Below are 72,089 nucleotides of genomic sequence, written 5' to 3'. Positions count from 1 at the left end.
AGTATTGCCTTTCCTTGCAAAACTCTAAGCATTGTCTCCTTTCCTTACATGAGACTAGGCATTGTCTCCTCTCCTTACATTAGACTAAGTATTGTCTCCACTCTTTGCATAGGGCTAAACAATGCCCTCACCATTGCATAAGGCTAAACGTTACCTTTCTTTACATGAGACTAAGCATTGTCTCCACTCTTTGCATAGGGCTATGCACTGCCCTCACCTTGCATAATGCTAAGCATACCTTATTTGCCAGAGGCTAAGCGCGGTCTCATTTCCCTGCATAAGACTAAGCATTGTCTCCACTACTTGCATGGGGCTAGGCACCGCCCTCACCTTGTATAAGGCTAAGCATTGCCTTTCCTTGCCAGTGACTAAGCATTGTCTCCTTTCCTTGCATGAGACTAGACATTGTCTCATTTCCTTGCATGAGACTAAGCATTGTCTCCACTCTTTGCATAGGGCTAAACACTGCCCTCACCATTGCCTAAGGCTAAACGTTGCCTTTCTTTGCATGATACTAAGCATTGTCTCAATTCCTTGCATAGGGCTAGGCACTGCCCTCAATTTGCATAAGGCTAAGCACTGCCTTCTTTGGGAGAGGCTAAGCGCGATCTCCTTTTCCTGCATGAGACTAAGCATTGTCTCCACTCCTTGCATTGGGCTAGGCACCGCCCTCACCTTGTAGAAGGATAAGCATTACCTTTCCTTGCCAGAGACTAAGCATTGTCTCCTTTTCTTGCATGAGACTAGGCATTGTCTCCTTTTCTTACATTAGACCAAGCATTGTCTCCACTCTTTTCATAGGGCTAAATACTGCCCTCACCATTGCATAAGGCTAAACGTTGCCTTTCTTTGCATGAGACTAAGCATTGTCTCCACTCCTTGGATAGGGCTATGCACTGCCTCACCTTGCATAAGGCTAAGCATTGCCTTCTTTGCCAGAGGCTAAACGCTGTCTCCTTTCCCTGCATGAGACTAAGCATTGTCTCCACTCCTTGCATTGGGCTAGGCACTGCCCTCACCTTGTATAAGGCTAAGCATTGCCTTTTCTTTCCAGAGTTTAAGCATTGTCTCCTTTCCTTGCATGAGACTAGGCATTGTCTCCTTCCCTTGCATGAGACTAAGCATTATCTCCACTCTTTGCATAGGGCTAAATATTGCCCTCACCTTGCATAAGGTTAAAACACTGCCTTCATTTAAGACTAAACACTGTCTCCATTACTGCATAAGGCTAAACATTGCCTCTCTTTGCATGAGACTAAACACTATCTCCGCTACACTACATAAGGTTAAGCACTATCTCCCTTCTTCGTATAGGGCTAAGCATTGTTCTCATCTCATACAAGACTAAGCCGTGTCTTGTCTCATCCTCGCATATGACTAAGCATCATCTGTTTCATCTATCAAGCGATCGACATCGCCATATCTTTGCATTTCATTGGCTGAAACATCGCCACATTGTCCGAAGGCGTCATAGTCCGAAGGCACCATCCTCATTGCCTGAAGACACCATTCCATGGCCTGAGGATCTCTCGGTACTGCACATCATTATTCAAGGGCGTCATAGTCCAGTGACACCATCCTCATGGCCCGAGTATACCATTTCATGGCCTGCGAATCCCTTATCATATGCTTCATGGCCAAGGACGTCATGGTCTAAAGACATCATCCTCATCGTCTGAAGACAACCTTCATGCTCCAAAGGGAATTGGTATCATGTTTAAATTTTCGCAATAACCCATATATATTCGTATGTGCCATGTTTTGAGTTTTGCAGGTAACTCGGGAGGTAACCGTTCTATAAACAGGAGCAATCTTCGCTCCGGTTTTCGTTCACAACGTTCACATCCTTTGACTACCTCAAACGTAACCAACTACCAGTAACTGACTACCTTTTACTCGATAACCATTCAGATATCTACCTGGGGATACACCCTTAATGTTCATTTTGCATTCATGACTCCACCTAAAATTATCCATTACTTACAACACTATCCTACCCAAAAGAATCTTTTCGAAACATACGACCACTCTTATAACAACTCCATCGATTTGTTCGTCATTGTATCCAGAACTACACACGACCTGATTTCCATAATACTAGGGATATGTAGGCAACTCAGGAACCAGGGTTTGGCCCCCATTTAAAAAAAAAACATCATTCCTCACTCATTTCGGACAAAATTGGTCATCAGTTTCTTTACCCGACAATTCTTTCATCATTCCCGGGTAAAGAGGGGCAACTGTTGATACCCAATTTTGCCCTCATAGTATATATACTTTTAAAATATTATTTTTGCATCATTACTTAATTTACAAGATTTATACAAATATTTAATAATTTTTTCATGATTTTTAGAGCTTTAAAATTAATTTTTTTGCATTTAAATTACTTAAATACCATCCCTTTAAATTATTTATCATGACTTAATCATACAAATTTATCATTTTATATCCATGTGTGTGTTTAATAATATTTTACTTCACTTTATATCATTACATCTATATTCATGTACAAATATGTTTTATTTACATTATTTGTGACAAAATAGGCTTTTATATTTTATAATTATAAGTTATCATTTTCAATCATTTTAGTGTATATAAAAAAAATATTTTATTATTTATTATTAATTATTTTTATTTAAATAATTTTGTATTTAAAATATAGCCTAAGTTATACATATTTTGGACCACATTAGTGGCCCAAAACTACTCAAATCCCTGGTCCAATCTCCCCATCCCAAGCCAATTAACCTCAACCGGGTCGGTACCCGCTTAAACGACCCGCCCCACTCCCATTTTGATCCTGGCCATTGATCTCAAATGATCAACAACCCAAAATAATTCCTCCACTTTCCTTATACCCTCTCACCCAAACCCTAACCCCATTTCCTCACTCCAACCGCCTCTAAGCCGTTTCTATTCCGTCTGTTTCTAATAAAACCTAGTAGCCGCCTTTTGATTTCTCTCCGATTCCAACCCAAAAATGGAATCAATCCGAGATTCACTTACCTATTTTGTGATACTTTACTATTGTGTGCGTGCCTATGGTGTTACTTAATCCTTGCCCTATTTTTGGCAAGAACTACCTTTCAAGAGCAGGCCTGATTGACTCTGATTTTGTGAAGATCTGGATGATCTTTCGTGTATATACACTCTACAGTGGACGATTCTTGCATTATTGGTTCTATTCAAGACCGTTAGACCCAACTAGGGTTTGAGATTTTTCTTTTTCCTTACTGATTTTGATTGCATGTGATATATTCTTTCTTTTCTTGTGTTTGACTGATGATTTTCCATGTTCGTCTACTCAATTTGAATACTATATAAACTCTTCCCCAATTTCTCCTCTGGACAGACCTAATTACTGCTAGTACACTCACTATACTCTTCTCTCACTCGTTCACTTCTTATGAGATACTTGAATATTTTCTGGAATCGTTGAATCCTTGGCCAGCTGAAAGCCAAGGCCATAATATTGTTAAAACAACCTCCTGTGGTGCAAGCACTGCTCGGAGCCCTTTTCGAGACTCTTGTGAACTCTGAAGCATCGGGGATATGGGGTTCTCTTGCTACCAGTATTCTAACTCCTCATTCTTTTGTTCGTTTAACTTTTCTACTGGTTAGTATCCTTAACTCTTGCAATGTTAACTATTTTCCTTTCTGTTTATCTATGACGTATGTGTTCTATGTGTTAATGTTGTTTAAATTCTATAAGCATGATTCAGTTTCCCTGTTATTCATGGATCCTTGATATTATACTGTTATGATATTGTTTTATAATCCTCTGCAATTTCATATTCTTTATTAGTTGAATTCAGTAGGTTTCAACACATGTAAGATGCTTTCATTATTAGAATGGATTCTAGCTTTCTTAGATGTTTCTAGACTAATGTGGGTTCTCTACCTTGTCTTGTATCTCTATGTTTGTATCCTAGACCTTGTTAAGTTCTTCTTCCCCAATATGATTGATCGCTAAGATTGTATTAATTAGCTAAAGCATGTTTCCATTTAAGTTCAGTTGCATGTTTGGTTTAGAATGGCTTCTAGGGCAAATTGCTATGTTATTTTCTCTGCCGCCTAGGTAATTGGTACGAAAGGTTATGCTTGCCTGTCTCATCCCCTTTTAAGTGCTGTATGTTCTCATGAGTGAGTACACTGTTGAGGTTTATGGTAAACCATGCCATTAGTTTGTTGCTATGCTGCTTATGGTCATTTTCATGTGAAATTGCATATCCCTCTAACTATGATTGTTTCGAATAAGACTCACTTGTTTAAAATCTTTTTCTGATATTTTGGTTAATGTCTTGCGCTAAACTTGATTTCTGAGAAATAAGTATATGTTTGTGTTTGTCCTGTCAACTCTACAGACTTGCCTTTTCAGCCCTCTTAATATGTAACTACCTTTACCTTTGTTGAATAATTGTTCAATATGATGTTAGTTCTTCTATGTCAAACTTGCTATGCCAAACTTGTCTACCCAGTTGGTATGTTCAAGCCCTTTTGTTTAACCAATCTTGTTCCCTTAGCTTCTAAGAATTATGATCACTGTTAATAGACTTTAGGACTGTCAATTGGTTATCATGTATGGTCTCCCCTTTCAAGTTTGGTATGAGTTTGTGTATGGCCCTGGGTGTATAGCTGATACATTCTCACTCTAAATCATGCTGGGTCCTGGGTTAACTGTTCGTGTGAAAGGAGAAGCTTGTTGAAGGCCCAGGTGTTACTGGGTTATATTCTTTGGGGCTTGCTCTATGTTAGGGGTGGCCATATATCGGTTAGAACCGAAAAGACCGACTGAACCGAAAATATTTTTATTTCGGTTTTGGTTATTCGGTCTTTTCGGTCGGTTTCAATTTTAAAATTTTAAAATTCAGTTTTTCGGTTCGGTTGTCGGTTATTGATTTATTTTGGTCGGTTAACTGAAAACCCGAATTATTAGCAAATGGATTCTTTAAACTATATATAGGCTAAGCCCAATATAACAAATACTAGACCCAATTTTAAGTTCCATCAAAGACGGCCCACTCTTAACAAATCCTAGGCCCACGCTTAAAGACTTTTAAGTTTTAAGGTCATCAGCTTTTGCTTTTCCCATTCTTAAGCTTTTCCCAAATACGCTAGGGTTCTTTTTCTTCAAACTTCTCTCTCTAGTCTCTATCACCATTGATACACTGGTGCGGTTGTGCCGGTAAGCTTAATTTTTGTTATATTTCTCTCATTTCTTCTTTTTTTTTTCTTTGTCCTCGCCGATTTTCTCTTCTTTCTCTCGTTTTAGTAAATTTTTTCTTTTTTGTTTTTGCTAAAAAATAGTAGTTAAAGACTTAGAGGTGCATGTATATTGTTAAAAGAAGTCTTGACTCTTGAATTTGATGTCCATTTTCTGTCTCCTTGCTCGATTATTGTTTTTGTTTCCTCATTTAATTTTGTTCTTGTTTCTGTCTCCTCCTCTAACTTCCTTTTTGGTATTATTATAGCTCAGTATGTTATTGTTCTGCTTGTATTCGTTTTCGTAGATGGAAGAAAATGGAAGTAGGGTAAGCGAAGTCTGCGAAGGTGGGGGTTCAAATGATAGCATACCTAACACTGAATGTCTCAGTCTTGATGAAGCTCCAAAGAAAAGGAAAGTCATGCAACCTAGATCTGATGCTTGGAACCATTTTGAGAAGTATGATGATCCTAGTGGAGCTAAAAGAGAAAAATGTAAGTATTGTGAAAAAACTTATGCAGCTGCTACGAAAGGTAATGGTACTACATCAATGAACAATCATCTCACTAAGTATCCCAAAATGCCCCGTAAAATAGAAAATAATCAAACACAACTAAGTTTTCTACTAGCTTCAAATGGGACAAATGAAGGGGTGCTTACCACTTGGAAATTTGATCAAGCACTTAGTAGGAGAGCTTTAGCTCAAATGATAATTTTGTTTGAACTGTCATTTAGTTTTGTTGGAAAGGAAGGATTTAAGAAGTTTATAGGAGTCACAATACCTCAATTTCAAATTCCTTCTTGTAGAACATTGACAAGAGATTGTTATGAACTTTATTGTGAACAAAGACAAAGTTTGAAGAAGTCCTTCAATGAAGCACGTCCAAAAATCTGTCTTACAACAAATACTTGGACTTCTATACAAAGAATAAACTATATGTGTCTTACTGCTCACTTTATTGAGAGCGATTGGAAATTTCATAAAAGGATAATAATCTTTTGTCCTATCTCTAGTCATAAGGATGATGATATGGCGGCGGTTATTACTAATTGCTTGCTTGATTGGGGTTTGGAAAATATATTTACTATAACGGTAGATAATGCTAGTTCCAATGATGTGACAGTAAGAGAAGTGTCTAAACAATTGACTACTTGGGGAACTAATATAATGAATGGTAAACACCTGCATGTTAGATGTATGGCTCACATACTTAATCTCATTGTACAAGGTGGGTTGAAAGAAATTGGTGTTTCTATCGAGAGAGTTAGACAAGCTGTGAGATACATTAGACTATCTCCCGCTAGGATTAGAAAGTTTAAAGAATGTTGTGAATCTCAAAAGTTAACTTCCAAGAGAACATTATGCTTAGATGTTTCTACTCGATGGAACTCTACATACATGATGTTAGACACAGCACAACAATTTGAGCTTGCCTTTGACAAATATAGTTTCTTTGATACTGGATTGTTGCATCATCTTCGTACCTATGTATGTGAAGATGGAACTAGTGCAGGTGTTCTCACAAGTGATGACTGGGATAATGTAAGAATAATGGTAAAATTTCTTGAAGTTTTTTTTTTGCTTACTTTGAGGATCTCTGGTTCTATTTATGTCACTTCCAATGTACATTTTGTTGAAATTTGTGAGCTTGATCTTATTTTGAAAGAGTGGATGGAACATGAAGATGCTAGTTTGAGAGAAATGGCAAAAAAAATGAAAGAAAAATTTGTCAAGTATTGGGGTGAACCTGAAAAAATGAACAATATGATCTTTATTGCATCAATTTTGGATCCCCGTAACAAGCTTGACTATGTTCCTTTTGCAATTGTGAGGATGTTTGGAGAAAAAGAAGGGAAGAAAATGATTTTAGAAGTGAAAAATTATATGGATTCTTTGTTTGATTATTATGTAAGGAAAAATTCAAAAGGATCTACATCTGCTTCATCTGGAAACACAACAGCTACCATGAGTGGTTATGGTAGCTTTTTGAAAAGAGGAACAATGAGAACGAAATTGGAATTTGAGAAACATAAGGAAGTGACAGGAGGTTTAGGTGCTAAATCAGAGTTAGATAGATATTTTGCTGAAGATATTGAGCCTGAAACGGATGAGTTTAAAATCTTAAAGTGGTGGAAAATCAATGAGCCTAGATTTTCCATTCTTGCGGAGATGGCTCGTGATGTGTTAGCCATTTCTATTTCAAGTGTTGAATCAGAATGTGCATTCAGTACTGGAGGTCGCATTCTTGACTCGTTTAGGAGTTCGTTGACGCCTAAACTGGTGTAATCTCTTATTTGTCTTCAAGATTGGCTTAGAAGTGAACCTATTCCTATTAAAGTTGAGGAAGACTTGGAGTATCTAGAACAACTGGAACTTAGTAATTATTTTGTGTTTTGCATTTATTATATTACAAATAGTTTACTTAACACTGATGCATGACAAAGTTTTCTTCAATATTTTCCTTAGATTTGGCTAATTGTGCAAAAGATTCAACTATTATTGACATATAGTTGCTACCTATGGCATGTGTGGTGAGTTGATAACCTTCTGTATATTTGATGATATAACATTGATATACTTTATTATAAATCAATTGTGTTTTTGACTTATAATTATGTCTTTTTTTTCCAAAGGTTTGATCATGGCGCCTAAATGGAACTTACGGATTATGTATCTTCTTCGTAAATGCTTAGATCAACAAGTAAATAGACAAGTGATGCTGCAGTAATAACTTGTTAGTGAGCTCTTTTGGTAGACAAGTTGATGCTGCAGTAGTACTTAATGTAGTTATTTTGTTGGTTTTGAGACTTCAGCAGCATGAAAACTTTCTAACTTCTGGATTACTCTTTTGGTTATATAATATTGCTTGTACTAAACAGTGATTTCCTACTAGCTGCCCAAGCTAACTTTTAGATATAATGAATGAAGTTCATGTGCAAATTATCACATTGGCATATTTCTAGGTTTTTGGCAGCAAAGCAGCATAGATTCTGGATTTTTTGTTCTCTCATGGTTGAATATTGGACATATGTTGATGCATATTGAATTTTATATGGGTATTCTATTTCTTGATTATGTGCAAATTATCACATTGGCATGTGATTTTATAAATAAACCAGATGGCTGCTGCTTTTCGAGCTCGTGTTGGTGGTCTATTGTTCGCTCAAGAAGAAATGGCATCTTGGTATATTTTAAAAAGTGTACATGCTTTTATCTCATTCTTGGTAGACCAAAAGGTTTTTGGGAGATAATAGTCCTTATCGCTATATTTGTGTTACTAAGATTATAGTATATTTTCTCTACAAATCAGACTTTTTAATCAAGAATACTCCTCAGCAACACAAATTAGATTTATCTAAATAAAAGAACAGATTTATGATTTATCACATTCAAGCAACACAAGAAGTCCGAAATTTTGGAAAAAACCAACAAATTAGTCAGTCCAATTATTACGTAGAGGAAGCCCAATATGATATGTTCAAACCGAAAACCGAACCGAAATAAATCGAACCAAAATTAGAAAACCAAACTAAACCGAACTTATTTCAGTTCGGTTTCGGTTACTACTCTTACAAAACCGAAAATCAAATAACCGAACCGAATTTCTTCAAACCGAACTGAACCGACCGAACGCCCACCCCTACTCTGCGTATTGGGCATGTAGCCTTTTAATATATAACATTCGCACCTGTATTCATTATTTTTGGGTCTGTAATAATTTCTGAACAAAAATAGATGAGAAAATTAGTAAAAGAGGGGTAGGGTACACTAATTCTTACATAAATGGGTAGAAATCATACATATAGGATCTATGTGATTTATTCGTTATTTAGTTCACATGTTTTAACTTCATGAGTAGAAATCCTTCCTATAGGAGTCATACACACACACACATCAGTTAACTTGCCAATGCATGCTATTTCAAGTATCCGATGTTCCAATCTTCACTACTGTATTTTCTTAGATGAAATGACTATAGGTGTAGCAATGCAATATTCTACTTACCTAGGTTCCATGCCTATAGGACTTCGAATGATTAATCTACCTCAATTATCATTGTACTGCTCATGCCTATAGGTTTAACAATCAATCAGCTGCCCATATCGTTTGTATTGCTCATCTAGATAACATGCCTATAGGGATAAAACTATATAAAATCAATGTCAATCGCCAACTATTAGATATCATGCCTCTAGAACAGTGTCACCTGCCTAACGAATTTGTCTATAAAATCAACGTTGGTAGTTCATGGTTCTGGAGTCGTTTCACTACCTTTTGCGAACAATATAGAAATCATGCCTATAGGTTTTTATAATCTGCAAATCCGTTGTCTGTATATTGCTAAAATAAGAATCTCTTAGAAACCATGTCTATAGGACTTATAATGATTTAATCGGTACGTTGGCCTAAAATGCAACGTCGCCTGTTTGATATTGAAATCATATAAAGATCATGCCCATAGGACCAAAGGATTCTATGTCTCAAGTTCGAAACGTTCTACTGCCTAATTTGAAAATCAGTCTACGTGCTTCTTTATTTACGTGCGGAGGCTAACATGAGCTACTCTTTGCTATTATGTGCAGTCCTCTTTATTTTTTTGAATGTCGCTTAGTTTTATCATTTTCGAGCAACCTAAGTAAAGTCTAGAATCACCCAAATAGTAGGTCCAAATCTTTCTGGGCCATAGGCATGGGACGGGTAGCGCACGCATAGGGTACGACTCAGAATTGAATTAAAACGCTCTTAGGTAAACAACTTCAACATAGTAATCGGGCAGCAGGAGATGATAGTCTCTGCCCGCTGAATAATATGAGTAATTCCTATAATAAAGGGAGTTGCGAATTATTATCTATGTTGCACGGGGTGATCCTTTAGGCTAAAAACTCTCCTTTATATACTTGCTCAGTCATATACCATTGTAGTCGCATCCTTGTAGTCCTTAAAGATCTGTACCCAATTCTCATTGTGTTATAAAGAAACTCTTCAACTTTTATATTTCTTTGTTCATCTGATCACCTAGCCCAATTACATAATCCACATAGTCTTAAGTTCGGCCGGGACCCACAGTTGTGGACCTCGAAGAGTGCCTAACACCTTCTCTTTGAGGTAATTTGAGCCCTTACCCGATCTTTGGTGGCGTTGACTTATCAAATAGAGTTATTTGCAAATAGATTCCCTAACGCACCTTAAAATCTATAGGTGGAGACTCTTCTCTTTTAATAACCATTTAAAAGAGTTGTCATACGTCGAAGCCCGATTTCGCAAGAAAAAGGGGGCGCGATACACCCTGCACTTCGTGTGCAGATCCAGGTGATCCCTGACACAGTGGGTGTTGATTCTTTCGCATAGTTGATTTTTCGGAGATTTAGAGGTAGATGTCGTATTTCGCAGACCTTGTCTCTCCTTCCCTATCTCCTTGATTACTGTATTAGGTCTCAGACTATTATAGACCGTGTTGTGCAGACTTGTAATGTATAGATGCTCATGTACTCAGTGACACCGGATTTTGGGAGTGTATTTATATCCAGTATTTGTGGGGTTTTCTCTTAAACTTAATTATTATATTTTCCGTATTTAAAAGAAATTGTGGGTTATTGATGTTGTCGGCTTGCCTAGTATTGAGATAGGCGCCATCACGACAGGTTAGAATTTTGGGTCGTGACATTTATGATCTTTTCTAATTTTTTATCTTGTCCGCTTGTCTGCTACTATCTCCGAAAAGCAACGAAAGTCAAATTTCTTTTTTTGCAAATACAAAGAGAACTCCATTTTCCGTAATATCAGTAAGTTCAAAGTTCAAATTGCAGGTTAGTCATTCTTTTTGTTCCTCTATGTAAAAAACTTTATTCTTTTCAACTCAAGTTAATTGTGCTTGTAAGTAACGTATAATTGATTGTTTTGACTAGTTTTTGTGGGGATGGAGCACATCTATATATATTTTTCACATATTTATAGTTTTCTTCAATTTTTATACAATTTTACTTATTTATAAATATTTATTGTAATTATATTATTTTATGAAATATTAAAAAAAACTAAATACTCATGGGGCTTACGCCTCGCTGAGGTATATATAAAATGCCTCGCCTTACGCCCACACCTTTTAAAACACTGGTCAAAACTAGTTTATTATAGACAACTTTACTAAATACAGCTCTTCGAAATTTTTGATTGAAAATTTGAAAATTTGAGTTTTCAATAATGGATTATTCCTGAATGACACACATAATCACAAAATAAATACATTCACAATTTGCTATTCTCAATTATGGGCTTTTAGTTTTGTTTTCTCTTTACTTCCAAAAATAAATGCTCCACTCATTAGTATTTGGCTCCTCTCCATTTCCTCAAGTTCTTACTTAGTTGAGTGACACGTGTCACATTTTAATATATATTATATTTACTAAAACCAAATTTTAACAATGGTTAGAACTAAGTTAATACTGAATATTTCCCATTAACTACTGATATTTCCTCTACTTTTTCAATCTATGCACCTAAAAAAATTTTTATCGCACAAAATTTGTTTAATCCCAACAATCTTCGCAGCAGAGAAAATTTATCAAATTCAAACCAAGGAAATCAAGTACAGTTAATATCTTCAGACCTATATTTTTTTTAAGATAACAACAAGATTGACATCGACTTATAATCTAGGGTAAGTGACCAAAGTTGAACTCAAAGTTGGCGTGCCTCAAAATAATTATTTTTTATCGCCCAAAATTAGTTTAATCCCAAAATTCTTGGCATTAGAAAAAATTCATCAAATTCAAACCAAGGAAATCAAGTACTGTTAATATCGTCTGACCTATATTTTTTAAGATAACAACAAAATTGACATCCACTTATAATCTAGGGTAAGTGACCAAAGTTGAAATCCAAATTGGTGTGCTTCAAAATAATTATTTATGGCCAGATATTTGGCAACGACATGAAGCATATACTTAATGAGAGAAACATTTGTTCCTAACAGATTGTATAGAGTAGGTTTTCCATTTAGAAATTTAAACTGTGCGAACACAGTCATGGACGCTTCTGCACTTCTTCTACTACTAGACCTATCTTTGAAGGCGACGTAAGATATGAAATGTCAACAACCCCTGATATGGACCAGTTTTGCCGCCCCTTTGAATATGCGGAAGAAAATAAAAAACTTTAGGGATTTACAAAATTAAAGCCTGCACCAACATTGATTACGCGTATATATATGTATTAATGTATACAGAATTAGAGAAACCAGTAAGAACGTGACATCAAATCCAAATATGTGGGATACTAGATTATACATGTAAACTAAATCAGAGGGCATAACTTGATGGATGAAATCCTTTACAACATGTAAGTTAATTAAGAGAGATTCATTGCGATATCACGAGCAACAATGTAGAAAGAACTGTATAGTACTTATTATAAGGGGTCAAATTGTTAAGTGTTCAAAAAACAAATTAAGAAAATTGTAGTAATATGGTGTTGTGTATATGTGTGAAAGTAAGATATATCTTTTCTCACTCAAAGCGCAGATACGTTTCCTATCTTTCCTAATGGGTCTTGCAATCGAAACAACAAAAGAGAATTGTTTTCAGCAAAACGAACAAGATACACTAGAGGAATAATATAGGTAAAATCATGGCAAAATTATTAAGTGATACTCCATATACATGAATACAAGTAAAATCTTCTGGCAAGCTTCTCTTAAGAAGTTTGTTCGGATGAGACACTATTACCTAGCTGGAAGCTCTACTTTTCTATAAGTTCCATTGAGTAAACTTCATTCAATAAAGTTGTAAACTGATTGCTGCTCTCTCCTTCCCTGCGTTCCGGTTCCACCATTCATTATTCAACATTGTGAAGATCAACAGCAGATTATATCACCAAAATCGTCAATATCTAGGAGCACATCATCAGCCCAATTGATCTCTTCTTGGTAGTTGGAGCAGTCATTAATATAGGTGCTATTATTATGTTCGTTCATCTTCTGAGTCTCGTCCATGACTTGATGTTCGGCTTGACAAATTGGTGCTGGTTGTACTGTTGTGTAGTAATCTTCATCAGGTTCATGCAACATAGCTTCGATTATTTTGGCAACATCTTGTTCCTCCATAGTTACCCCATGATTTTTCTCATCACTTATATTCTTCTTGATTCGGCACACAGCAATATCCTCCTTAGGAATATTTTTTTTTCTAAAGAAATCATCCCCGACTGAATATTCTTTCATCAGCCAAATTTAATTGTGCTCTCCTTCTTTACTACGACTAGTTTGAAACTTGAAACATCTTCTAAACCCAACCACAGTTCCCTTACCATTCTTGATAGGATCAATACCTGTTTGGCCTTTCCATGTTCCGTTGGCGCAAGTTCGACGTACCCTTGTATGTTTGCTCTTCTGCTTCTTCAACCGAGTAAAAAAATAGCGAAACTTCTCTTCGGGATGATCAGAAGCTCCAAATATCTCCCATGGTGGTTGGTCTCTATAGATATCGGCAAGTTGGAAATTAGGGCATTCACTCGGCAAAGGCTCGCCCTTTCGGAACCTTTTCAGAAAGTTGATCAACTCTGCTTCAGTTGGGTGAAACCGAACACCCATGATACACCCACGACGTACAGGTAACGTCGACATGGAATATATGGTCGTCTCTTTTTCTTGCTTATATAGAAACAAAAGAATGAGACAATACCAATTGCCGCAATATGCAAAGACAAGAACCACTACTGTTCTCTCAAGTTAGAAGACGAACTATGAAACGAAACCCTAAACGAATGGAGGAAGCTTATTGACGTGAATGCTGTAATTGACTATTTATAGATATTTGATCAAGTTAATTCCAAGAGAGAAAATTTAGGAAACAAATTTTTAGGAGAGGAAAAGGTGTTGATTTCTGCGGAAGGTTAACGCTTGGGACATAAGTTACTTTCTTTACTGATTTTCACAATACGTAAGTTTTTTTAACTAACTTAATACTCCACAATTTAATAGAAGAATCTGAAAATATAATTTTCTTACATTTTTCTCGATTTTATTTTATTTATTTTAACATACTTTCATTCATCCAGTATATAGGAAATTTCTAGTAAATAGGTTTCTTAACAAAATAAAGAAAGATTAAGAAATTAAAGAATAATGTACTTACTTTCCTCTTTTCCGTTTTCAAAGTTTTTTAAATTTTTTACTTTAGGTAATTAACTGTAATTTTGTCTAATAGAAAATTTCTAATTAACAGTTCTTGGGAGGGTTGCGCTTGGGACTAAAAGTTACTTTCTTTCCTTATATTGCCATTCCTATTTCCTAAGCTACTAGTTACCCTCTCTCTTTTTTCGGTTGGATACTAGTTTCCGTTTACTTTATTTTATTTATTTACACCTTATTTACTTTTTCTAACTCCATTCATCCGATAAGAAATTTCTAGTTAACAATCTCTTTCTATATATACATATATATATATATATATATATATATATATATATATATATATATATATATATATATATATAAAGTTTGGCTTGTCATTTAGCCAAGTGGCAAGTTACTAACAAGCCAAATGTCAATCTATTAACAAGCCACTTGAAAACCTTATTAAAATTAAAATAGATGTTATAATACACAGATTTTTCGGAAAAGAAACATTCAATCATCCCCTTTTTATCGGCTCTTTTCTAGAAAATCTCCTTTACATAAAGTTAATTTTATATTTTTTCATCTAAATATATTAAAAATTATTGAAAATTACGGATACACCAAAACTTAAACAAAAGAACCGTACATATATTTGCTATACCTTCTTATATCTATCTCTTCCTAAAAAAGTTCCTAATTCTCATGTTGACTCAATTGTCAAGAGCACTTGATGATGGAAGATCAGAAGCAACTCGCAACAAGAAATGGTGTATGTATACCAAATCAGAAACGGGCTAAACACTCCTCAGATCGGAATGGTTAATATCGAAAATGAAGGGATTTCTACTTGAAAAAGATTCAAAATTTCCCAGCAACTATTACATTTTACCATCTCCAAACAAAATCCAAGTCGAGGTAGGTTTGTTGACATGATATTTGTTCTGCTAGCCACTTTTCTTAGCAAGTGCTCATGACTTTCCTCCTTGATGTTTGATATAAACCCTAAATTAGTTGCTTGGATTTATAATTTTTTTTTTTGCCCTTACATTTTATGGGCTGAATTTATTACTCGAACTAATTTTAAACCTCTCTGGGCACTGAGAACGCTTTATATAAAAATCAATCACACATTTTTCGGTTCTTTTTATGAAATTTGTTTTTTCATAAAATTTATGCCCCTAAGCACATGTATATTATTTCTTATTTTTAGCAAGTAAAACGATTATAAGAATATATATATATACACATATATATATATATATATATATATATATAGCAACTGAAAATACTTTGAGGAGGGAATAACACTTAAATAAAGTTGTTGGTGGTTTAATGCTTGAACATCCGCCGACATTGCCTTCGTTGATACTGTGGTTCGTCTCTCTCTCTCTCTCTCTCTCTCTCTCTCTCTCTTATATATATATATATATATATATATTTCGACTTAAAGTATGTATATTGATATGCATATTACTTCGCATTTTACTCATGTCTCGTAGATTTCGGAAGTGTAATGTAATAATTTGTGCTAATTTATGATATTTTTATGTGTAGGAATTACTCGGAGGCAATTTGGGACGAAGGTGCATGAATTGAAGCGAAAAGGGGGAAGAAAAGGGAAAAAGTTACAAAGCAGTGCCACAGGCAGCGTGGGGCGCTATTGTGGCGCTGAAGTAAGAATGTTAAAAAGTCGAGTGCCCCATGCTACCCTGGGCGCTGGTGACAGGAAAAGTTTCCTAGTTCGCCTGGGACAAGGTTATTTCGGCCCAACACCCCCACCCTCCCCCCAAACGCGTATAAATGCAAGACTAAGCGTAATGGTTAGGATAGGAATATACCTAGTCATCATGCTTAATTTAATATCGTAATCTTAATGCATTCTTAATAGATTGATTCCATAGGAATATATGCGTTAATCTATTTTGAATAGGAGAGTAGTAATTCGGGAGAATACTACGAAATCACAACCCTTGAATATTCGTCTCTACTGAATACACAACAACTATTTTGCTGCTTGATTAATTAGTTACTTGTTAGAATTATTGCTTAGTATAATTATACTTTTGAACTCTGATTGACTCAACTGAATAATAATCTTGATGAAACTAGTGGGCAGTTAACACAAGTCTCTTTGGGTTCGACACTCGATTTATTACTTTATTACTTGTACAACCACGTATACTTGCGTGTGCGTTTGGGAGCAACAAGTTATTGGCGCCATTGTCGGGGACTTGAATAGTGACTACTTTCTAGTTTTTACTTTAGTTGTTTATTTCGTCAATTCTAACGTTTCTTATTGGTTGTTCTGGTCTCAAGAAGTTTGATTGAATGCGAAGGGTCAGAAGCCAGGATAGACTTCAAGGCTTTGACCCCGAACCTGAGAGAATATTTCACAGGAGGTTGAGGGAAGCAAGGGACGCAGAAAATATTCAGGCACTTGTTCAACTACTTGTGAACATGGCAGAGGAGCAACATATGGCTGTTCAAGAGGTGGCGATACCCAGCATTTCTAATGTCACCTCCAACATTGTGAAGCCTAGAATCTGTAACGACCCGACCCGTTGTTTTGAGAATTTAAGTCCCGTTTGATAGCATAAGGTCCTGAGCAGCTTCGTATTATGTGTATTGACTTGTGTGGTGGTTGAATTCAGTTACCGGATGATTCAGAGTCAAATCGGAAGAAGGATGCAAGTTTTGGAAGATTAAGCGGTAAGAGTTGACTAGAATTTGACTTTTGTGTAGACGACTCTGGAATGGGTTTTGTGTAAACGGCTCAGCGAAAGTTAGAAAAGTTAAAGTTCAGAAAGTGGAGAGGTTTGACCAATAGTTGACTTTAATGATATCGGGGTCGGAATGCGATTCCGAGAGTTGGAACAGCTCCGTTATGTCATTTGGGACCTACCTGCAAAATTTGCGTCATTCTAGGCTGGTTTGATAGGTTTCGGCACGAGTTTTTGAAGTTGAAAGATTTGGAAGTTCATAAGTTCGATTCATGGCGTGATTCGTTGTTTCGGCATTGTTTGTAGTGATTTGAGACCCTGAGCAATTCCGTGTTAGGTTATAGAACTTGTTTGTGTATTTAGACTGGGTCCCGGGGGCTTCGGGTGTGTTTCGGATGGGCCACAGGCCATTTCCTCCTATTTTGAATTATTGTTTTCTGTCATCTGATGTTCTTCTTCGCGTAGTGTTCTGCTGACCCGCCTCATATTTTCTCTTCGCGTTAGCATTCATGCTCTCGTATTCGCGAAGGTCTGCCTTTTTCTTCTTCGCGTTCGCATCTCTCTTCCCGCGTTCGCGAAGGCATGCCACCCCATCCTTCGCGTTCGCGCACCCCTTCACGCGTCCGTGTAGCCTAGTCATTGGACCATCAAATTTTCCTCTCCTCGTTCGCGAGCCATCTTTCGCGTTCACGAAGCATATTTGGGTAGCCTTCAATTTTCCTTCTTCACCAACGCGATTAGTCTTCCGCGTTCGCGATGCTTTAATACCTGAGCAATAGAATATATCTTCCAAATCGAGGGTTAGGCCATTTTTATCATATCTTGACTTTTAGAGCTCGATTTTGAGCGATTCTTTGTGGGTTTTTCAAGCAAATCGATTGTATATTCCATGATTTTATCTTTATTTTTATCATTTATTTTGTGTTTTGAGTTGAGGAAAATAGAGGGTTTTGAAGAAAATTTTTAAAATAAAAAATCATGATTTGAGGGACGAATTGGTATCGGAATTTGATAATTTTAGTATGGTTGAACTCGTATCGGAATGCGTGTTCGGGTTTTGTGAGATTTATCAGGTTTCGAGGTGCGGGCCCGGGGGTCGACTTTTGGGTTGATTTTTAGTATTTGATAAAGATTGAGGCTTTATGATCCGTAATAGTTTCTTATGAGTTATATTTATGCTTTGAAGTTATTTTGTCTAGATTTGAGCCGTCCGGAGGTTATTTCACCCGAAAAGTTTATTTTTGAGTATCAGTTTGTCTTCTTTGAGGTAAGTATCTTGCCTAACCTTGTGTGGGGGAACTACCCCTTAGGATTTGGGATTTCTATACTAATTGTAGTCCGTGTACGTGAGGTGACGAGCACGTGCTCGGACTTATTTATGGAAATTTAGCCTTTTAGCGTTCTTAGGTCCTTGTATTCACTGATTATGCAGTTTTTATGTTATGAATACATCTCTTAATTACTAGTTTCACCTCTACCTGCTTTAGTTATAATTAATTGGTTCATGATCCACTCTTGTTGCTTATTTGATTCATTTGTGCCTTAACTGAAATTGTTATCTCTTCTATTGCCATATTATCCTTTCCTAACTGCTTATCTTTGTTTGAAGTTATAATTATCTCTTTTGTAATTGTTCACCCTTAATTGAGGCTATGATTATCTTTTTGCTGCTTATCCTTATTGAATTTGTTGTATCTCTTTCCTAATTGCCCAATCTTAAAAGAAGTTAGATATCCTATAATTTAGTTGACTTGTCATTATTTGGAATTATTCGACTTGTGTTAGCTCCTTCGTTGTTGAACTGTATATTGTGGACCGTTGTAACATAGTATTTCCTTTCTTGTTGAGATGTTCTTATTATGACTAGCATTCTCTATTGTAGCTACTCCTTGTGAATTAGTTCCTCTGTTTCTTTGAGTTTTGGAATTTCTGAGTTGACTTATTTGCCGTACCCTTGTATTATTGTCATTGTTGTTGTTGTACTTGTTGTGGTGATGCATGAGGTTTCTGCCGTGCGGTTGTTGTTATTGTGATGCACGAGGTTTCTGTCATGCGGTTGTTGTTATGGGGGTTGCACGAGGTTTCTACCGTGCTATTATTACTATTGATATTTCCACATGCGGCGTGATAAGGCGGGATATATATATATGGGTTGCGCATGTGGCGAGACAAGGTGAGAACATTGTTATGCACGTGTGGCGAGATAAGGCGGGTACTTACTATATTATTGCACACGTGGTGAGACAAGGTGTGCTATATCAGGGATTGATTTGTGATGACTTGTGATGGCCTGGGGGAATTCTTGTTGTTGATGTTTGTGTAGTGGTACACTTACCTATGTGAGCTTTATCTTTTGGAAAGTTGTGAGAAAATATTCTACGTGCTGTTCATTTATTTTCCTATACTTACTAGCTGGCATGAATCATGTTAGGACACTTGCACAAGCATACACATAGTTGAGCACTCTTATCGGTTAAGAGGTTTTCTTGATATTGTTGAGTATAGATGCACACCCTTGTTTACTTGCCTTCTATGTGAGAATGGCTCGATTTGGCACGTGAGTCATCCGTGTGTTTATGAAGTGTTATGAGGGCACATGATGCCAAGTGTTAGGGTTCAGGTATTGGGACTCATGCGTTATGAATAGTATGAGGTTCGGTACCTCGTGTAGGTTATTGGCTAAAACCCGGTGTGAAAGCGGTCGTTTGTTGAGTTGTTATTTGACTTTCATTTATTTGTGATCACCGAATTTAGACCGTGTTTCCGTACATCTAGTGTGTCATTATCATGGTATTCCGCTGATAGTTGTTGTTTTCCTTTCTTACTGAAATTACCGTATTATTTGCCATTTCGCATAGTCCTTATGTAGATATCATACTCTGTTGTTCCTATACTTATACTTGTTCAGGTTATTTAGTCAAGTAGGTGTCTTGACTGTACCTCGTCAGTACTCCACTGAGGTTAGTCTTGATACTTGCTGGGTACCGCCGTGGTGTACTCATACTACACTTCTGCATATTTTTGTGCAGATCCAGGTATTTCGAAGTCCGTTGAGCATTAGCTAGTTGTGCGGATTGGTACTGTGGAGACTCAAGGTAAACCTGTCACTGCATTCGCAAGCTTTAGAGTCACCTTCTGATCTGTATTCACATTGTTTACTTTGTTTCAAATAGTTGTATTTAGAAAAATGTAGTAGAACTCTGTAGAGCTTATGACTTGTACTACCGGTTTTGGGAATTGTAAATTTTATAGAGATTTCTATTTCAAAAATTGTTAGATGTTATTTAATTATTGTTGTTATTCAATAAATGTTAGGCTTACCTAGTCCCTAATATTAAGTGCCATCATGATAACCAACTGAGGGAAAATTGGGTCGTAACAGAATCACTTGGCACTTTGAGCTGAAATAGAGCATGATCTAGCTACTACATGCGAATGGGAAGTTTATAGGTCTTCCACACGAGGATCCACAACAATACATCTTGAACTTCTTGGAGATTAGTGATACTTATATCACTAACGGAGTCACTCCAGACTATGTGAGGCTCACATTGTTCCTGTTTTCTCTGTTGGGCGAAGCAAAGCGGTGGTTAAAGGCAAAACCAACTAATTCTATTATATCATGGAATGATGTGTCGAGGAAATTTTTGACATGGTTTTTTCCTTCAAGCAAACTACAAAGATCAGAAGTGAGATAGTCGCCTTTAAACAAAAATCGGGGGAGCTTATATATTCATCTTGGGAAAGGTTCAAGGGGCTGCTCAAAGACTGTCCTCATCACAACCAGACAAATGAAGTTTTAGCTCACACCTTCATATAAGGGCTCCATCCAGAGACAAAAATTATGGTGGATGGTGCAGCGTGAGGTCAAACGTTGGAGAAAAACTTCGATGAGATATATGCATTATTGAACAAATTCTCCAAAAGTAATTCTGATTTGCAAGGTGAGATTGGTAGAAACACAGTTCAAAAATTTGCAGGGGTCCTCGAGTTAGACGTTGTTTCTGCATTATCAGTGCAGGTTGCCACATTGGCCAACCAAGTCAATAAGATGACCATGGTTATTAACAAGTAACAAGCTCAGCCAGTGCAACAAGTGCAGATATTTTGTGAAGTAATGGAGAGGGTCCCACGAGCGACTTATGCCCAACTAATCCAAAGTCTGTTTGTTTCGTGCGTAATGCAAAAAGGGGCCAGACAAACTAGTATGGGAGCACTTACAATCCTACCTGGAGGAACTACCCAAAATTGTCTTTGGGTGGAAACCAAGATGCTCGGAATCAGTACAGACCACACGCTCCTCAACAATAATATAGACCACCACAGGCTAAATAACCTACAAACATGATGAGTCACATTAAGGAGATGCTAAAGAAATTGATGGCTGACCAGCAGGCCCAAGAATTAGAGATGAGAAATTTGGAGGGACAAATGGGTTAACTTGCTAGTGCCCAAAATACTCGACCAGTTGGAGCTTTTCCAAGAGACACTGAGGCTAATCCTAAGGCATCTATCAATGATGTTTCATTGGGGAATATGAGAGAGTTATAAGAAGTCCCATCGAAAAAGAGAAAACAAGTGACCTTTAATGAGAAATCAGCCACCATAGAAGCAGAATCAGAAAAGGAACAAGAGTCATACAAGCCAGCTGAAGAGGCTGTGGCAAAGCAACCCCTACCATTAGTTGCGAGGCCACTACCCCCATTCCCTCAGATATTGCAGAAAGTGAAGGATAATGCTGCTTATAAAATATTTCTTGATATTTTGAAGCAGGTGCAAAATAATATTCCGCTGATTAGACATCTTGAAGAAAGTGCCCAAATATGCCAAATACATCAAGGACATAGTGGAAAATAAGAGGAGGTTGGTAGAGTTTGAGTTTGTGGCACTTACTGAAGAATGTACCTCAAGAATTCAAAGCAAGCTACCTCAGAAAATGAAGGATCCAGGTAGTTTCACTATCCATATCTCAATTGGTAAGCAGCAGCCGAGCAATTTTTATGTGATCTGGGGTGAGCATCAATTTGATGTCACTATCTATGTTCAGACAATTGGGGTTTGGTGAGCCGCGCCCAACCACCATGATTTTACAGTTGGTGGATCGCTCCCTTGCTCATCCTGAAGGAGTACTCGATTGAAGATGTGTTAGTTCGAGTGGGTTCTTTCATATTCCCTATTAATTTCATTATCTTGTACTATGAGCCTAATCAGGAAGTCCCATTTATTTTAGGGTGTCCATTCTTAGCCACGGGCCGAGCTATTATCGATGTATGTGAAGGAAAGATGACAATGAAAGTGGGTGATTGAGTGGAGGTATTCAATCTGTATAAAGCACTCAGATTGCCAGTCCACTATAAAGAGCTATCCATGATTTCTATGGTGGAAAGTGATGTGACTTCATTGGTGACTTATATAATCCCCATAGATCCTCTTGAACGAGCCTTGATAGGGGATGAAGAAGAAAGTGAAGATGAGATGATAGAAAAAATTGAGCAAGTGCTTAACATGTCACGGATTATCTCATCCAGCTTAACTGATGTGCAAGAAGAAAAGCTACTCAGAGTGCTTCGTGAGCATAAAAAAGCTATTGGGTGGACAATTGCTGATATCAAAGGAATCAGTCCATCATTTTGTATGCATAAAATCTTTCTAGAATATGGACACATCCCTAGTGTTGAGCAACAACAACAACAAAAATAACAACAACAACCCAGTATAATTCCACTAGTGGGGTCTGGGGAGGGTAGTGTGTACGCAGACCTTACCCCTACCCTGAGGTAGAGAGGCTGTTTCCGATAGACCCTCGGCTCCTTCCCTCCAAGAACTCCCTACCTTTCTCTTGGGGTGACTTGAACTCACAACCTCTTGGTTGGAAGAGGAGGGTGCTTACCACTAGAGCAACAAAGAAGATTAAATCTGATTATGAAAGAGGTCGTGAAGAAGGAAGTAATTAAGTGGCTTGAGGCAGGTATTATCTTCCTTATTTCTGACAGCAACTGGGTGAGCCCAGTGCATTGTGTGCCTAAAAAGGGGGTATGAATGTTGTAGATAATGAGAAAAATGAGCTATTTCATACTCGCACTGTGACAGGGTTGAGAGTTTTCATTGACTATAGAAGGCTCAACAAAGCAACCCGCAAGGACCACTTTCCACTTACATTCATTGACCAGATATTGGGCAGATTGGCGGGGCATGAATATTATTGCTTCCTTGATGGTTATTTGGGGTACAACTATATTTTCATATGCCTAGAGGATCATGAGAAGACCAGTTTTACATGTCCTTATTGTAATTTTGCTTTCAAGCAAATGCCATTTTGTCTTTATAATGCACCGGCCACTTTTTAGAGGTGTATGATGGCCATTTTTACTGATATGGTGGAGCAATTCATAGAAGTATTTATGGATGATTTTTCAGTCTTTGGGTCTTCTTATGATGACTATTTGAAGAATTTAGGCAAGGTGTTGGCCAGTTGTGAAGAAACAAATTTAGTGCTAAATTGAGAAAAGTACCATTTTATGGTACAAGAAGGCATCGTGTTGGACCACAGAGTATCAAGGAGTGGCATTGAAGTTGATAAGGCGAAGGTGGAGGTGGTTGAAAAATTACCTCCACCCATTTTTGTGAATGGTGTCCGGAGTTTCTTGGGACGCACGGGGTTCTATAGACGCTTTATTAAAGATTTTTCAAACATTGCTACTCCTTTGTGCAGGTTGCTTAAAAAGGATGTAATCTTCAATTTTGATGAAGCCTGCCTGAAGGCATTCGAGGATCTCAAAAAGAAATTCGTGGCTGGCCCCATTATTGTGGCACCGGATTGGTCCTTACCATTTGAACTTATGTGCGATGCAAGGGCAGTGCTAGGCCAGAGGAAGGACAAGATGTTTTAATCCATATACTATGCGAGTAAGACTCTTGATGATACATAGCTGAATTACACCATCACTGAAAATGAGTTGTTGCCCGTTGTGTGGGCCTTTGTAAAATTTCCGGCATACTTAGTGGGAACAAAAGTTATACTGCATACCGACCATGTAGCAATCAGGTATCTATTTATAAAAAAAGAATCCAAGGCTAGATTGATGTGCTGGGTTTTGTTATTGCAGGAATTTGATGTAGAAATACGAGATCGGAAGGGCACAGAAAACCAAGTAGTCGACCATCTATTAAGGCTGGAAAATCATGAGCACGTGGAGGAAGGTGGACAAATTAAGGATGCATTTCCTGATGAGCAGGTTTTTGCTCTCACCCAAGACCCTCCCCCATGGTACGCGGATTATGTGATTATATTGTGAGTGGGGTACTTCCTCCTAATATTGAGAAGTGGTTTCTACATGATGTGAATTTCTACTACTGGGATGAGCCATTCTTGTATAGACAGTGTGCTCATCAGGTTATGAGAAGATGCATTCCTGAAAAAGAGGTGGAATTAGTGTTGTATGATTGTCATGCCTCGCCGTATGGAGGTCATCATGGAGGTGATAGGACAGCTACAAAAGTTTTACAGTCTGGGTTCTTTTGGCCAACATTTATTGAAAGATGCCATTCCTTTTGTTATGAAGTGTGACCAGTGTCAGAGAATAGGAACAATTACAAGGAGGCATGAGATGCCTTTGGATAATATCCTGGAGGTAGAGATTTTTGATGTGTGGGGGATAGACTTCATGGGACCGTTCCCATTGTGTAGAGGAAACAAATATATCTTGCTAGCGGTGTATGTGTGAAAATGGGTAGAGGCTATTGCATTGCCAACAAATGATGCCAAGGACCTTGGTAGCTGCTTTTGTGAAGAAAAACATATTCTCGAGGTTTTGGACTCCACGTGCCTTGATTAGTGATAAAGGGACATATTTCTGCAATCGGTTGTTAAATAACCATCTAACCAAATATAGGGTCCGCCACAGAGTTGCCACGACATATCACCCACAAACAAGTGGATAAGTTGAGGTGTCCAACAGTGAAATAAATAAGATATTAGAGAAGATAGTGAGTGTGAATAGGAAGGATTGGGCTACAAAGTTAGATGATGCCTTGTGGGCATATAATACTGCATACAAAACACCAAGTGGGGCGTCCCCGTATAATCTTGTTTATGGTAAGGTATGTCATTTTCCGGTTGAACTTGAACACAATGTGTATTGGGCAATTAAAAAGTTGAATATGGACTTTGAAGCGGCGAACAAGAAAAGGCTCTTGTAGTTGAATGAGTTAGATGAGTTCAGGCTGCACTCATATGAAAATGCTAAGCTTTACAAGTAGAAAACAAAAATATGGCATGGCAAGAGAATCAAGCCACGTCACTTTGAACCGGGCCAAAAGGTACTATTGTTCAATTCTAGGCTTAAGTTGTTTCTTGGGAAGTTAAAATCGAGGCTGTTAGGTCCATTTGAGGTGGTGGGAGTAACTCCTTATGGTGCAATTGAGTTGCGCGCTTTAAATGGTGAAAGAAATTTTTTAGTGAATGGGCAAAGAGTTAAGCACTATTGAGGAGGTGTCATTGATCGTGTGAAGTCGAAAGTAATACTCGCTAATGAGTAAGCGAGGCCCTGCATCATGCCGCAATGTTAAATCGGCACTTGTTGGGAGGCAACCCAATTTTTATTGCTTTCATAGCTTATCTTTTTAATTTTGTTTTAGTTAGAGTAGACTAGAGTTTTTTGTTTTCTTTGTAGGCATATAAATCATAGGTAGATTGGTGTGGGGTATGTAAATTGGATATATAAAGTGCTCAGAGGGATCCGGTATTTCATTCAAAAAAAAGGAAAACAACGCCCAACGCTACATGTGGCGCATAAAATATAAAGATTTCTTCCTCCAATGCCAGGCCTAGCGCAACGTGCTAGGCTGGGGGGTCAGGTAAATTTTTTTTCTCTCTTTCATTTTTTATTTAAAACAACTCGCACACAGTGTGGGATAATACTGGGTATGTTATTATATTTAAAACAACTACCCCTAAAACCTGACCCACTTACCCATATACCCTCACATTACAACCCATGACCCATACCCAAACCCCTCCTAATTAAAATAACTCTAACCCCCTAAGCCCTTCTCTCTCTCTCTCTCTCTCTCTCTCTCTCTCTCTTTATCTCTCCCTGCTACTCTTTCCTCCTCTCTGCCCCGTCTCGATCTCTGTCCCTCTCTCAGTTCTTATAGTGTTTTTTTCTTCTCCTCTTGCATTCATCTACAAATCTCCCAAGTATGTTTTCCTTCTCCCTTTTTATTTTATTTTGTAGATTATAATGTTCATTCCCCCTCCCAAACACCCCATCCCCAAATTCCCCTATATGTTGCTTCTTAGAACTTGTTCTATGGTGGGTGACCCAATTGTGGAACAAAATTGGTTGTTACAACTTGGTTTTTATGTTGTATACGGAGTAGTAAACTATAATTTCCTCTACTTCGTTAAAATTTGTGAGGGCCACCATGTTCCACCATTGTTGAATTGAGTTGCACACACTTAATGCCCACCATATGTTTGATAAAATGCTTGAAAGAGTCAATTGTGCACCGGTGAAGTCTTGAGTAGCCGAGTGTAGTCGCATGTGATATCGGGATAAGTGTGGGGTGTTGGGGGTGGGTTTACCTAACACAAAGCTTGTCTTTAATGTTGACATGCTATAACCATGCCACCCACACCATGTATCTTGTACTATGTATGTTGTAGCACTTTGTTAGAATTAGCTAGTGTAGTATATTAGTTGTAGAGATTGGGACCATGTGTTGCTTGCACTAAGGCTAAGTCACTTCGCCATGATCGACTGTTTAATTTGTGTGTCATAGTTAGTGCATTATAATTGTGCGGCATGGGGAAGTCTTGAGTACCCATCGCCTTGTGGTGCAACACTTGTGCGTTTTCAACCAATATTATGAGTATATTACATAGAGCCTTCGATTTTAAGGGTGGGGTCATCTTTGACTCTCACGATAACCTTCTACGGATTTCTTGATTCATTATCACATTCATGATTATTTGTGTTGTAGGTTGATATGGCTCGTGATAGCACAAAAAAGGTAAAGGGTGGGGAATTCCTCAACCACTGTTCCCGCTCCTAAAAAGCGCAAGCAAGGGGAAGGGTCATCTCGGCAAGCTAAAGGGAAACATGTTGCCGACGGATCGAAGAAGGCACCATCGGGACCAAGGCCTCATTTGGATCTAGTTCGTGAGGATGCCATCCAATGGCATAATAACTTTGTGCCATATGGGCGGTATGTCTTCGAAATGGGAATTAATATGAAAACTCTGGAACATAACTTCCCGGACGTGCTTGCCCGGTTAAGAGAAATGAAGATGGATAAGTTCTTAGAGTTCCCGGTCTATGAAAATTTGAGCATGGTGCGAGAACTTTACGCAAATTGGAATGGGGACTTGTTCAAGTCACGGGTCCGCAGAAAGGAGGTGCCAATGGATAGGCGTTCCTTATGCAAAGTTTTGGGAGTTGATAGCCCTAACCCGTAAAGGCTGCAAAAGTTTGTAAAATGCACAAGCTACCAGGCTATACGTCACACTCTATGTGTGTCGATTTGAATGCAAAGTGCACAAGAACTAAGGGTGATGCCCATTTTGAGATGATCCGCTTTTGCTTCAACAAGACTACCAAGGTGTGATAGAATTTCGTGCAGGCCAGAATAATTACGGTTGAGCACAACAGTAAATGCACTAGAGCTCGAGTGTGTTTGATATTTTTCTGATGACTGGGCGAGATCATGTTAGGGGAGATTGCCCGCACACGATTTGGGCAAAAAATCAAGAGATTCTTCTTTGGTAACTTCCTAATGTAGTACATACTGTCCCGGGAGGTACATGAATACCCCAGTTATGACGAGGTTGTGGAGGCTCATAAGAGGTTGATGGACATCGCATCCTTGTTGAAGTCTACGTCTAAGCTAAGACATGCGGTACAGAATGAGAGGGACGGGAACTTCAAAAAGTATCTCTATAGCTCCCTAAATGTAATCATGAGCAGGTTGGGCATGTCGGATGAGGAGCATATGCATCCACGCAATGATCTGTCCAGTTCTTCCAAAGAGATGCTGGGAATCGCACCTGACAGTCCTGTTCACCCGTCAGAGGATGAGAACACCCGCAAAGGCTCAGGATGATCTTGATGCTGACATCACTGGCCCATGACTTTGGTGCCCCTGGGAGCGGATGATGATGATGAGCTCGGAGCTGCTTCTGGTGGGCATTCTGAGGAGGTGGAATCCTACTAGCAGGGAGCTCTTCTTTCCATCATTGAGGACTATGCATATGCTAAGTGTCGGGTGGGGGAACTACTTTATATGATGTAAATTGTATAAATCTATTTTTTTATTTTACTAGTTCTTCTTTTAGAAACCCGTAGTAGACATAGTCTGGTTTTAAAAAATTAAATACAAAAATAGAAAAAATATCAAAAAAAGCTCGGACTTTTTCAAATGATGGATCTTTTGGACAATTTTCTTGAGGGATTAAAGTCCGATTAAAAATACCAAAAATATCTTTTTAGGATAGTTAGGTAGTATCCCTTGATTTTTATTTGGGCGTTGGTTCTTTTCCAAGGGTATAGCTCAAACCGGGTACTTTGTTTTTTTAAGGAGTAGGATAGGAAGGAAATTGAGTTGCTCTGAGGTACCTATTGACATGTTTGGTGCTGGCACATTAGGCGATGGCATGCGCTCTATCCTACCATACATTTGATTTTAATTGTGATGGCTGAGTAAAATAAATAGTCTACTCTGTGATGCCCTTTCTCAGTTGTTTAACTTGTATGTCACCTAGTGCAATATTGCTTAAAATTTCTCAACTATATGTGCTTGCTTGACTTGAGAGTTAAACATAACCGTCTTGATTGAGTCATGTGCAATGTGTGTGTAAGGATTTGTGTTATTTTGTGCTATTCTGTATAGTATAGAACTTCCCCTGTGTGTTAATCGAAGCGAAATCATTAAGTTGTGCTAGTCTAGGAGATGACGTAGGCAGTTCTTTGCTTGATAATATATGTGCTTGTCACTTAAAATAAAAAATTTCCGTTGCTAGTCCCATTGAGCCTATAGACCTTTTCCTTGGTACCCACATTACAAGTCGTACCCCTATTTTGTTCTGAATTTGAGATTGTTGAACCTTTACCTTCGAAGACACTTAGTCGCTAAAAGAAGTAAGGCAAGAGATTGGGAAGTAGATTTCGAGTGGAAACATTGAAGGTCCCTTAAGGTGCACTAAAGTTGTGAAAAAAGGTCACTAGCCGATGAACCTTAATGTATGGAGTATATGTAGAAAAAAAAGAGAAAAAGAAAAAATTGCAAGAGAAGGAAAAAATAATTCAAATAATGTAGAAAAATACACATCTCCTAATCTTACTAATTTGTTTTAGTGGGAATATAGAAATGATTTAAGAACAAAAAGGGCTATGTTGTTTGAATGAATTGGTTGAGAAGAAGATGTGCTCGATTTTTGAGTATAGTGTATTAAACTGCTTAAGAGGGTTAGTCACTATTCCTAAATGTATCCTACCCGTCCTTTAGCCTATATTACAACCCATAATGTCCTAATTGATCCTAGACTTTGCTGACTTAGATTAGTAGAGATGTACGCTACGGGAAAGCTTATGGTACGACCACGGGATGCACATGAATTCTTTGTGAGAGTGAGTAATTTTTGTTCAAATTGTGTGATATTCTTAAATTATGTTCAAAGTCATACTTGAATGTGTAGACTATTCTATATTCACTCTTGTGTTTGTTGGTGAGGGCACATGATCTCATGACGGATTGGTAATGTTGTGAATTTCTCTTGTTTGGTGAGTGCTCGAGTTGAGAGTGCTTAGTGGTAATGAGTCGGCTCTTGAGGTAGGGTGGTTATGGATAGGTTGTTTGAGTTGGTTGAATTGAATTGTTTATACTTGGGTATGTTTAAAACGGGAAGAATGTGAAATTTGTATGGTCATGCTTGATTGCCGGTATCGATCATAGTCAAGAGTAGAGTGTATGATTAAAAATTGAAGTGCTCCTCTCTAGTTGAGATGTGTACATTGTTGGGTGTAGTTGATAGTCCCATTGCTCGAGGACGAGCAAGAGTCTAAGTGTGGGGTGTTGATATTCAGCTTAAAGTATGTATATTTATATGCATATTGCCTCGTATTTTACTCATGTCTTATAGATTTCGAATGTGTAATATAATGATTTGTGTTAATTTATGGTATTTTTATGTGTAGGAATCATCTGGAGGCAGTTTGGGATGAAGGTGCGTGAATTGAAGCGAAAAGGGGAAGAAAAGGGAATAAGTCACAAAGTAGCGCCACAGGCAGCGTGGGACGCTACCTGTCGCACAGAAGTCAGAATGCTAAAAAGTCCAGCGCCAGGGCTAGCGCCCCACGCTACCCTGGGCGCTGGTGACGGAAATATTCTCCTAGTTCGCTCAAGACAAGGTTATTTCAGCCCAGGACCCCCCTCCCCCCCTCACAACGCATATAAAAGCATGACTACGCCTATTTTGAGAGGGGACATGCCTATTTGAGGAAACAATACAATGGAGGAACATCCGGGAGCGAGTATATCTTAGTTTTCTTCATCTTTTCTTAGTATTCTCAATTTTTCAACACTTGTGAATTTATTTTGATATTATCATGAGTGGCTAAAACCTATAGTTCTGGGATTGTGATTTAGCCAGGAATATTGTTGTTTGACGTTGAGTTAACCTTGATTACAAATTTCTAATATATGATTGTTTTTTCAATTCTGTGATTAATTGCTTAGTTGTCTGGCCAATGGTTAGGTTCTATTTACTATCTATGTTATGCTTGGGAAAGCTACGTCTCGATTAGAGAAGAATTGAAGAGGGAATGATCTTAACTCTGAGTGGGGGCGGATTTGTGGTTCGGATAGGAATATACCTAGTCACCATGATTAATTAAATATCGTAATATTAATTGTTGCTATTCGATTAATTAGCAACCATGAGTGAATTGTATGAAAGAGAGAGTTAATAAGAAAATAATAGGATTGGTGAATCGGTCACAACCTTGGAATATTCGTTTGTACTAAATACACAACAACTATTTTGCTTCTTCATTAATTAGTTACTTGTTAGAATTATTGCTTAGTATAATCACACTTTTGAACTCTGATTGAATCAACTGATTAATAATCTTGGTAAAGCTAGTGGGTAGTTAATACAAGTCTCTGTGGGTTCGACACTCAATTTATCACTTTATTACTTTACGACCACGTATACTTGCGGGTGCGTTTGGGAGCAACATATATATATATATATATATATACTGTTAATAGGGGGTACTATATGATTATCCATGAGCTTTAACAAATTATATAACTGTTAACAGGGGGTGTTATATGTTTATCCATGAGCTTTAACAAATTCTACATCATTCTGTGGCACTCTCTGGAGGTTTTAATTATCTTACACAAACTTCAAAATTTTGGTGGCATTCTATGTCTCCCTATGGGGAATAGGAAATATCATACAGAATGCATAATCATCTACATCTCAATATCTTTTAAACTTTTCTACGTATTGAGTACAAGTGGACAGCTTGGTGATCTTCCTGCCTCGCCAACAAGCAAAAAAAGTCTATGCTTTCAACAATATATAATTTATACTCTTTGTTCCCAATACAGATTGGAACTGCTGATCACATCTTCTGTATATCATTACAACAAGAAATATTTTTACTTGCCACACTCTAACATAATGTCTAATTCCTTTTGAACTAGAATACACAAAGCAAGTTGGTGCTAAGAGTTAGGAGACTTTGTGTGTAAAAAGATAAAAGTTTAAGCATTTTCGACCAGTATATTGTCTAGGGCTTTAAGGATGTTATTTAAGGTAGATGCAACAGAGTATATGTTGTCTATTTATGAACCTCTCAAAGAACTAAGCTCCCCTGAAAAAGTGGAAGCTTCTCGACATGACAAATAATGACAGATACATGATCAAGACAATGAAAAAGGCAGAAGTAAAGGTGAGATCATCTCTAACTTCCTCCATAATATAGATGCTTAATTGCAATGAAATTAGGTTCAAAGTTGTGGTCGACTGCATGCAGGTGATTAAACAATTAAAATACTTTAGTATTTAACTTATGTTATGTTGTGTATATATAAAAGTGTTTAATCTAATACATTATTTGTTTTATAATGTGCACATATATGTTTTTTTGTCCCTGTTACATAAGTTTATGAGCAATTAACAATCTTAAACTTCAGAGTGAAATCTTCATTGCGTTTGTTGGAATATAATGCTCTTATGCACGTCTATTTCATTATCGATATATGTACAATAGTAGAGTCAATATGCGAATGGATGCAATGAATTAATTTCCATCTTTTCGGATCAGAGCTGCCAAACATTCAGGCTGGTATTCGAGCCACCGTAGCTGGAGCCAGGGGCGAAGCTACATTATCCGAAGGGTGTTCAACCGAACACCCTTCATTGAAAATTACAGTATATATAGATAAAATATTAGGTTTTAGAGGTGTACAATATATAATGAACACTCTTTTCGGGGAATTTATTTCATATTTTTCAAGTTTGAACAACCTTGCAAAAATTTCTGGTTTCGCCACTAGGTGGAGCCTGGAGGCGGCAGGATAGAGAAAGAAGCAAAACAAAAGGAAAGTGAAGTGTTTACTCAACAAAACTAAAGGGGAGCAGAAATTTTGAATAGCAGTGAAATGGCAGACCTATGGTTAGGTATACGAACAAAGCTACTCTTATGTAAACATGGGAATCGGCAGTAGTAATTTGGTGGAGGCAAAGTTAGCATAGCTGGGGTGAAGTTGTGTATTTCACGGGGGTTCCAAAACATCTTCCTTGAATGTGACTCTATGGTAGTAATCAATATGATTAAAGGGAACACAAGCTTAGCGTGGCAAATGAAGGATATAATCTTGGATAACAACTACTTTAACATGTGAATTTTGAGATCCAATACAAAAAAGGTTATTGTGGCGATTTTATTTACATCTAACGGCAGTTTATAACTGCCACAATATGATTTAACGGCACTTCCAAAATGCTACAATCCCTTTTATCTCGTCCAAGTTCACACCTCAATTCAATGTTATGAAACGGTCTATTACAATAGTAATACCCAACAAGAAAATGGGGTCGAATTCCACAAGGAGCTATACGTGGGATATAGGAGCATAAATTGCAGTGTATGAGTATGAACTATCTCAAATTACACTTCAACAAATTTATGCTTATTCTATGTCTATTCTAATTTACGATTGCAAGATTAAGTAATGAAACTAAGAAATTATTTTTGTTGTTATTTTTCAAATGCTGTAAAAGGCCTAGGGCTATGTCCTTCACCTAGGTATTTTGCCTAACGGGTTGTAAACTTTAAAGCTTATTTTATTGGTCGGGGTGTATTATAGCTATCAACACTTGAGTACCAACTCAATGCCTCTCGGTCAGATAGTGACTTTGCCCAATTTAGCCCTCTCAAGTCTAAATGGGTGTTGAACAAAATGGTTGATACAAAGCTCAAGTCCGGTTTTACTATCTCTAGATTCAACCCTTTAATTGGGACTATCAATCTCTTGATTTATCCCAATTTCTTGTTAGCCAAGTTTTTCTAGACTAAGTCTCTCTTTCTCAAGTAGAGACCAACTCAAATAGGCATGAACTAATATTTGCAACCATTAATTCTATAATTAAAAGCAAGAACAAGGCTAAATAATAAACACCCAACCGTAAATAAGCAATAAATCAAACACCCATTAAATTTACACTCTAGGGTTGGTCACAACCCTAGTGAAAATCTAGCTACTCATACTAAAGATAGAAGAAATAGAAGAAGAAATGATAATTAAACCCATATTGATAATTAAAATAAAGAAATCTATGTTCAAAAAGCTCAAAATGGCAAAAACTACTAAAGAGAGTAAATAAAAACGGCTACTATAGATGCTGATGTCAAAAACTTGACCTAAGAAAGTGAAACTCTTCTATTTATACAGAGCTAAAATTTTCGAACAAAAATGCCCTTTCGGAGGTTTTGCGGCCGCACAATTCCATGTGCGGTCTGGACATTGCTTCAACCAGCTGACAGGATTGGAATCTTGTGGCCGCACAATTCTGAACCGCGACCGCATCTCTCTCTCATTCTGCGGTCCATACATTTTTGAGTGCGGCCGCACATAGCTCTTTTGCGGACCGCACAAATGCAACTATGGCCGCGTACGTGATCTTCTACGGCCGCAAAATAATTGTGCGGTCCGCAATTCTATTGAACTTGATATGCAGGTTCTCTGAACTGTTGCTCTTGCCTAGCTTCTGCGGCCGCACTTCTCACAGATCTCTGATAAGTTCTTCTGCACAATCTACGGCCGCAGATGATGTTCTGCGGTCCGCACTTTAAGCTTTTGTGTCTGTTTTTTTCCTTGAGTTTAGATCACTCCTTTGTGAGTTGGATTTTATCTTGGAGGCTCATTTTCAAATATCCCTACGATTAAGCATATTTCATCAGTTTTTGGAAACACAATTAAATGCTTTTGGACTAAAATAAAAGTTAAAAGGCGCTTATAAGTAGTCAAAATCCTCACTTATCAACTCCCCCAAACTTAAGCTTTTGCTTGTCCTCAAGCAAATAAGGTAATTCTCACCTACACAAGTTAAGTTCTATTCCAACTAATCAAAGATGCATCAATCATATATCAATTGGGACCAACAATTACCCACAACACTTATGAATTATCAATAAGGCGATGAGTTGAGCTCTTAAGCGCAAATAGTTCTAATGTGACACTTGAGCATCAAGAGTTAACTTTATTCATCAAGGAAGCTCGCTCTTTCATGTAGGTCATTGTGGATCCCAAACTCCTCCTCCTCCATTCTCCATTAGCATATCTCACTAAAGAATGTAGCACTCAATTCAAAGATTTGTGAAAGGTTCACTCATCTCTCTAAAAAGAATGTCACAAGTATGGCTCTAAGTACCATGTGCTTGCCCCTCATGTAGATCACCACTAATATAAGTTTTCTCGGCTTGAAATCACGTAGTACTTTTTCGGAATGCAATGAAGGATTTTGGACTAAGGTTGGATATGTTGTAATAGAATGGATTCATCTTTCCTTAAGCACTCCACTTCTTTTTATCGGCTCATGTTTTGCCAACACTTTGAGGCATTTTCTTTTCCTTAGGGGAACTAGAGAGACTTAACATCACTCTTTCTTGGTCATGATATTCATTTTCTCCTTCTTTGTTTTCTCCATGCTTTGCATCATTACTACTCTTTCAAATCCCTTCAACTCTTCAACTTATTCACTTTCTTTTTGCATGTTTCTTTTAGTTCTTCTTTCTTTTTCTTGCCTTTCCTTCTCTTCATTTCTTTTCTCTTTTTGCGCCTTGGTACCTTTTACAAACTCCTCGTCTCTCCCCCAAACATACATTTTTAGCCAATTGTTTCACAAGAGTATTAAGGAAAGCTCGGGTGCCAAGAGAGGGTCACGACAGAACAGGTAAAGGCTTGTAACATGGTGATCAAATGAGAAAGGTTTTAGGTTCAAATGGGCTGACTAGGGATAACAACATTGGTGGGCCATGGAAAATTTCAAGCGGGTCAAGGAGAGCCTACAATCACTTCTCAAGCCAAGCAAAACTTAATATTTTTCCTCGAAACACATTCGGGACAAGTTCTAGACCATTCGCACGGGTACTTGGACTTGCAACAAAAACATCTCACCTCTCACACAGCTAGATTGTTAAAGAGGATAGAGTCAAGGGACCATAACGACCATATTCAAGATTAAAAATCACTATGGTTTGACTAAACCACTCGATGGTTGCTTAAGTCAACACAAGAGTCACAAGGTCACTAACTAGAACTATTTCTTTCCAAAAACTTGTTTTTAATCATAAGCACGTAGTTAAGTGTATTGGTACCAAGTGAAGCATGTTTGACTCTTCGAGTCTGACTCTATTAGGTCTTTTTATTCCTTATTACTAGTATTCTTACCTAAACACCAAAAACGAACTCAATCCCTTAAGAAGGTTCTCACGCCATCCATCATTGGGAAAAGTCACCCGGTTCACACAAAAACTACCTTTGGAAATAAACGTGGCATTAAGAAAACCAAAGGCTTATTGTCCACTCAAAAATAAAAAGAAGCTACTAGATTAAAAAGAAGCTATTAGATTAAATAAGAAGCTACTGAATTAAACATTGACTAATAAGAAAATAAAATAAAGAAGCTACAAAGCAAGCTACTGCAAGCATAATGAGAGAGGAAATGAGAAAATATATACATCAATAGAGAGAGAAAGAGGAGAATCTATACATGATAAAAATAAAAAGGAAAACGTTATCAGTTATTACAAACCAAATGTCAAATCATCCAAATATCAAATAAACTCCACCCCCCAAATAAAAGTAAGCATTGTCCCCAATGCTTAACAAAATAAGAATAAAGAAGGGTAAGAGTGAAGAGGACTCCCTATGTGGCTGTGTCCATAGCAGCATCACCGCCCTCAGTCTCCTCTAACTGGATCTGATTATCCTCGCCTCTGGGAGTAACTGGGTGGGTGAACATCTGGCGCACGACCTTAACAGTGTCGGCAGCCAGGTCTGGCTCCTCAGACTGGCCAGCTAGTGCCACTGGTGCTGATGGATCTACTGGTGCTGCTGGATCTGTCTCCATCAGCATATCAAATGGAAGGTCCCCAACGTCTGCTATCTTGGTGACCTCTCTCCTCAGTCTATATAATGATTTATTGGATGCCTGGTATTTCTTCATCTTCTTTACCTGCTTCCCAAGCTCCTTAATCACTGCTCCATGTGCTACTAAAGTGTTAATGATGGTCTGCTGATTCTCCAAAATCTTCTTCAATATATCCTCCACTGTCAGAGGAATCTAGGGTGCCGGGGCGGATGCCTGTGTTGCAACAATACTGGATAAGTCAGACAGCTTTGCAGTAGCTATCAACATCAAGTTGTTGAGGCTCGCCAGTGTCTGGGAGACTCGCAGCGTAGATAGCGGATGAGTGGGCGTAGGTACCGGCCTTAAAGTCAAGGTGGAGGGAACTAATGCTGAAGGCTCTGAAGAAGGAGGTGCAGGCGTGGGAGCTGCACTGGTAGAAGGCACTATTGTAGTAGAAGGCATGTATGTTGATTCTGCAGCTACCATCGAAGGCTCATCAGACTGGCCTACGGTAGTAGCTGGTTGACCGTTTTTCTTTGGGTTTCCACCACCCATCAAAGAATACCATGAGAAGGGCTTCTTCGCCCGCACCTTGGTATCAAAATCCCTCGGCTCCACCCCCGCATCCGTAAGATACTCAGTAATAGTGTTGGGATATGGGTAGGAGGTGTCACCTTGCCTGGCGACCAAAGACATGTTGGCCGACATCACGACACCCACATTGATTGGGTACCTAGCTATGATAGAGGCAACTAACACTGCCCGAGGAATTGGAAGATTTGTCTCATTCTGGCACGTGTCTAATCTGCTGCATACAAACGTCTGCCATCCCTTTGCCTTGAAGTTCAGGGTGTTCCTGTGAATAAGAACCCCTGTTGTGATCCATGGTGGTGGTGGTCCCGGAGCTGCCAGAATCTCAGCTAGCCGTGGGCGAGCTGCATCACCCATAGTCAGCTTTTCCAAATATTGCACTGGCTCAACATCCTCAAACCCCAAGTAGGTGTTCAAGGTGTTCTGATCAAACCTCACTTTGAGGTTCCTCACTTTTTTCACTTTGATCCCCTTCTTTATGTGCTCCACATTGGCGTAAACTTCCAAGACCAAGTAGTCTTTGGCATCTACCACACTTTTAGTGAAACATGTCCACCCCTTCCGCTCCAAGAACTGCCTCGACACTGCTGTGTTGTATTTATCAAGGTCTTTCAACAAGAACCGATGCTCAAGAGTGAGCAATCTCGATGGTCACCACTCTCTGAAACTAGAGAAGGCTGCAAGACTGACGAACCTATCTTCCCAAATTTCTTTCTTCTTTGACCTCTCAAGGCCGGCTACTCTGGTGTCACCCCCTCGGCCATCGTCCGGGAGATCATCAACATCCATTGTGGTAGCAGGTGCATTTGGGGCATGTGTGGATAAAGGTTCTGAAGCCTGACTTCTACCTTCTGAACCCTCAAAAGAGTTAGGCTTGTTTCTAAGTTGGTATCTGTCCTGACGCAGCTGTGGCTGTGATTGCACAGCAGGCTGCTCTTGCACTGAGTCACCCTCCGATGCTTCCCTAGACTGGGCATATGAACTTGATTCGGCGGGCTCCGACTATCTACTTTGGCCTGTTGTGGCTTTCTTACTGATTACTCTTTGGAGACCGAGGGGTAAGGTGCTTTTGCCTCTACCTCTGTAAGGTTCACCCCTCCCCTTTGATGTATCACCACGACCACGGGATCTAACAATTTTCTGCAACACATAGCAGTAGGAGTCAGTTCGAATACAAGTGTAGATAATCGGAAGTTCACAGATCAAAACATGTTGCAGGGTATGGAAGTGCGGTCCGCACAATTACAAGTGCGGCTACAGGTCTGGTGGCACGGACTGTACAATTTTGAAGTGCGGCCGCAAAAAAGAAACTGCGGTCAGCAAAATTTTGAATGCGACCGCAGAGTTGAAGTGCGGTCTGCACTTTTCTAAGAGCGGCCGCATAATGGATACCTGAAAATGGAAACTCTCTTAAGATAGAGAATGCCCTGATCTGCGGCCGCGATTGAATTCTGCGGACCGCATAGTCTTGCTTCACCAAAGACTTAATCTATACTTCTGTGGACCGCACAATTCCTTTTGCGGCCGCGCATTTCAAAACTTAATCGGGCAGAGTTCTTAGGGTTTCAATTCTATGCACAAATTGGACATTGTAGTAGCACTTAAACATGAAAAACCAAATACCCATTCCCCAAATAGCAACTAGGAGTTTACCCAACACAATTCACACCCCACATAGATATGAAATTGACAAATGGTCTAAAGTAACTAACAAATTGTAAACTAAACTAAGAAAATTAAAGAATCCTAGAAATGATTTGAACATACCGGTGATGAAGTGGTGTTAAGGAGTGATCACAGATGCTCAATTAAGTGGCAGATGATTCAATCAGTTGTGTGCAAGATTTTAGCCTTTGTTTTAATTTCTCAGAGTTTGGAAAGTTTCAACAGTAGCATTAGGGCTACTATTTATACTAAACCGGTTTGGCTAAGGGTTCAAGAGACGAGTGCGGCCGCAGAATTACTTCTTTTGTATGCACTCTATTACCTGTTGTTCAAATTCCCTTCGATGATCTACGGTCCGTATAATTAGTTGTGCGATCACAGATGTTGGTGCGGTCTGCATATTTGCTTGTGCGACCGCACTTTGGCCATTTCTCTGACAAACAAACTTCAGAGAGTTTGCATTTTCCCATCTCAAATTGTGCGGTCACAATTGACTTCATCTATAGCATTCAAAATTTTGCGGTCCGCACTTTTTCCATACTTAGCCAATTTTTCTAAGCACAGTTCTTGCATAGAACACTCATTCCTACAACACACTTCAAAACCAGTTAGCACAAAATAAGACCTATCTAAAGAAAAAGAAAAAAAAAGAGAAAGAAAAAGAAACATGGGTTGCCTCCCAAGAAGCGCCTGATTTAACGTCGCGACAGGACGCAAATTACCATCATTTGAAATGAATTACCGCCACGACGTGGCCATCATCAACTTTTCCCAGATAATGCTTCACCCGATGACCATTGACTCTAAATACCTCATCATTTTTATTTTTTAAGTCCAAAGCACCAAAGGGTGTCACACCCACAACCTCAAACGGGCCACTCCATTTAGACTTTAGCTTTCCGGGAAATATTCCGTAATTGCGAAATTGAACAACAACATAAGATCACCCTCTTTAAACCCTTTGTTCCAAATGCACTTGTCATGAAGATATTTCATCTTCTCTTTGTATAAGGACAAACTTGTGTATGCATGATACCAGAACTCATCCAACTCGTTCAAATGTTCCACCCTTAAGTTGGCGGCAACATCCCACTCAAGATTCAACTTCTTTAAAGCCCACATGGTTTTGTGCACAAGTTCCACCGGAAGATGACAAGCTTTTCCGAACACCAACCGGTATGAAGAAATTCCGATAGGTGTTTTGTATGACGTCCTATAAGCCCATAAAGCATCATCAAGTTTTTTGGACCAATCCGTCTGGTTAGCATTCACTATTTTGGACAAAATACTCTTTATCTCCCGGTTGGAGACTTCCACTTGAGCGATTGCTTGTGGATGATAGGGAGTCGTGACTTTATGAGTGACACCATACTTGGTGAGTAAGATGTCGAAAGCTTTATTGCAAAAATGCGATTCCCCATTACTTATGATAGCCCTTGGAGTACCAAATCTTGTGAAAATATTTTTCTTCAAAAATGCCACCACACTTCTAGCTTCATTGTTGGGTAGAGCAACGGCCTCAACCTATTTGGACACATTGGACACAAAATCAACCGCGACCAAGATATAGGTGTTTCCAAAAGAACTCACAAAAGGACCGATGAAGTCAATACCCCACAAATCGAAAATATCAATATCCAAAATAGTGGTAAGACAATCCCGTTTGAGCTTCTTCCTTTGGTTTGAAGAGAACTCATTCGGGATGATACGACTTACAAGGAAATTTGCTAGATCTGCAAACCATGGCACCTCTTTCATTGAAATAGCCAAGAGTTTATCATCGGGGAAGGAGTCATTGATTTCAAGGCCATCATGCGGCCTCCCCTCCTCCTCCAAACGAGACAAGTGGTCCGCCACTTGGTTTTCACTTCCTTTGAGATCTTGGATGTCAATATAAAACTCTTGCAATAAAAGCACCCATATCATCAACCGGGCTTTGGAATCTTTCTTGCTCATAAGATAGCGAAGTGCCGCATGATCCGTGTGGACAATGACTTTTGCACCCATGAAGTATAGGCGGAACTTCTCCACAGAAAAGACAATGGCAAGGAGCTCTTTCTCCATAATTGTGTAGTTGACTTGGGCACTATTCATGATCTTACTAGCATAGTAGACCGGATGAAAAATCTTGTTGATGCGTTGCCCCAAAACAACCCCCACCGCTACATCACTTGCATCGCACAAGAGCTCAAAAGGAACACTCCAATTTGGAGCGGTAATAATGGGAGTAATAGTCAACTTGAACTTTAGCAATTCAAAGTCTTTCATTCAATCATCATTGAAGTGGAACTTAGCATCTTTATCCAAAAGCTTGCACAACGGGTTCACCACTTTAGAGAAATCCTTGATGAAATGCTGATAAAATCCCGCGTGACCTAAGAAACTCTGCATGCCTTTCACTGAAGTTGGAGGTGGAAGTTTAGAAATCACCCCAATCTTTGCCTTGTCGACTTCAATGCCATTCTTTGAGATCTTATGGCCATGGACAATGCCTTCCTCGACCATGAAATGACATTTCTCCCAATTGAGCACCAAGTTTGTTTCTTCACATCTTGCCAACACATTATCAAAGTTTGCGAGACAATCATCAAAACAATTCCGGACCACCAAGAAGTCATCCGTGAAGACTTCAAGGTAATCCTCCACCATGTCCGTGAAGATCGCCATCATACACCTTTGAAAAGTCACGTGCATTGCACAACCCAAATGGCATCCGCTTGAAGGCAAAAGTACCATAAGGACATGTAAAAGTAGTCTTCTCTTGAACCTCCGGAGTAATAAGAATTTGGTTGTAGCCAGAATACCCATCAAGAAAATAATAGAAAGCATGGCCGGCCAATCTATCAAGCATTTGATCTAGGAAGGGAAGTGGAAAATGGTCCTTCCTTGTGACTTTGTTGAGCTTACGATAGTCCATACATACTCTCCACCCGGTCACCATTCTTGTAGCAATCAACTCATTCTTATCATTGGTGACCACCGTCATGCCCCCCTTATTTGGGACACATTAAACCGGAGAAGTCGACGAACTATCGAAAATGAAATAGACAACCCCGGCATCCAACCACTTGATGATCTCCTTTTTGACAACTTCTTGCATGGCTTCGTTGAGTCTCCTTTGATGTTCAATAGATGGTTTGACACCTTCCTCCAAGTTAGTATTGTGCATGCAAAATGCGGGTCTTATCCCCTAAATATCCGCCAATGTCCATCCAATAGCCTTCTTCCTCTTTTGTAGCACCACCAATGTAGAGTCTACCTGCACGTTAGTCAAACAAGAGGAAAGAATAACTGGTAAAGTAGAAGAAGGGCCAAGAAATTCATACCAAAGATATGGAGGTAATGGCTTCAACTCCAAGATACGAGATTCCTAGATCAAGGGCTTTGTTGGACGGTTGTCCTATTTTCAAGATCCAAGGACAATTTGCGGGGCTCATAAGTGTACGACCCCATTCCTTGCAACGAGTTCACACATTCCATGAATCCATCCATTTAGTCATCATCAAAGTTGAGCAAGACGGCCTCAAATGTATCATCAACATTCATCACAGCACTTGTTTCATCTATAATCACATCTGTCACCAAGTCTACAAAAGAACACACCTCTTTGCTATTGGGTTGCCGCATGGACTTACACACATGGAAAACCACTTTTTCATCATCAACCTGGAAGGTAAGTTCTCCGGCTTCAACATCAACTAGAGCCTTCCCCGTAGCAAGGAAAGGTCTACCAAGAATAATTGGCACCTCATAATCAACCTCAGAATCAAGAATGACAAAATCCACTGGAAGAATGAATTTATCAACACGAACCAATACATCTTCAATCACTCCCAATGGTCTCTTCATGGTACGATCGGTCATTTGTAATCTCATAGATGTGGGTCTTGGTTGCCCAATTCCCAAAGTTTTGAAAACCGAATAGGGCATCAAATTGATACTTGCCCCAAGATCACAAATAGCTTTTGCAAACTCAACACTCCCAATTGTACAAGGAATCGTGAAAGTGCCGGGATCGTCCAACTTGGGAGCCATTGAATGCACAATTGCACTCACTTGATGAGTCATTTTTATAGTTTCAAAATTCATAGATTGCTTCTTTGTCACTAAATCCTTCATAAACTTTGCGTAACCGGGAATTTGCTCCAAGGCATCAACCAATGGCACATTGATAGACAGGCTCATCATCATGTCAATGAATCTTTTGAATTGATTCTCTCCATCTTTCTTAGCAAGCCTTTGAGGATAGGGAGGAAGAGGCCTAGGAATTGGTGCCTTAGCCTTTTGCACTACCGGTTCCAGTATGTCAACAATGTGATCCCTAGAAGGCTTCACTTCCTTATGAGCTTCCTCCACATTGTTATTAATATCAATATGCACTTCATCAATTTCTTTCACCATATTGTCCGGGATCTCATCTTCTTGAACCACTTACTCATCATCCACAAGTTTTCGTTGATTCGAGGTGGGTGCATCCCCACCTTTTCCACTCCTTGTAGTAACGGCCATGGCATGTCCCATGTTGTTTCCACCCTTTGGGTTCACCACCGTGTCACTTGGTAGTGCCCCTTAGGACGATTATTTAGGGCTTGAGATATTTGCCCCATTTGGACTTCCAAGTTTCGGATAGATGTATTGTGAGAGGCAAGTTGGGCATCAGAGTCGACATCTTTCTCGATCATTTGCTTAAACATGTTCTCAATTAGTCCCATCTCATTTTTGGAAGAATTTGGAACATGGGAAGGATAAGAAGGCGGGTTACTCGGTTGTTGATACATCGAGGGCCTTTGAATACCCGACCCTCGATTGCCTTGATTATTGTTCCATCCCCCTTGGTTTTTGCCTCCCCAATATCCTTGATTATTTCCACTCCAATTGCCTTGGTTATTACCACCACTCCAATTTACTTGATTATTGTTACTATTCCAATTCCCTTGATTGTTTCCACCATTCCAATTACCTTGGTTGTTAGAATTTCAATTCCCTTGATTACCTTAAGGTCGCCATTGTTGTTGATTTGGGCCTTGAGAGTTGTTTCTTTGTCCTTGAAAGTTATTCACATATTGCACTTTCTCCTCTTGTTCATTGTAAGATTCATCTTGATCAAACCCACTATCTTCTTGCACATAATTATCCACTCGGTTCTGCACTTGTGGACCTTTGGTTCTTTTTTTGTTCACCATCATACTAACTCCCTTCATGTCATTGACTTGCTTAGGATTTTGCACTTGTTGAAGTTGAGCTTTGTCTAATTGATTCATTGTGGTGGTCAACTCGGCAATGGCTTGCCCATGGTCATGCAATTCTTTATGTAGGTGAATCATATTCGGATCACCTTGAGGAACATTTGCTCTACTTTTCCATGCTGAAGAAGTATCCGCCATTTCATCTAAAATCTCACAAGATTTTGCATACGGCATTGTCATGAAATTTCCACCGGCAAGTTGATTAACGATGCACTAATTGGTAGTATTGATCCCCCGATAGAAAGTTTGTTGAATCATAGCCTCCGTCATGTCATTATTTGGGCACTCTTTGACCATAGTTCGGTACCTCTCCCATATTTCATGCAACGGCTCATTGGGCTCTTGTTTGAATGCTAGAATCTCGTCTCTAAGAGTAGCCATATGCCCATGAGAAAAGAACTTAGAAATAAATTTCTCCGCCAATTCATATCATGTATGGATGGAGTGATTTGGCAATATTTCTAGTCAATCCATGGATTTCCCCCGTAGAGAGAAAGGAAATAGCAATCCAAGGATTCACGGCAATTTCTTGTTAGCCAAGTTTTCCTAGACTAAGTCTCTATTTCCCAAGTAGAGACCAAGTCAAATAGGCATGAACTAATGCTTGCAACAATTAATTCTACAATTAAAAGCAAGAACAAAGCTAAATAATAAACACCCATCCATAAACAAGTAATAAATCAAACACCCATTAAGTTTACACTCTAGGGTTGGGTCACAACCCTAGTGAAAATCTAGCTACTCATGCTTACGACAGAAGAAATAGAAGAAGAAATGATAATTAAACCCATATTGATAATTAAAATAAAGAAATATATGTTCAAAAAGCTCAATATGGCAAAAACTACTAAAGATAGTAAAGAAAAATAGCTACTATAGTTGCTTATGTCAAAAACTTGACCTAAAAAAGTGAAACTCTTCTATTTATACAAAGCTGGAATTTTCGGATAAAAATGCCCTTTCAGAGGTTCTGCGGCCGCACAATTCCATGTGCGGTTCGCACTTTGCTTCAACCTGACAGGATTGGAATCTTGCGGCCGCACAATCCTGAACCGCGGCTGTATCTCTCTCTTTCTGCGGTCCGCATATTTCTGAGTGCAGCCGCACATGGATCTTTTGCGGACCGCACAAATGCAACTGCGGCCGCGTAGCTGATCTTCTGCGGCCGCACAATAATTATGCGGTCCGCACTTCTGTTAAACTTGATATACATGTTCTCTGAACTTTTGCTCTTGCCTAGCTTCTACGGCCACACATTTCATGTGCGGACAGCACTTCTCACAGATCTCTGATAAGTTCTTCTGCACAATCTCCGGCCGCAGATGATATTCTGCGGTCTGCACTTTAAGCTTTTGTGTCTGTTTTTGTCCTTGAGTTTATATCACTCCTTTGTGAGTTGGATTTCTTCTTGGAGGCTCATTTTCCAATATTCCTACAATTAAGCATATTTCATCATTTCTCCGGTAACACAATTAAACGATTTTGGACTAAAACAAAAGCTAAAATGCGCTAATAAGTAGTCAAAATCCCCACTTATTACTCTTCCGCCACAAAGTGTATACGACGGTTTCATCTTAGCTGCCATAACAGTAGCTCAAAACTGCCGTAATATGCATTGTTTAATGTGGCCTTTTGTAAGATGTTAATTATAGCGTTTACAAACCGCCGTTATTGTTTTTAAAATTTTAAGAGATTACAATTCTTAGTATGGCCTTTTCGTTGTTTATTGTGGTAGTTTTGAGCCGCCAGTTTTGCAACCAAAAACTACCATTTTTTCTAATTTAATATTACGACAGTTTAAAACTTCATAATTGTAATATTTCTAATTATTCATGATTCTGTAATTTCACATTTTGATCCTTCCTATTGCACCCCTATGAAATTAAACACCCTTCATAATAATTGTAACACATTATAAAGAATTAAATAAGTAAAGTATTCGTCATATAAAATATATGTAATGATCAGGCCGGCTATTTTGAGTATTATAGCCCCGTTCTCCCATTTACTACTTATTTTATGCTCAATTATCATTATGTGACTTGCCGGGGTAGTTGGTTCGGTTTCGGAGATGTTTCGGAATGAGTTCAGCCACTTAGTCTCGAGGTTGGAAGCTTAAGTTAAATAGGTTGACTGAATTTTGACTTATGTGTAAATGGCTCCAGAATAGAGTTTTGTTGGTTCGATAGTTCCGTTGGGTGATTTTTGACTTAGGAGTGTGTCCGGATAATGATTTGGAGGTCTATAGTTGATTTAGGCTCGAAATGGCGAATGCTGGATAATTTGAAATTTCGGAAATTGATAAGTTTGACCGAGAGTAAACTTTGTGGTTATCGGGATCGAATTTAGTTCCGGGATTTGAAATAGCTCAGTTGTGCCATTAATGACTTGTGTACAAAATTTGAGGTCAATCAGACTTGATTTGATAGGTTTCGGCATCGATTGTAGAAGTTGGAATTTCTTAGTTATTGTTAGGCTTGAAATTGAGTTGCGATTCCTATTTTTGATATTGGTTGATGTGATTTGAGGTCTCGACTAAGTTTGTATCGTGTTTTAGGACTTGTTGGTACGTTTGGTTGAGGTCTCGGGGGCCTCTGGTGGAGTTTTGATGCTTAATGGATCGAAGTTTGGTATTAAAGGATTGCTGAAGTGCACCAGGTCTGGTGCGATGGCACCTGCGATGAATTTGGACGCAGGTGCGCAACCGCAAAAGCGAATGAGTCATCATAGGAGCAGATTTGGGTGAGCTGGGGAGTTGCGTAGGTGCGAAGGGAATTTTCGCACTTGTGAGTTCGCAGATGCGGAAGGAGCATTGCAGAAGCGAAAGGAGGCCCGGTGAGGCAGGTCCGTAGAAGCGGATGTCTTCTCATAGAAGAGAGGCCGCAGGTATGCAAGGCCGGTGTCCAATATAACTCCGCAGATGCGGATCTTTGACCGCAAAAGTGGAACGGCATGTGCGGTTAAATGATCCGCAGAAGCGAAAAAGGTTGGGCAGTGTTTAAAACTCGAGGGTTTTGTGATTTTAATCATTTTGGACATTTCAAGTTCAGATTAAGGCGATTTGTGAGAGGATATTCGAGGGGTTTCTTGAGGTAAGTCAATCTTGATCATTTTTATTCAATAATATTGTTTCCCCATTGAATTTCCCACCTAGATTGTGTGTTTTTGAGGTGGAATTTTGGGAGTTCTAGGCTAGGGATTTGAGAGTTAATTTGGGGATTTGAGATACGATTTGGTGTCGGAATTTGGTAAATTTGCTATAGTTGGATTCATGGATGAATGGGCTTTCGGATTTTGTAGCTTTTATTAGATTCTGAGACGTGTCCCGGGGGTTGACTTTTGAGTTGACTTTTTGACTTTGATTAAGAATTTAGCATTTTCATGTGGAATTGATTCCAATAGGTTGAGTTAATTGTATCAAATTGTTTGTGGCTAGATTCGAGGCAAGGGCTTGTTAGCGGAGTGATTCGATTAGCTTGAGGTAAGTATCGAATTTAAACTTAGTTAAGGCACTAGTTGCCTGAATTGTACTAGCTTTGCCTAGGCGGTTTCAGTTCTGGCCGCAGCATCCACTTCTCAGGTCGAGGGATGTACTCAGACTCCCGCCGCCCGTATTCTAGAGTAAGTGGTGTAGAGACTTCAGATACCGGGGGTACTACCAGCCCAGTCGATTGTAGTTGCTCAGGCCTAGGGGGTCCCGTTATGAGCTATAAGGAGCAGAAAAGACTAGAGAGGTTTGGGAGGCTCCAGCCTCCATCATTCTGTGGGGCTGAGTCAAAGGATGCTCAAGACTTCTTGGATAGGTTCCAGTGGATTCTTCGCATGGCGGGTATTCTAGAGACCATTGGAGTCTCATTTACTACTTTTCAGTTGACTGAGGGAACTTTCAGATGGTGAGAGACCTATGAGAGGAGCATGCCAGTCGGTGCAGCATAACCTTCATGGCATGTATTCTCCGTTCTCTTATTGCAGACATTTGTGCAACAGAACCGCAAGGAGGAGCTGCGCAGGCAGTTCAAGCAGCTACGTCAGGAGGGCATGTCTGTGACCCAGTATGAGTGAGGTTTTCAGAGTTGGCTCGTCACGCAGTTTGGTTGGTGTCATACACCTTCTTCTACCCACAAAGGATAATGTATGTTATGAACTATTGTGGGTTAAAGAGTTTTTCCAATTAAAGTGACAAACTTGAGTAGGGATTATTTTATTTACAGAGTCGCCACTTGGAATTGAGTTTTTGGGTATTCCAAGTCATCTTTTATTTGAATCCCTAGTCAAAGTAAGGTTTGACTCAATTATTATTGGTCTGCGAAAATAAAGTCCGGGTAAGGAATTCTGTTGACCGGGGAGAAGGTGTAAGGTATTTCCCGAGTCTCGTGGTTCTAGCACGGTCGCTTTTATTGACTAAAGTTGGTTTGAATTAATTTTTGGATAACTTGTGCTTTATTTTATTTTTCATGCTTTTCCTATGTCCGCTACTATTTATTAAAAAAAAAATGAAGAAACGATTTGAACAATATTAAATTGTCCTAACCGCACGACGCAAGCGAATGCACGACCGAAACAAATTTTATTAATTTTGTCATAACAGTGCTATGCAAGCGAATCCGCAGTCATGACAAGAATTATTACTACGTTATTAGTTTTTTAGAAAAATTAATAGTGTATGGCTAAATGAAATGGCTTTGCGGTTATTACGATTACTAATTTAAAAGATGAGACTAGTGCTTGAAAATTGTTAACTTATGTTGCTTAAAACTTGTAAGATGTGGGCTTGTGATGACATTGAAATGAGGCAGCCCAATGTTGCGCTGATGGAGCCAATGGGCTCATGTCCAAGACAAAATCCAAGAGGCCCATTTGCTCTTGGACTTCAAATCTATAGATATGGCCTTTTAGAGTCACATTACAGATCCAGCCCTATCTTGTAATTTGCAATCCATAGCCAACTATTTACAAAAATAAGTTTACAGAGAGTATCTTTCTATTCACAGCTTAACTACCTTACTAAAATAAAACTTTTCAAAAAATAAGCAAGATTATTGGGACTCTAAAAATAAAAATTAAAAATTAAAAACAAAGCTTAGCTTGGCAACAACAAAGGGACAAACATAGCTACATGGTTCAAAATTTAATATATACTCCTTTCATACAACCAAGCAACTGAGGGCCCAGTGGAATTATATTTAACGCTTTAGCAAAAAAATAAAATAAAGATGCTTGACACAGTTTAATTATCTACCATATAGTCATAACATTATCCAACATTCAAGAGCATATAAAAATGAATTACAATAGAAGGATGAAGCTACTAATATTTTCCATCATTATTATCTTTCATTCTAACTCGATTTTAGGAGCATACATGGTCCAAAAATTACCTGGACAGAAAAAAGAAGAACAAATACAACAAAGTCAGCTCTTTCCAAAATCAAGAAGCGGACAGCAAAATAGTTAAACGGGCAGCAACACAGCAAAAGACAACGACAACCAGCATATTTCAAACCCAAGCAAATGAACCAGAAATACCCAGTAAAACAATTGAAACCAGCAATTATGTAACTCCAGAAGAAGCTTTCAAGACTACTATCTTTTTCTAAAAAAATGTTTTGCACTTCACAAAAACTCACAATTTTTAGCTACTAAAGAATGCCTTAGCTGTTGATTTTTCTCTCCCTTTTTTTTAGTGTGTCCAGATCTCTACTGCTATGAAGATGTATGTTTTATATATGAGAAACAGCCAACTATTTCATGATTAAAAATCATTTTTTTTTACAGAGTTTTCCACAAAATCTGCACTTAAATTCAAAAGGCAAGACAATTTTGTTCAATCTTGTCCAAAAGATAGTATGTCAACTAAAATCTGCTCTTCACTATTCAAAGATAGACTTTTGTTTAAAAACTGTCCAAAAGTCCATATTTTCTTACCAAATAAATGACTTTTGAGTTTTATACTCAAAAAATCTCTGAAGCAGTAAATAAGCAACCAAACAAGTACCCTATACTGTCAAGTATTCCTTCACTACCTCACTTTTATCAATACAAAACTATTATACTACTTCAACAAGTGCAAAAGCATAAAAATTTGCATTTCAAACTTCAAAAGCTAATGTTAAAATAATTAATAAGAGACAAAATAAAATCTGAAAAAATAAAAATAAAATAAAAAATCAGCCATGAAAAACAAGAATAGTATTTTTACCATTTCACAATTCAAGTGGCCAAAACAATGGTGATATGCCAAACGAGGGCATTCGGGAAGGTCGCCGGAATTTGGCCGTATTTTTGGTCGCCGCATTTTCAGGGTGGAATTGACATTAATAGGTAGGTCTTGAGGAGCTTTATTCACTGATGTAGGTATTGTGGGGTGGTAGTGGCCGGAGCTTCAAGAATTTGGGCAAAACAATGGCAGCTAAAATTTTCTTAGATCTAAGATTCAAGGAGTTTGAGAGGTTTTTGAAGGATTTGGTTTGGAGATATGGAAAGAGGAGGTTGTGGAGATTACATAGTTTGAATTTAGGGGTGTTTGGAGGTGGTCCGCCGCCGGTGGGCAATTTCTAGCGACGACGGAGTGGCAGCGGCTAGAGAGAGGAAGAAGAAAGGAATTATGGGGGAAATGGGGGCAAAATTTAAGCATTTCTAAGTCTTAAATACTTAATTGGGAGATTGATTGTGGACCATTGGATGAGAGAGAGATGAATGGATGAGATTTAATCTTGATTCACTTAATGAAACGGCGTAGTTTCATCATGAAACGGCGTAGTTTCATCATGAAACTACGCCGTTTTGAACCATGTCTTGGCCAGCCATTTTGGACTGGGTATGGCCGAATTGGGCTCAAAATTTGGGCCAATGTTTGCTCAATTTTAATTAAAATACACTAGCCCAATCCCTTGTCTCTCTAATGAAATTATACATGTAAAAAGAAAATCCTTTAGAGATGCAAACTAAAATAAAAAATAAAAAGTAAAAGTATTTTAGTACTTTTTAATTAAACTCACATAAAAATGCGCAAATAAATTCAAAGAAAAACAACTTAAAATAGCTAAAATCATCCAAAAGTTATTTTATATATATATTGGAAAAAGCGTACAAAAATTAGGTATTCCCAGCTGCCCCTCTTTGCTCGAGAACATGAAAAGTTTTCGTGCAAAGATGGTAAATGCCATGATTAACTCTTGCTTGCCTATGACTCTAATGAGAGCATTTTGAAAAAGGTGACCGAACCTTGTCTCCGAGGTTGCCTACATATTCTTGGCTATAAATGAATCAGGTCTGTGTAGTTCTGGAAAAATTTGGTAGCTGGGACTACAGGACACTGGAGTTAAGACTGCTGTCGTTGCTGGTACTGTTATTGTTATCATTACATGCTGCTTACATCAAAAGGAAAAGAGAAGAGAACTACATATGTCTGCAAACTAAGATTACAAAATTCCTATGTATGTGTCTTCTGGAGTCAAATCTTGATCTTGACTTGCTCTTTTATTTTGACCTTAGACTGGATCTTGATGCTCTTTGAAGAAAACATTATGACTCAATCTCAATTGCTTGCTTTCCTGATCCGAAGTTGAGAAGATGAATCTTGAGACGCCTTGTGATCGAAAGACTTATTTCTTCTGATGAGAAACTGAAACTGCAAGCTTTAATCATCACTTGTTCTATACGGCGTAGCCTGCAAAGCCATCAAAGACGAACAAAATGAACAAAATTTTTCTGCCCCAGTCTGGCACTAGGGAAATTTTGTGAGTTATTAGAAAAAGCTATAAACTATCTAACTTATTGAAAGGAAGACAAAGACAAGAGTATAACCTAGCTATGTGAGGATATACAACCACGGGCTAGTATCCTGCGTTACCAAAACCAAATGTAACCACGGGTTGGTACCCTATATTACTGAAGGGAATGTAACCAGGGGTTGGTACACTGTATTACTGAAAAGGAACGTAACCAGGGGTTGGCACACTGTATCACTAAGAAGGAACATAACCAGGGGTTGGCACCCTGTATCACTAGGAAGGAATGTAACCAAGGGTTGGCACCCTGTATTACTGAGAAGGAATGTAACAAGCGATTGGTACCCTGTATTACTGGAAGGAAATGGAACCAGGGGTTGGCGCCCTGTATTATTAATAAAATGTTGAATCCCTCTAGGTGAAAAGGTTCTACCTGAGTTAAGCTACGCAAAACATCCTGAACGAAGAGTACTTCTACTCGGAACTATGAGCAGGATCCCCCTAGGCGAAATGGTTCTACCTGAGTTAAGCTATATAAAACACCCTGAGCGAAGAGTACTTCTACCCGGAACTATGAGCTGGATCCCCCTAGGTGAAATGGTTCTACCTGAGTTAAGCTATGTAAAACAACCTGAGCAAAGAGTACTTCTACTCGGAACTATGAGCTGGATTCCCCTAGGCAAAATGGTTCTACCTAAGTTAAGCTACGTAAAACAACCTGAGCGAAGAATACTTCTACCCGGAACTATGAGCTGGACCCCCCTAAGAGAAATGGTTCTACCAGAGTTAAGCTACGTAAAACAACCTAAGCGAAGAGTACTTCTACCCAGAACTATGAGCTGGATCCCCTAGGCGAAACGGTTCTACCTGGGTTAAGCTACGTAAAACACCCTGAGCGAAAAGTACTTCTACCTGGAACTATGAGCTAGATCCCCCTAGGCGAAAAGGTTCTACCTGGATTAAGCTACGTAAAATATCCTGAGCGAAAAGTACTTCTACCTAAAATTATGAGCTGGATCCCCCTAGGCGAAAAGGTTCTACCTGGGTTAAACTACGTAAAAAAACTTGAGCGAAGAGTACTTCTACCTGGAACTATGAGCTAGATCCCCCTAGGCGAAATGGTTCTACCTGGGTTAAGCTACGTAAAATATCCTGAGCGAAGAGTACTTCTACCCGGAACTATAAGCTGGATCCCCCTAGGTGAAAAGGTTCTACCTGGGTTAAGCTACGTAAAATATCCTGAGTGAAGAGTACTTCTACCCGGAACTATGAGCTGGATACCCCTAGGTAAAAAGGTTCTACTGGGTTAAGCTAAGAAAATGATCTGTATGAATAATAGTGATGCATGCTGAAAATAAAAGAAAATGGAGATTTTGTGGAAACTCACCTTTGGTGACATTTGTCCTTTAAGAATTGTCAATCTACACTGCTTTGTTCCCAATTCAAAACAAAGATTAATTGTGAGTCTTAAAAGTGGTGGTCGGTTTGTGGCCTTGATGTCTTTGGAAGCTTGTCTTTGTGCCCATTCAGCTTGCTTTTGACAAGTAGGCCAACAAGAGTATTTTTTGTAGGAACCTTTGTATTACACGAATCCTCAAGATATGTTGATTGTAACAACTGAGTGCATGTTGCTCCCTGGATAGTGGTATCTTGAACGTTCTAGCCAGAATTTTCTTTGTGCAACTAAAAAGCTAGTAGCAGATTTTGAAAATCCTTTTTTGCTTGTTTTGATGACAACTGACTCGAAAGCAAAAAGACAAAGCTATGCACAAATAGAAGGAAGAAATTTTTAACAAGAGACGCAACTTTTATGGGAAAGGAAGGAAAGAAGGGGCTTATGTGAGTGTGGTAGCCAGCCTTAGTGATCATGACATGCATTTTGGACATAACGACCAAATCTTTCAAACCAATCTAACTTTTGCTCTTGTCATTCCTTCGAGCTTTGAAACCGAGCATCTTTGTGCCAATTATTTTGCATCAGACTCATGACTCACCTTCGACTAATGGTGCCCCGAGGGGTTTTCACCAACAAGTCTCTCTCATTTATTTATGTCTACTTACCGTTGCCTTAAAGTGCGCGTGAAGGTTTTCACTAGTAAGGCTCTCTCTCCTTTTCTTTTTATTTTTTTTTATTTTTGTGTGAGCAACTTGATGGTGTTCTATGTCACGTGACAATTGTTGTTCATTACATGCTTCTTTTGACATTCTTGAAGGTCTATCAGGAGGTCTTTATTTAGAAGGCTTTTGGACATGGTAAGAAAGAAAGGACGGTATGAAGGCTCAAAATAGGCTCAATATGATGGAGTTGTAAACTTACAACTCTTGGAATCGACTCTTTTAAAAAAAACTAAAACAAACTCATGCCCCAGTTTTAGATAATGGATTCTTTTTTGGTTGGAGTGAACCCTAGTATAGAGCTGCATACGTATCCTTTAAAGGAACCAAGTTAAACGTAGTTCAAGACATCTGACCTAACTATTTTTTTTTCATCTTTCTTTCTTTTTATTTTTTGCAAAATGCCCCAGCTCTTATATTCTAGGGGCATGGACTTTAGACTATTTTGTTTTTGGATTTTTGACTCTAGACTTGATTCCAAGAGAGTGGGGTCAAAGATTATAACATAGGCTCAAAAGGGGTAACAAGTGGTATAAAGTATTTGGGTAGCAGAAAAAAGGGCTTCCTAGCCTCGAGAACGCCAAACATATTATCTTTTCACAATCATGACATTAATAAACATGTTGTCTTCTGGGTCTTGTCTAGCGTAAAGTTGTATGAGCAATAATTTCCTCGTAGGGAATGACCCTAGTCAATTTGGGTGACCTTTCTTTCTTGATATGGAAGTGTGCATTTCAATACTGATTGATTCGTTTCAAATTATCTGTATTGCACTTTCTTTTGAAAAATACTTTCTATCTTATAGTGCTAAACAGACTTCAACCCATCTGATCATCCTTAAGCCCAATCTTCACAACAATTCATAGGTAGAGATCCTTAACCTCCATTGGTATGACTGCTTTGATTCCGTGTATACTTGGATTATTCTTATTCTTAAATTGTTTCAACTCTATTCATTCATCTTCAAAAGTGTCTCTTTCTTTTAATTATCAAATTCAAAACTAGATCAATTTTCTAAAATCTGACCGAAAATTCCGCATGCATGTCATGTCACTAGAACTAGCAAGAAAAAAACTATGCACAAAATGGACACAACATGGCTGGTTGTATTTTATTGAATAAAGAATAGAAGGGTATGATAACATAAAAAGAAGAAGAAAAGATGAAAAAATAAGCTACCATGACTCCTCCCCGGCTGAAAGAGGAGTGACTTTTCAGTTACTAAGCGACATCTTAGCCAGGGACTTGCACATCAGCATTACTATGACATTCACTAATTTTGATTGCTTTGGAATCAATATTCAAATTTTGACTTTTTGATCAAACCATTCCCAATATTGGCTATCGGATTTCAGGACTGGCGGCATGGGAAATTTCATAGCAATAGATTTTCCAAAAGACTTGGAAGAATTCATCTCCCTATCATCACATATCGTCTCACACAAAGCATGTCCTATTGCTCAAACCTAGTAAAAGTCAACCAACATTTGCCTCTTCTTTTTACCATCAAACTGTCTACTTGCCTTTTCGTTACTTTAGTCGAATCAACAATAGCATTGCTTATTCCCTTGGTTGAGAAAATGATAGAGTGATCCTGGATTATTTTCGTGATTCACCATTGCAAACCAACAAACCGACCACTTTTTACTAGCTTTTATTCCAAAATAACAAGCATGTTAGAATAAACACTCTTCTTCTCTCTTTTTTTTCTCTTTTGTTTTTACTTTTTTTTTTTCAAAATCATTCGAACGAACCTGATATGGGTTGCCTACGTATCATGTGGGAACGTGAATCAGATCTTACGTAGTCCAGGCCTTCAGCAAGATTAGGAATAATGTAAATAAACTAAACTCTTTTTTTTTTGTTTTGGATTTTAAATATTTTAAAAAAATATATTTTTGGATTTCGATTTTTTTTATGAGAATTTTTGAAAAGAAAGACTTCTAAAGAAGAAAGAGAATACTTTTTTTAAATTTTGATTTTTATTTTATTTTTATTTTTTCGGAGAGAGACTTCTAAAGTAGAATGAAAAACAGATTTTTGGATTTTGATTCGATTTTCTTTTTCGAATGAAGGACTTCTAAAAAGAAAGAAAATATTTTGGTTTTAATTTTTTTTATTTGGGATTTTCTAAGGAAGACTTCTAAAGAAAGAATTAAAGGAAAATATTTTTGGATTTTTGAAAATTGAGGACCAGAACCGATGAGGTTTGCCTACGTATTTCACATCTGGTGAGAATCAAACCCGAGTAGTTCGGTAAAAATCGACTATGTTCTCTTTTGATTTATGAAAATTAATCCTTAAAACCGTAGAACTATACCACATCTTCCTCTTATTTTTTTTTTATTATTGTTTTTTCTTTTAACTGATATATGTACAAAAATCGGAAAATTTCTCTCTTGTTTATTCAACTGATTTATCCTAAAGTCGGTCAACATGCAAGCCTCCCAATTAATGAAACATATAGCACATAACATGAACATATTGGTCTCAACAAGGTACCTATCCTAAAACAGAACCCGGTCCCATGTGCCGAGTGCTGCTAAGGTAAATGCACATGATGAAAATAAAGAGAACCTACTAGGGATATCTGACATGAGGTTTGTTCTTCTAGGTTTAAATCCTGGTGGAGAAGGTTTCTAGACCTGGCTTACTCGATCGGAAAATCCAAGCCAAGGAGCGTCAGCGTGCCGGCCGTAGAACGGTTCCGGCTTTACTGGTGGTTCTCCCCGCCTAAACATGTGTGATTAAATCCTTCACCGGGAGTAGTACTGCACACTGGCTTTATCTCAGACGGAAAATTTTGTGGAGCTGGTCAGCACACACAACACTATAACTTATTAGAAGACTCAGATGGGGTGCGAGAGAAGACAGTTCATATATACAATTCAAGAAATATCAAAGCAGTAATTGAGCGACAATTAGCACATTAGGCTCACATACACAGTAATATCCAAAAATAATAAAAGCCAAAAATTAATCAATGTACAAGCTCGAATTCTGATAAGTCGCCAGAGCTGTCACACCCCTTTTCTACCCTCAAAAGATAATGTATGTTATGACATGTTGTGGGATTAAAGTGACAAACTTGAGTAGAGATTATTTTATTTACAGAGTCGCCACTTGGAATTGAGTTTTTGGGTGTTACAAGTCACCTTTTATTTGAATCCCTAGTCAAAGGAAGGTTTGACACTATTATTATTGGTCTGCAAAAATAAAGTCCGTGTAAGAAATTTTTACCTGTTGACCGAGGACAAGGTATAAGGCATTCCCCGAGTCCCGTGGTTCTAGCACGGTCGCTTTTATTGACTAAAATTGACTTGAATTAATTTTTGGATAACTTGTGTTTTATTTGATTTTTCATGGTTTTCCTATGTTCGCTACTATTTATAAAAAATATTGACGAAATTTTTTGAATAATATTAAATTTTCTTAACCGCACCACACAAGAGAATGCGCGACCGAGACGAATTTTATTAATTTTGTCATTACAGTGCTATGCAAGCGAATCCGCAGTCATGACAAGAATTATTACGATGTTATTATTTTTTTGGAAAAATTAATAGGTGAGTTTCGGATGGTTAACGGAATGAATTTTGAACTTGAAACTTGGCTGGAATGTTTCTGATGCCTATGTCTGGTTTCCTTCTTCGTGTTCGCGATTGGGCTCTTGCGTTCGCAAAAAGGAAGTTGAGGAATGCATTTTTTGCTCTTCTCGTTTGCGAGAGGGGTGTCGCTTTTGCGAAGAGGAGCTGGGGGCAAGCGAGGTTGTTCATCGGTGTAACACCTAGGAAAATTTCGAAGTAATTAAGCGCTATTTAGAAAGTTGATGTGCGCTAATTGTATTATTTTGTGTGTATACAAGGACTATTATATGAATGATATCAATTGATCATGATAATATATGTATGAGGTGCATTAAGAATGTTTTATGGTCTAAGAAGAGCCCTAAATCCAATTCAAATTGGAAATTTCATGATAGACTAAAGTTTCAAATGGGTACGCACAAGACCCAACGTTGAACGAGAATATATATATATATATATATATAGAGAGAGAGAGAGAGAGAGATACGTGATAATCTGCCTATCAAATGAAAGATCTTCGATTCTAGTTTCTAACGCTTCAAACCGTTCGTCATTTGGACATTCCTACAAGAAGTTATGACCAAATTACCAAAGGCTGGAAAAATACGATTCTGCGAACAATTCTGCGATCGCAGAACCAATATGCGATTGCAGAAATAGTTATGCGACCGCAATATAGTCGCAGACCTGGCCAGTGCAGCCCAGTTTTGGGCCTCGATTTTGAGATGCATTGTGCGACCCGCATACACATTCTGCGGTCCATTATGCGACCGCACACCTGATTTCGGAGGGTTAATTTTTCTATTTTCATAACCCGACCCCAATTTGATAACTAGGCTTTGGGGCTTATTTTAGGGCAATCATCTGAGGCTTTTAGAGAGAAGTGAGAGTGTTCTAGAGAGAGAAAGTAGATGAAGTGTTTTGCTCATCAAGATCTTGCCCAAGCTTTGAAATCCAACAAGGAAATCTCACAAGATCTTCATCTAAGAGGTATGATTCAAACCCCTAGTCTTCAATTTCGAGTTTGGGGTAAAAGATGGGTGATTGAGAGTATGATTCTTGGGTGTCAGAGTATTATTTATACATGCTTGTACTAATAAGGTTTGTGGAAAGATTTTTTAGCTCAAATAAGTAAAGATTGGGTTGTGGAGTGAAGGAAATCTTGTAGAAGAACCTTGTAGTTAAATTTGCACACCTAGTGTTTGATGAAATGCTCAAATGAGCTGAGACCATGAATTTCTTCTTAATTATGGTTCAATTTTGTTATGTCTCAAAATAGACTGGGATTGCTATAATTTCCGTGACGTTGTTGTAATTTAAGGAAAGATCAAAGCGAGGTATGTTGGCTAAACTTTCTCTCTTAGAATTGAATTCCATGATGTTCCCGTAAGTTCCAAGTATGGTTGTCTCAAGTTCCTTATTCTATGTTCTGAGTTATGCCCAATAAATACGATTGTCCCGAATAAGTAGAGTGATGAGAATTGTGTAATCAAAACTTGTTCCGATTATTCCTATCACATTATGTTATCCTTTGGGAATGTGTTCAAGAATGAAATGTGTATTATAATGCTATGTCTTTGAGTCGTGTTCCAAATTAAGGTTATGATGCCAAATTGTGTGAGAAAATCTCAATGATCTTAAGACTCTTAATTGCTTATATGTGTACCTAAAGACTTGATTGGAAATGTTTTATAGTTGATAATCTATAAAGATGGTTAGAAGTGAAATAAGTGAATTCGGGTTATAGAGTGTGGCCAACGTGCCAAGAATTTAAGTTATGATTGTGGCTAGTAGTGCAAATAATTTGAGAGGATGCGATATAGAATATGAAATGAGCCTCAACTCAATTGTTTAAAATGACTTCGAAAATAAAATACCCTAAGAGCTTTAGTACACAATTCATGCCCATAAGTGGATGCTTTAACAAATGCTTTGCTTTATAAATATATCTAGTGTGATTCGAGTTCTTATATACTCGTGTGTTGATATTGTACATTGTCATTTATGGGGAAGAGTATTGCAAGAATAAATGGTGTATTGATTGTTTTTTATTTTTATGAGTGTTTGTACTGCTGGTTGGTATGCCCCATTCTTTGGGAATAAACCATTTGTGTTTAAAGTTCCCATTACAAATGGATTTGAAGTATATGATTTCTAAAATATTCTATATGGTTGTATTTGATGGTGATCTTTGAAATTGAAAGAGGTGAAAGTGTGGAATATCAAATACGGCCAATCGTGCCAGGAATAAAGAATCTTGTGAATGGCTAAATGAGCCAAGAAAATATTGTCGTTGTGAATGACTGAAAATACTAATGTGAATTTATACAATGTGAAAGATGTTGAGGTGAGTACAATTGTATTTATGTTATCTATGTGTGCAAATCAAATCAAAAATGATTTTGGGAGCATCATTAGCAAAACCGAGAAAGGGTGGGTCATAAGGCGCACACCTGAAACTACATGTGTCGGTGTAGGGGTGGATTGTGATTATTCCCCTTATTTGGGATGAAATTGAAATATTGGAGAAATTGTGATATTATTCCCCTTAATTGGGATGAAACTGGTAACAATTATGGATTGGAAAAGTCAACCCACACGATATATGTGGGGAGGCGACCTAGCTGATCATGTGGAGATCGGACGCCATGTTGCGCACATAGTGGTAGTACTCTTGGTAACAACTTTCTTTCATATCACATGTCAAACCACATTGTTCATAGGTAGATGGCCTAGACGATCGGGTGTGATCGGACTCTGTGCTAACAAAGACGGTGGTATATCGGTGCTAATGATCTCCCAACCAAAATTGTATATGAAGTACATATTTTGAAAATTATTATGTTTTAACTGGACATTTGGATTTTGTTGATTGTGACTTGCTGTTTCTATGTGTTGCATTTTCTTATATGGGCATTCTATTTTGAAAGAGGACTTTTAGCTATACATACTAGTATTATTCGATAGTACTAACGTCCCTTTTGCCGAGGGCGCTGCATCTTTAATTGATGCAGGTGGTTCTACAGTAGGAGGCATTGATCAGTGATAGCAGTACACTCTTTTTAGCTGATTTGGTGAGCCCCACTTCATTTAAGGGTCATGTATCTTTTGTTTCTCATGTACTGTATTTTGAGGTATAGCCGGGGCCTTGTTGCGTGCATTTCCATATTACTCTTCTATTGTACTTAGAGGCTCCATAGACAGGTTGTGGGTTGTGGTTGATATTGGGAATTGAACTAGAAATGTTGGTATTTGGAAATCATGTTTTTTTCATTAATTCTATAAACTCATAATATTTTGGAAATTATGAATGAAGCTGCTAATGAGAATGAAAAGGAAGTTGTTAATAAAATCTTTTCAGTGTTTGATTAATGGAGTACATCTCCCGTTTATTCATGGATGAGTTTGTGTAGAAGGAAATCTAACATGCTTGCTCGGCCGGGTTCTCTCGGTTGAGCGCCGATCGCGCTCCCCGAGTTGGGGGCGTGACAAACTTGGTATCAGAGCCAGGTTTTAAAGTGTCCTAGGATATCTCAGAGCCGTGTCTAGTAGATTCCTTCTTATTAGTGTGTTGTTGACCACATCTATAATGGGGAGGCTACTTGGACATTTAGGAAATTCACACTTCTTTGATACTCCAGATCGTGCGATAGAACTCAAGATAGGAAGGTCATTTCCTCATCATGTCTCATTTTTCATATGAGTAACCTACGGGTTCGAGGCAGCGAGATGAAAATGAAACAACCAGTTGCTAGGAAAAATGTCCCTGTTCCTATTAATGTCACCACACCACTAGATCATGTGGTTAGAGAACGTAAGAAATGAAAGAGGGTTGTTTGTACCAATAAGACGGAATGTTTGATATGAAATAATAGCCACTCGGGTTTATGTTGGATGATTCTTGAAACATGTTATGGTTGTGTAAATAGGGGGCACAAGAAGAATAAATTCCCTTAGGTTGGATACAACTATCCAGGCTTGCCCGAGATGCGGCGAAAACATTTTGCGTCATGTTGTGAGTATGCTCAGAAGCGTGTTAGGGGTGGTAGATTTGGGCAATTCCAAAAGTCCATACAACGAGTTGTTGCAGAGATTGTTACTCTCGCCATGAAGGCTTGGAAGAAGACTATGGGGAATGCTTATGATGTATGCAAAAAGGGTAAATGACAAGTAAGTGGGGTGAGTCAGTTCAGCGGACCCCATACTCATTTTGTGAAGTGTATGAGATGTCATTCGAGGGTATGTCACTATAGTACTAATGTATGTTTTGGATGTGGAGTAGAGAGGCATCAATTAAGGTACTACCCTATCAATCTAAAGTCATCAAGTAAGTCACTCCTTAGTACATCATTATGAACACCGCATTATTTTCCTTGTTGTATATGTACATCCATATTGAAGAGGCCTACATAAATATGGTCTTAACCAAAACGTTGAATCACAAAACATTGCATACTTTCTGAATGAGACGCATTATTCGTGAAGCCACTCTATCACAAATTCTCTTATTTACAACCTCCTGTGGAATTGAGCTCTGTAATTATGTCCTTGAAATTGAGTTATAACTCAAGGATTAATACTTCCCACTTTCTTCCCTAAATTCACAACAAGGGACTATACCTGATGAATTTCTTACAGAACGTTTTGATTCAAATAGATAACATCTGCTCACTTGTGCTTATACATGCACGGTCAAAAAGTTTACCTATCTGGTATCAAATCCAATGTAAGACCCTAGTGTTGAGATCATTCTCGAGGAATTCTTTCTCTTCTATGTATGTGGCTCCTATGGTTGGAACAGTCACTTTACTCCTTTATGAATAGTGTCATGAATCCTTTTCACTATCTAGTAACATGAGGGCATATCTCATCACTTATTATATGTGTACGTGTCAATTGAAATGGCCACTTGTCTGTATAACGTTTCTCATGAATTTTTCACAAGAAGATCTTTTTGTTCGCCCATCTAAGTATGACTTTCATGTCCACCTAGATCATGCCTCAGTGAGTAACTCACATTGTTCCTAGCATTGTAGTTGCCCATGAAGTGGCCTAGTATTGTAGCTTGAGAGTTGTTATGGCAAAAACATGTCTAGCTCACATCAAAGTGTTCATTCTCTCTAACCAATACATGACTTCATCCTAACATTAAGATGTCCTAGCTACATGATTTCACTTGTGTGAGGTTGAAAGTTAAGTAGCCTTATGATGAGCATATTGAATTGAAAGACAAATTCGTCGTATCTCCATCCTCTCATATGGGACCAAATATTGACAAAGGTTAAGTTGTGAGAATGATAATAATCTCACAAGTGTTCAACTTCTTTTTCATCCCCATGGGCTTGTGACATAGATTCCTTGTATCAGTTGATGTTAAGACCGTAATGCAATTTCATGCATTTTGAAACCCATATCACATTCGGGGTGCCAAAATATTCTCATTTCGAGTTGAACTGATTTTCCCTACACTCCAGGAGACGACTGGTGTCATGTACTTGGCCATTTCTCTTTGAGGCTTACTATTTCCGAACAAGATACATATGGAATGAAACAATTGTTGTTGTTCTTTTCATGACTCATAGTCTTCCAAGAATAACTGACACTAATGTCTTTATCCTTCCGATTATGCCTCCCATAAGTCACATTTCAAAGAAAAAGTGTCATCCCGTTATCAAATATATTGGATAGGAAATTTTATGGTCATATTCAAGCTAGCACATCTTAGACTAATTGTTGGAGGTCGCCAAAGGTTTAGTTTGGGTGTTCGGCATAGAGATTTAGAGTTGAATAAAGTGAACGGGTTATTCTCAATATTTTATCCATGAGGATGCTATGTGAATTGTTAATAAAGGTAAAGTATGTGTAGTCACATTAGGCCCTATGAAATCTCGAAGGAAATAGGACAAACTATGAGTATGATGTTTCCCTTTTATTTTTCTCCATGTACCCGGTGTTTCATGTGTCTATGTCTAAGAAGGTGAAGTTAATGGGTAATTGGATTATGAGGAGCAACTATTTGCTATCCTTGTTAGAAAAGTCTGGGAGTTGAGATTGCCTATGTTAATGTGTTATGGCGAAGTTGATAAGTCGAGGAGGCCACCTTGAGGGCCAAAAGTGTTAGGAAATAAAATGTTCTCACTTGAGTGTATAGTCAAATGATTAGGATTTGAAAGGTACTTTCTATGTATTATGATTTAAATGCATGCAACTCATGTCCAGATATCACTCTTGATAATATAATGCCTGTAATGATGAGATTTGTGTTGTTGATATACATAGTGATGCTTTGTCAAGTTGTGTATGTCTTAATAGGTTGATTTTGGTAATTATCTGACAGGTGGATAGGCCCAGTTACCGGGGGAAACTCTGCCGAAATTTTTAAGAGTTTGTAAAGATAGCCAAATTTTAAGGGCCATAAGTAAGTTGAGATTTTGGAAAGGAAGTATAAGACCCATGTAGTCATAAGAGCATATGTATAATGGCTGGAGGTAAAATAATGGTAACTCTATTATTAGAAGTGACTTGTGAAACATTCAAGGAAGAATGTTCTTAAGTGGGGGAGAATGTAACACCCCGGAAAATTTCGAAGTAACTAAGAGCTATTAAGAAAGTTGATGTGCACTAATTGTATTATTTTGTGTGTAGACAAGGACTATTATATGAATCTTATCAATTGATCATGATAATATATGTATGAGGTGCATTAAGAATGGTTTATGGTCTAAGAAGAGCCCTAAGTCCAATTCAAGTTGGAAATTTCATGATAGACTAAAGTTTCAAATGGGTACGCACAAGACCCAATGAAAGATCTACCTATCAATGAAAGATCTACCTATCATGATAATATATGGATTTATGTGATCATCTACCTATCAATTAAAGATCTTCGAGTCTATTTTCTAACGCTTCAAACCGTTCATTATTTGGACATTCCTACAAGAAGTTGTGACCAAACTACCAAAGGCTGGAAAAATACGATTCTGCGACCAATTATGCGATCGCAGAAACATTATGCGATCGCAGAAGTGGTTGTGCCACCGCAAAATGATCGCAGACCTGGCCAGTGCAGCCCAGTTTTGGGCATCAATTCTGCGATGCATTGTGCGACCCGCATACCCATTCTGCGGTCCATTATGCTACCGCAAACCTGATTTCGGAGGGTTAATTTTTCAATTTTCATAACCCGACCCCAATTTGATAAATAGGCTTTGGGACTAATTTTGGGGCAATCATTTGAGGTTTTTAGAGAGAAGTGAGAGTGTTCTAGAGAGAGAAAGTAGATGAAGTGTTTTGTTCATCAATATCTTGCCCAAGCTTTGAAATCCAACAAGGAAATCTCACAAGATCTTCATCTAAGAGGTAAGATTCAAACCCCTAGTCTTCAATTTCGAGTTTGGGGGTAAAGGATGGGTGATTGGGAGTATGATTCTTGGGTGTAAGAGTATTATTTATACATTCTTTTACTAATAAGGTTTGTGGGAAGATTGTTTAGCTTAAATAAGTAAAGATTGGGTTGTGGAGTAAAGAAAATCTTGTAGAAGAACCTTGTAGTTAAATTTGCACACCTAGTGTTTGATAAAATGCTTAAATAAGCTGAGACCATGAATCCTAATTATGGTTCAATTTTGTTATGTCTCAAAGCGAGGTATGTTGGCTAAACTTTCTCTCTTAGAATTGAATTTTGTGATGTTCCCGTAAGTTCCAAGTATGGTTGTCTCAAGTTCCTTATTCTGTGTTCCGAGTTGTGCCCAATAAATACGATTGTCACGAATAAGAAGAGTGATAAGAATTGTGTAATCAAAACTTGTTCTGAATGTTCCTATCATATTATGTTACCCTTTAGGAATGTGTTCAAGAATGACATGTGTATTAAAATGCTATGTCTTTGAGTCGTGTTCCAAATGAAGGTTATGATGCCAAATTGTGTGAGAGAATATCAATGATTTTAAGATTCTTAATTGCTCATATGTGTACATAAAGTCTTGATTGGAAATGTCTTATTGTTGATAATCTATAAAGATGGTTGGAAGTGAAATAAGTGAATTGGGTTATAGAGTGTGGCCAACGTGCCAAGAATTTAAGTTATGATTGTGGCTAGTAGTGCAAATGATTTGAGACGATGCGATAAAGAATATGAAATGAGCCTCGACTCAATTGTTTAAAATGACTTTGAAAATAAAATTGCCTATGAGCTTTTGTACTCAATTCATGCCCATAAGTGGCTGCTTTAACTAATGCTTTGCTTTACAAATATATTCAGTGTGATATTATTCCCCTTAATTGGGATGAAACTGGTAACAATTGTGGGTTGGAAAAGTCAATTCACACGGCATATGTGGGGAGGCGGCCTAGCTGATCGGGTGGAGATCGGACGCCATGTTGCGCACATGGTTGTAGTACTCTTGGTAACAACTTTCTTTCGCATCACATGTCAAACCATATTGTTCATGAGGAGATGGCCTAGCCGATCGGGCATGATCGGACTCCGTGCTAACAAAGACAGTGGTATATCGGTGCTAATGATCTCCTAACCAAAATTGTATATGAAGTTCGTATTTTGAAAATTAGTATGTTTTAACTAGACATTTGGATATTGTTGATTGTGACTTGCTGTTTCTATGTGTTGCCTTTGCTTATATGGGCATTCTATTTTGAAAGAGGACTTTTAGCTATATATACTAGTGCTATTCAACAGTACTAACGTCCTTTTGCCGGGGGCGCTGCATCTTTAATGGATATAGGTGGTTCTACAGTAGGCGACATTGATCTGTGATAGCAGTACACTCTTTTCAGCAGATTTGGTGAGTCCCACTTCATTTCGGGGTCATGTATCTTTTGTTTCTCATGCCGCGGCCTTCTTGCCGGCATTTCCATATTACTCTTCTATTGTAGTTAGAGGCTCCGTAGACAGGTTGTGGGTTATGGTTGATGTTGGGAATTGAAATAGAAATGTTGGTATGTTGAAATCATGTTTTTTTATTAATTCTATAAATTCGTAATATTTTGGAAGTTATGAATGAAGCTTCTAATGAGAATGAAAAGGAAATTGTTAATAAAATCTTTTCAGTGTTTGATTAATGGTGTACATCTCCTCTTTAATTCATGGATGAGTTTGGGTAGAAGGAAATCTAATAGGCTAGCTTGGCCGGGTTCTCTCGGTTGAGCGCCAGTCGCGCTCCTCGAGTTTGCGGCATGACAATCGCGTTCACGATTGGGTATCGCGTTGGCGAAAGGAAAATAGCTGGTGTGGATTTTTGCCTTCGCGTTCGCGAAGGGAAGCTCACATTCGCGAAGGTTCGCCCGGTAAAGCATCAAGTTCATGAGCTGTGTCTTGCGTTCGCGAAAGGCAATGTTTGGGCAATGTTTGGACTGCACAATTTTGTGCTTCGCGAAAGCGAGGGATGTGTCGCATTCGCGAAGAAGGAATGCCTGGACAGAATGTGTAAGTTCTGAACCCATTTTCCATTTTTTACGGATTGGAGCTTGGGAGGAGGAGACTTTTTGGAGATTTTCAAGGAAAACAATGAGGTAAGTGTTCTTAACTCATTATTGGTCAAATTACCCGAATCTGTGATTGTTTTTAACATTTAATGAGTGAATTAAGTTGGAAAGTTTATAAAACCCTCTTGGTTTAATTTGAAGATTTGAGGGTCGAGTTGATGTCGGAATTAGGTAAAATTGGTATGGTTAGACTCGTAGTTCAATGGGCTTTCAGATTTTGTACCTTTTGTTGGGTTCCGAGATGTGGGCCCCACGGGCAATTTTTGGGTGAAATTTCGGATTTTTGATGGAAAATTTATATTTTCATATGGAATTAATTCCTATAATTTTTATTGACTGAATCGGATTAATTGTGGCTAGATTCGAGGCGTTTGGAGGTCGATTCGAGAGGCAAAGGCATTGCAGAATAAAGAACACAGTTTGAGGTAAGTAATGGTTCTAAATTTTATCCTGAGGATATGAAACCTCGGATTATGTGTTCTGTGACTGGTTATGAGGTGACGCACATGCTAGGTGACGGGCGTGTGAGCGTGTACAGTAGGAATTGTGACTTGGTCAATTCCATGGAACTGTGTAGTTGAATAATCTGTTCACAGCCGTACATCTTTCCACGTATTTAGAGAAATTAATCTATAAATCATGTTTAAATTATGTGTTGACATTGTTGGGATCCATAGAGGTCAAGTACATGTTGAATTATCTGCTAAATTATTGTTTCATACTTAGTCGCGATTTTTACTCGTATATTACATCTCAGTGTCTCTTATTCATTATTGATGCATCATATCATTGTTGTTGGGCTGCTTATCATGATTTCTGAGAGCCCGAGAGACTGGAGAGGTTGATGACTGAGTGAGGCCGAGGGCCTAATTGTGAGGATATCCATGAATGGCTTGTTATAGCACTTGGGCTGAAGGAGCCCCTCTGAAGTCTGTACACACCCCCAGTGAGTGCAGGTACCTACTGAGTGTGAGTGTCGAGTGTCGAGTGCAGAGTGATTGAGAGGAATGAGTGATTGTGAGGAAAGATAGATTATGAGGTTAGAGTGAATGGGAGGGCTGAGTGACTGTTACTCTAAGAGGATGCATTGATTTCATACTTTCTGCATTTCAATTGTCATATATCACTGTTTTGGAAATTTCTAAAAGACATTATCTTCTGTTTCAGTGGAAGTTGATATGAAATTACTATAGAATTTTAAATGTTAAACTTGAGAGAATGCATACCCTTTTATGTTGAAAATTACTGTATTTAGACTTAGCTGTGAAGCTCGTCACTACTCTCGATTGTTATTTATTATTGTTACTTATTGAGTTGGTTGTACTCATACTACGCCCTGTTGATACCCAATTTTGCCTTCATAGTATATATACCTTCAAAATATGATTTTTGCATCACTACTTAATTTACAAGATTTATACAAATATTTTCTAATTTTTCCATGACTCTTAGAGATTTAAAATTAATTTTCTTGCATTTAAATTACTTAAATATTATCACTTTAAATTATTTATAATGACTTAATCATCCAAATTTATCATTTTATATCCATGTGTGTGTTTAATAATATTTTACTTTATTTTATATAATTACATCTATATTTTAGTTATTTACGTAATTTTTGCAATAATAGCCTATATTCATGCATAATTACGTTTTATTTACATTATTTGCGCCAAATAGCCTTTTATATCTTATAATTATAAGTTATCATTTTCAATCATTTCAGTGTATAAAATAAAATATTTAATTCTTTATTATTAATTATTTTTATTTAAACAATATTTTATTTAAAAGATAGCCTAAGTTATACATATTTTGGAAAAATACTCAAATCTCTGGCCCAATCTCCCCAGCCCAAGCCAAACGACCCCTTAATCTCAACCCGGTCGGTGCCCGCTTAAACGACCCGCCCCACTCCCATTTTGATCATGGCCGTTGATCTCAAATGATCAACGACCCATAATAATTCATCCACTTTCCTTATATCCCCTCACCCAAAACCTAACCCTATTTCCCTACTCCAACCGCCTATAAACCCTCTCTATTTCGTCTGTCTCTGAGAAAACCTAGTAGCCGCCTTTTGATTTCTCTCCGATTCCAACCCAAAAATGGAATCAATCCGAGATTCACTTACCTATTTTGTGATACTTTACTATTGTATGCGTGTCTATGGTGTTACTTAATCCTTGCCTTATTTTTGGCAAGAACTACCTATCAAGAGGAGGCCTGATTGACTCCGATTTTGTGAAGATCTAGACGACCTTTCGTCTATATACACTCTTCAATGGACGATTCTTGCATTATTGGTTCGATTCAAGACCGTTGGACCCAACTAAGGTTTGGGATTTTTCTCTTTCCTTACTGATTTTGATTGCATGTGATATATTCTTTCCTTTCTTGAGTTTGACTGATGATTTTCCATGTCCGTCCGCTCAATTTGAATACTATATAAATCGTTCCCCAATTTCCCCTATGGACAAACCTAATTATTGCTAGTACACTCACTATACTCTTCTCTCACTCATTCACTTTATCTGAGATACTTGAATATTTTTTGGAATCGTTGAATCCTTGGTCGGCTGAAAGTCAAAGCCGTAATATTGTTAAAACAACCTCCTCTGGTGCAAGCACTGCTCGGAGCCCTTCTCGAGGCTCTTGTGAACTTTGAAGTATCGGGGATCCGGGGTTCTCTTGCTACCAGTATTCTAACTCCTTATTCTTTTGGTCGTTTTAACTTTGCTACTGGTTAGTGTCCTTAACTCTTGCAATGTTAACTATTTTCCTTTCTGTTTATCTATGACGTATGTGTTCTATGTGTTAATGTTGTTTAAATTCTATAAGCCTGATTCAGTTTCCCTGTTATTCATGGATCCCTGATATTGTACTGTTATGATATTGTTTTATAATCCTCTGCAATTCCATATTCTTTATTAGAATTTATTAGGCTTTAGCACATGTAAGATGCTTTCATTATTGGAATGGATTCTACCTTTCTTAAGTGTTTCTAAGCTAATGTGGGTTCTCTACCTTGTCCTCTATCTGTATGTTTGTATTCTAGACCTTGTTAAGTTCTTCTTGCCCAATATGATTGATCGTTGAGACTGTATTAATTAGCTAAAGCATGTTTCCATTTAAGTTCTGTGGCATGTTTTGTTTAAAATGGCTTGTTAGTTTCTCTGCCCCTAGGTAATTGGTATGAATGGTTATGCCTGCCTATTTCCTCCCCTTTAAAGTGCTGTATGTTCTCTTGAGTGAGGACACTTTTGAGGTTTATGGTAAACCATGCCATTAGTTTGTTGCTATGCTGCTTATGGTCATCTTCTTGTGAAATTGCAAATCCCTCTAACTATGATTGTTTTGAATAAGGCTCACTTGTTTAAATTTTTTTTATGGCATTTTGGTTATTGTCTTGCGCTAAACTTGATTTTTGAGAAATTAGTATATGTGTGTGTTTGTCCTGTCAACTCTACAGACTTGCCTCTTCAGCCTTCTTAATGTGTAACTATGCTCAGTGTGCTAAACCCTTACCTTTGTTGAATAATTGTTCAATATGATGTTAGTTCTTCTATGTCAAACTTGCTATGCCAAAGTTGTCTACCTAGTTGGTATGCTTGTAACGACCTAGCCGGCTGTTTAGAAAGTAATAGCCCCGATCCCCTATTTACAGTTTCCTTGCATCTTTTTCTGCCTAAGTGACTTGCAGAGAGGTCTTGTTTTTGGTTTCAGAATGTTTTGGAACACTTAGTCCCTAAACCGGGAGCTTAACTCTTAGGATTTTTGACTGTAGTCGTAACTGTGTGAAGACGACTCCATAATGGAGTTTTGTCAGTTCCGTTAGCTCCGTTGGGTGATTTTCGACTTAGGAGCGTGTCCGGATTGTGTTTTGGAAGTCCGTAGCCCATTTAGGCTTGAAATGGCGAAAGTCGAATTTTGGAGATTTGGACCGGTAGTGGAAATTTTGATTTCGGGGTCGAATTCTAATTCCAGAAGTTGGAGTAGGTCGGTAATGTTGAATATTACTTGTGTGAAAAATTTGGGGTCAATCGGACATGGTTTGGTTGGTTTCGGCATCGATCGTCGAATTTGGAAATTTCAAGTTCTTTAGGTTTGAATCGGAGGATTATTTGTGATTTTAGCATTGTTTGATGTGGTTTGAGGGCTCGGCTTAGTTTGTATGGTGTTTAAGGATTGGTTGGTATGGTTGGTCTAGGTCCGGGAGGCCTCGGGTTAGTTTTGAGTGCTTAACGGGTGAAAGTTTGGACTTAGAAGAATTTCTGATATGCTGGTTTCTCGTGTTTTTGCACCTGCGGTGAGGAGTCCGCAGGTGCGGCCCTGTATAAGCGAGGCTGGGATCGCAGGTGCGCCTTTAGGCCTGGGAGTCAGTGGTCGTAGATGCGACGAGTGAGCCGCAAGAGCGGAGCCGCATCTGCGGAAGGGCAGTCGTAGATGCCGAGACGAGAATGACCCAAGGTTCCGCAGAAGCGGACGAGTAGACGCAGAAGCGCATCCGTAGATGCAGACTTAGGCGCGCAGGTGCGGACTATGGCATTTTAACGAAAACTCGTAGGTGCGGAGTCCTAGCCTCAGAAGCGGCACCGCAGGTGCGATGATGAGGTCGCAGGAGCGGGTTCGCTGGGCAGAAAAGAGAGAGTTTTGAGGGCTTGATTCATTTCTCGATTTTTGGACTTGGGAGCTCGAAAATTGGCGATTCTTTGAGGGATTTTCAGAGAGAGCTTTGGGGTAATGATTCCTATATCATTTTGGTTGTATTTCATTAATCTCTAGTTGTTTTCTCCATTTATTTTCGGATTGGGATTGAAAAGTTGGGAAAATGGGGGAAACGTTCCCTAACCGAATTTCTGAGTTTTGATTGGGATTTAGACATCGAATTTGGTTAATTTTGGTACGAGTGAGCTCGTGAGTGAATGGGTATTCGTATTTTGTGACTTTTACCTGATTCC

At 38.3% G+C, this 72,089-nt stretch overlaps 2 protein-coding genes, 1 long non-coding RNA gene and 1 pseudogene across 3 annotated transcripts; 1 reads left to right on the top strand and 3 right to left on the bottom strand.

The window, feature by feature from the left end:
- Positions 1-5,503: 5,503 nt before the first annotated feature.
- LOC138906920 (zinc finger BED domain-containing protein RICESLEEPER 2-like) lies at positions 5,504-7,496 on the top strand. The gene is made up of 2 exons (XM_070196582.1): positions 5,504-5,742; positions 7,138-7,496. The coding sequence occupies exons 1-2, from the start codon at positions 5,517-5,519 to the stop codon at positions 7,494-7,496; spliced, it is 585 nt and encodes a 194-aa protein (XP_070052683.1). The 5' UTR covers positions 5,504-5,516.
- Positions 7,497-13,031: 5,535 nt separating this feature from the next.
- Positions 13,032-13,830, bottom strand: LOC104088548 (NAC domain-containing protein 78-like; annotated as a pseudogene).
- A 28,608-nt stretch (positions 13,831-42,438) lies between these two features.
- On the bottom strand, positions 42,439-43,347 carry LOC138908426 (uncharacterized). The gene is made up of 2 exons (XM_070199092.1): positions 42,892-43,347; positions 42,439-42,693 (listed from the first exon to the last, which is right to left on the bottom strand). Exons 1-2 carry the CDS (start codon positions 43,345-43,347, stop codon positions 42,439-42,441), a joined length of 711 nt encoding a protein of 236 aa, XP_070055193.1.
- A 6,014-nt stretch (positions 43,348-49,361) lies between these two features.
- On the bottom strand, positions 49,362-50,793 carry LOC117277216 (uncharacterized). Its single transcript, XR_004507497.2, has 2 exons — positions 50,392-50,793; positions 49,362-49,570 (listed from the first exon to the last, which is right to left on the bottom strand). It is a non-coding gene; the product is annotated as an uncharacterized lncRNA (long non-coding RNA).
- Between the last annotated feature and the right edge of the window lie 21,296 nt (positions 50,794-72,089).

Source organism: Nicotiana tomentosiformis, chromosome 3 (assembly GCF_000390325.3).
Source record: "Nicotiana tomentosiformis chromosome 3, ASM39032v3, whole genome shotgun sequence".
Lineage (NCBI taxonomy): Eukaryota > Viridiplantae > Streptophyta > Magnoliopsida > Solanales > Solanaceae > Nicotiana > Nicotiana tomentosiformis.
Note: the sequence above shows the minus strand (reverse complement) of the source record. Positions and strands in the feature narration are given on the sequence as shown.

Excerpts from the sequence above, each read along its gene's own strand:
- LOC138906920 (XM_070196582.1), top strand. The coding sequence starts at position 5,517 with ATGGAAGAAAATGGAAGTAGGGTAAGCGAAGTCTGCGAAGGTGGGGGT. Across the intron at positions 5,743-7,137 it reads TTATGCAGCTGCTACGAAAG|GATCTACATCTGCTTCATCT; the intron begins GTAATGGTACTA and ends AAAATTCAAAAG.
- LOC138908426 (XM_070199092.1), bottom strand. The coding sequence starts at position 43,347 with ATGGTGAAAGAAATTGATGAAGTGCATATTGATATTAATAACAATGTG. Across the intron at positions 42,694-42,891 it reads AAGCTATTTGTGATCTTGGG|GTGCCAATTATTCTTGGTAG; the intron begins GCAAGTATCAAT and ends GTTGATTATGAG.